Below are 72,089 nucleotides of genomic sequence, written 5' to 3' on the forward strand. Positions count from 1 at the left end.
TAATATCATTCAGATGCTCAAGTATGCGCCTCCGAAACTCCCTGAAGGTCTTGCCCACATAATCTTTGGGGCATGCGCATTGGGATAGATAAACCACCCCCTTACTGCGACAGTTGACGAAATCCCAGATGTCAAAAGTTCTACCCGTGACCGAGCAAACATTAAATTTAGTGTTGTTTATATTATTGCAGGCTAGGCAGGATCCACAGCGAAATGTGCCCAGTCTAGCCATGTTCCTTTGGGAGTAGGTCCCGAGTAATGGCTGTGAACTAACCGGTCACAAAGGCATCTGCCCCTTCTGAATGATATACTGGGGCGGGTAGAAAGTTTGTCTGATATGTCTGGATCCATCAGGAGAATAGGCCAGTATTTATTAAAAATGCCCCTAACCTCCTGACTCATGGTGTCAAAGGTTGAAATGATCCTAATGACGTCATCTTTCCCTTTAGATTCCCTCGGTATCAGGAGGGTGTCACGTTTACACATAGATGCATTCTGGAACGCTGCCTTGAGGACACGTTGTGGATAGCCCCTTGTGGAAAATCTCTTCTGCAATTTTCTAGATTCGTGGTGAAAGCCCTCACGATCGGAGCAATTTCTTCTGATGCATAAGTATTGTCCACGGGGTATACCCTTCTTTAGATTCATTGGGTGATGGCTATCCCAGTGTAACAAGCTATTCGTGGCAGTGGTCTTCCTAAAGGTGGAGGTGACAAGACCGCCCCCGGTCTTCATAACCCTGACACCAAGAAACGTTAACGATTCAGGGTGAAATTCAGAAGTAAAAGAAAACCCCAGTTCATTGATGTTGGGGGCCCTAATAAATAAATCAAATTCATCTATTGATTAACCCAGGTATAATTTTCCTTGGATCTTCAATCAGGACGAATTATTTCGTTATAATATTGTTGCAGGACCCAGACATCCATATGGGTCGGTATGTTATAAGGGCAATTTAAGCACAGGCAGGTTAGGTACGGGGACGGAGTGCTCCCATGACTAGGGTGCATCTCTGGGCTGAGGCAAGTACAGGGACACCATAGGGACACATTAGGGACCCATATGGTTCTGGCCCAGGTGTATCACCATACACAACCTCTCCCACCTAGTCCTTGAATTGGCTCTTGCTGTCTGTATGTTTTTTGTATGTGTACCAGTCCCCATGTGAGGGACCCACGTGTGTATTTTTTAAGATATTCAGATTAAAAGTTATATTTTAGGTAGTTGGCTCTAATTAATCTACTTAGCTTCTAGTGCAAGTTGCGTGGAGTCCCTCTCCTTTTTTAGCCAGCTTGCCCCTAATAAAAGCTTTGTGGGTAAGCCATACTAACATAGGGTTAGTCTCTAGAGTGGTATTATCAGCAAAGAAGTTCTGCAGATCAATGTGGAGCTGGACATGAATGGTCGGGCTGGTTAAAAGTGATTCATTGAATCTCCACGTATAGGGAGCATGGCTGGGGCCCGTGAGAGCTAATTCTACCATGACCATATCGTGATCAGACCAGGGTGAGACTATATGCCTAGAGTAAAGTAAATAAGGCAGGACGGTCGCAGAGGCAAGAATCATATCAATGCGAGTTTATATATTATGTGCTGGGGAATAGTAAGTATAACTCCTCTGCGAACCGTTATGCTCCCTCCAAGTATCAGCCAGCGAGAGGGATTCCATTACCTGACGGACTGATACAGCTGCTGGGGGAGGGGAGAAGAGGGGTCCAAGACCGGGTTGTGGACAAAATTAAAGTCCCCGCACCATAAAAGTTTATTATAAGTGAGAGGTTCAATAATCCACCAAATATGGCAGAAGAAGGCTATAGGGTCTTCCGTCAGGGCATTACATTAGCTATACACAATGTTTCATCCCTATAGGTGCCTACCAAGATCACATAACGACCTTCGGGGTCTATGATAGTTTGTGTTACAGAGAATGAAAATGAGTTTTTAAGTAAAGTAATTACTCCTCTACTTTTAGAGCAGTATATAGAGGAAAAAAAACTGGCGTAATGTGGGTGGAATTATTTTGGGTGTGAGGAAGCAGTAAAGTGCGACTCCTGCAGGCAGGGAACATCAGCCACATGCCTCTTATAATTAAGAAAGTCTGTTTTGCGTTTTTGTGGGGAATTGAAGCTCCTCACATTGTGGGTTATGATTTTACACATAACAAAATGGAAGGTAAGAAAGCTAATGTATGAGGAAACACCCGATTACTCCAGCTGAAGGAGCCCACCCGCACCCCCCAACCAGGCCATGACCTGCAATTATTTAAAAGAGAGAGCAGATTGATCCCCATAAGTACAATCCTACAGTAAAAGAAAAACATAAACATTAAGCAACTTGGTAAACAGCCGTGCCGTTTAAGGTCGACACAAAAAGGTGAGCCAAATAGATAGAGGCAATGGCTTAACATAGCCGATCGCCCTCCACCAAAGGGTCTCAAATACAAGGGCAACATGATGGTCCAACCCGCCGAATCCCTGTGGGAAAAAAGGTTAGCGGCATATATAAACAATGAAACAGAGGCTAGGGCCCAAGAGGTAATAGACAAAAGAGCAAACTTGCGTCGTTCATCTTTAGATATAATCCGCTTCGCTTTTCTAAAGAATGATGAACTTCAGAAGGCTGCTCTCAGGAGGCTGGGGAGCGCGTGGATGATTGTGTTAGCTGGAACTTTGGTCTAAACCCTGGCTGGACGTTGAGGCCTAGGCGGAGCAGAAGGTGGTGGCTGTTGGTCCAGCGGGATCCCTTCACATTGAAGAACCTCACATCCTTCCAGAGGCGAGTGCACCGTGTGGGTGCGAGAGTTCAGCTGAAATGTTAGGGCAAACTCCCATCTGTAGCGGATCTGAGCCTTCTGTAAAGCCTGTGTCACTGTCTGCATTTCTCTTCGCAACTGATCCGCTACAGCCTGAGGGAGAAAGGCCTTGAATAAAGAGAGCAGGGTTGATGGTAAATCAGAAAACGATTCTGGCAGAATTCGCAGGTTTCCCCTCCGTGACCTGTTTTCTAAGTCTTTGCTCTTGAGCTCAAGTGCAGCCAACTGGGCAGCTTGGGAGTTTATATCTTCCCTGTCTGCTCCTAGGGCATCAGCACGGGTTTCAAGATCTGACACTCTGTTTCCAATGTCCTGAATTTGGCAAGAGAACTCAGCTACCACCTGCGAGAGTTCGGAGCGTTACAGTGAGGCAATATTCCTGTAGAGGTCCCCCTGGCCTTGGTCGTGAGTCGCATAGACAATTTGTGGTCCACTATCAGTGGATGAGGCAGGGCTGGGAGGAGACACCACCAGATTTGCCATGTTGGATTGTGAAGTGAGTCTGAATAGTTCCGGAAGAGTGCTGGTGAAGCTTTTAGATCGGTGCTGGAGCGGGATTAATCCGGTGGGTGGTGCGGGGCTCACAGAAACATAAATCTTCCTATAGGCGGCGCACATGGGTCGCTGGTCCTTTAAATATCAGACTAGCGGGCAGAACACCAGGTATGGTTTATAAAGTTATATGCTGATTACTTAGATGGCACCGTGTCCAGAACTGTAAATGCTGAATACATAAATAGCACCGTATGCAGATCTGTAGAAGCTGAGTACATAGAGGGCACTATGTGCAGATCTGTAAAATCTGAGTACATAGAAGGCACAAGCAGGTCTTTAAAAGCTGAATACACATATGGCACCACGCTGCAGGCCCAAATCTTTGTGAGTTAGCCTGGGGGAGCCGGTGAGTGGCGCTGACCATACGCCAGTCTGTATGGTGTGATGGGGCTTGCTGCTTAGGCTACTTTCACACTAGCGTTCGTCGGTCCGCTCGTGAGCTCCGTTTGAAGGGGCTCACGAGCGGACCCGAACGCAGCCGTCCAGCCCTGATGCAGTCTGAATGGAGCAGGATCCGCTCAGACTGCATCAGTCTGGCGGCGTTCAGCCTCCGCTCCGCTCGCCTCCGCATGGACAGGCGGACAGCTGAACGCTGCTTGCAGCGTTCGGGTGTCCGCCTGGCCGTGCGGAGGCGTGCGGATCCGTGCGGATCCGCCCAGACTTACAATGTAAGTCAATGGGGACGGATCCGTTTGAAGATGCCACAATATGGCTCAATCTTCAGGCGGATCCGTCCCCCATTGACTTTACATTGAAAGTCTGGACGGATCCGTACAAGGCTATTTTCACACTTAGCTGTTATATGCTAAAAATAATGCAGACGGATCCGTTCTGAACGGAGCCTCCGTCTGCATTATTATGATCGGATCCGTTCAGAACGGATCCGATCGAACGCTAGTGTGAAAGTAGCCTTACTTGTGAGGTGCTCCGATCGCGAATGTCCGCTCGTGGTGCCCGCGTCTTCCAGAAATCGAGGCCGGGATTTCTAGGCCTTAATAAGCCTCAGCCCTATCTCCGGTGCCGGAGGTCTGTTGGGGTCTAGAAAAGTCCACACCGATAGCGGGTGATGCGCTGAGTCAGATGAAAGGCTCAGGGTGTAGGGAAGGCGCCCGTATGTAGACTGATGGTGCTTGATAGACTCCGAGAGTCGGGAGCTCCCTAGGAAGACGTCCTCCATGCATAAAAATAATTTAACTCGCCTTAATCCACTTGTTCGCTTAGCCCGGCTTCTCTTCTGTCTTCATCTGTGAGGAAAAGGACCTGTGGTGATGTCGCTGCGCTCATCACATGGTCCGTCACATGATCCATGGCCATGGTAATGGATCATGTGACGGACCATGTGATGAGCGCAGTGACATCACCACAGGTCCTTTACCCAGGTCCTGAAGGAAGAAGAGAAGCCGTGCTGCGCAAACAAGTGGATTAAGGTGAGTTAAATTATTTTGTATTTTTTTTAACCCCCTCCAGCCCTATTTTACTAAGCATTCTGATTTAAGAATGCTATTATTTTCCCTTATAACCATGTTATAAGTGAAAATAATAATAATCAGGTCCCCATCCCGATCATCTCCTAGCAACCATGAGTGAAAATCACATCGCATCCCACTTGCTTGTGATTTTCACGCAGCCCCATTCACTTCTATGGGGCCTGCGTGAAAAACTCTGAAAATAGAGCATGCTGCGATTTTCACGCAAACGCACAAGTGATGCGTGAAATTCACCGCTCGTGTGCACAGCCCCATGAATAGGTCCGGATTCAGTGCGGGTGCAATGCGTTCACCTCACGCATTGCACCCGTGCGGCAATCTCGCCCGTGTAAAAGAGGCCTTACTGTAGCATAATCTCAGATCTTAGATGGCACCATCTTGTCTTAATTAATATTAATAAGGATTAATATTTTGCAATATATTTTTTGTTTCTAATTTTTATATTAACTCCTATTCTACTTGTACAGTATGTGTATTTTTTTTCCGTATTTTTATATTATATGGTATATGTCCAATAAATCTATCGCTCTATATGCAAAACCAGAAGGAGGAGTGCATACCTATTTTTATTACATTTATTCTTTCATATACTGGGATTGGGTGGCTCGGTAAGGTGTTGAACCCTCAATATTCATTGCGCTTTTGATGTGAGCCCCTGCACGCCATCTAAAAACAAATATTTACTTAGGACAGCGCCCTACAGGTAGAACATGGCTACGAACTGGGCAGTATGACAGGAGGTCAGGGGACTCCAGAACACCCAGGGTCAATTTAAAAAAAATATATATCTATACTGAAATATGAAGTTTTTGATACCTGACACTTTTAGTAATCCATAATTATTTTAGTTTTGTTTTAATATACCTAAAATGGACACTTTGCTGCTTTGTCATCTTCAGGGCTGCAGCCATTGACCTGTTTTTTGGCTGCAGCCATCATGTTCCATATACTGCTGTAGCCAATACAGTATATGGCCTTATAGTTGGTGAGATAGTGATTAGCTGCAGCGGTATACGGAATGTCACTTCTGCAGGCAATCAATGGCCTCATACTGTAGGTGTATGGCGAGATATCGTAAAAGCCAGTAATTAGCTGCAGCGATATAGTGTACAATACAGAATGCCACCACTTGGGCCAATAAATATATATAAAATGGTAGGCACTCCGCTTACTGGTTCCTCAAGCAACACCAATCATTTTGTCACAGAGCGCCGGCCTTGTGCTCCTTCTCTTCGGGGCCGCCGGCGCCCTGCGATAGGTTCGGAGCGTGGCCGGCGTCCTCCGCTCCCGTAAGATCAACGAAAAGTCTGAGCGCCGTACTGGGCACTCGGCGCTCAGCTGTGTGCAGAGGGAGGAGTCATGTGACGCTGGCTACGTCACATGACTCCTTCGCTTCCCTATTTAACAGGCAGCCTGCTGGCCATAGGTTGCCTGTGATTAAGGTCCTATTCCTGGTGAATATTCGGTTGGCGTTTTCTCGGTGTATTTGTATCTCGGCTTACTTGACTACTTCTCTTGCTAGATCCTCCTGTACTTTTGCTTCTCCTGGCATTTGACCTCTGCTTGACCTTTTGACTTGTCCCTGGTACCGCCTTGACCTCCTGGTTTTGATCTTTGCTAGTTCGACCTCTCTTGTTTGTCCCTCCGCACTCACGCAGGTTAGGGATCACCGCCCAGTTGTGCTCCATTGCCTAGGACGGGTAAGTGCAAGCAGGCAGGGACAGAGGAGTGGCTGGAGTCAGTTTGCACCTTCCCCCCTTCTATTTATTGTACAATAGACAAATCAAAGATCAAATGGCACATTAAAATAAAAAATAAGAATAAAAATATATACAGTAGAAGTAGATACAGGTCCTTCTAAAAAAAATTAGCATATTGTGATAAAGTTCATTATTTCCTGTAATGTACTGATAAACATTAGACTTTCATATATTTTAGATTCGTTACACACAACTGAAGTAGTTCAAGCCTTTTATTGTTTTAATATTGATGATTTTGGCAAACAGCTCATGAAAACCCAAAATTCCTATCTAAAAAAATTAGCATATTTCATCCGACCAATAAAAGAAAAGTGTTTTTAATACAAAAAAAGTCAACCTTCAAATAATTATGTTCAGTTATGCACTCAATACTTGGTCGGGAATCCTTTTGCAGAAATGACTGCTTCAATGCGGCGTGGCATGAAGGCAATCAGCCTGTGGCACTGCTGAGGTGTTATGGAGGCCCAGGATGCTTCGATAGCGGCCTTAAGCTCATCCAGAGTGTTGGGTCTTGCGTCTCTCAACTTTCTCTTCCCAATATCCCACAGATTCTCTATGGGGTTCAGGTCAGGAGAGTTGGCAGGCCAATTGAGCACAGTAATACCATGGTCAGTAAACCATTTACCAGTGGTTTTGGCACTGTGAGCAGGTGCCAGGTCGTGCTGAAAAATTAAATCTTCATCTCCATAAAGCTTTTCAGCAGATGGAAGCATGAAGTGCTCCAAAATCTCCTGATAGCTAGCTGCATTGACCCTGCCCTTGATAAAACACAGTGGACCAACACCAGCAGCTGACATGGCACCCCAGACCATCACTGACTGTGGGTACTTGACACTGGACTTCAGGCATTTTGGCATTTCCCTCTCCCCAGTCTTCCTCCAGACTCTGGCACCTTGATTTCCGAATGACATGCAACAGTCCAGTGCTGCTTCTCTGTAGCCCAGGTCAGGCACTTCTGCCGCTGTTTCTGGTTCAAAAGTGGCTTGACCTGGGGAATGCGGCACCTGTAGCCCATTTCCTGCACACGCCTGTACACGGTGGCTCTGGATGTTTCTACTCCAGACTCAGTCCACTGCTTCCGCAGGTCCCCCAAGGTCTGGAATCGGTCCTTCTCCACAATCTTCCTCAGGGTCCGGTCACCTCTTCTCGTTGTGCAGCATTTTCTGCCACACTTTTTCCTTCCCACAGACTTCCCACTGAGGTGCCTTGATACAGCACTCTGGGAACAGCCTATTCCTTCAGAAATGTCTTTCTGTGTCTTACCCTCTTGCCTGAGTGTGACAATGATGGCCTTCTGGACAGCAGTCAGGTCGGCAGTCTTACCCATGATTGCGATTTTGAGTAATGAACCAGGCTGGGAGTTTTTAAAAGCCTCAGGAATCTTTTGCAGGTGTTTAGAGTTAATTAGTTGATTCAGATGATTAGGTTAATAGCTCGTTTAGAGAACCTTTTCATGATATGCTAATTATTTTAGATAGGAATTTTGGGTTGGGTTTTCATGAGCTGTATGCCAAAATCATCAATATTAAAACAATAAAAGGCTTGAACTACTTCAGTTGGTGTGTAATGAATCTAAAATGTATGAAAGTCTAATGTTTATCAGTACATTACAGAAAATAATGAACTTTATCACAATATGCTAATTTTTTTAGAAGGACCTGTATATGTCCACCAACTAGATGCCGATTAATCAATTTATATCCTTTTGATCTTGTAAATGAATAAAACATATTAATTGGTTTGATAACTATATATTGATTTTATATAGAGTAAAAGATAATAATAAATAAAAATATATATGGAAAACTGTATCAAGATCAAAATAAATAGATATCAATTAATCAATATCCATAAATATATATACAATCCCAGTGGAGATCGATGGATATGATCCTATTTTGGTACCAATAAAATGATGATAAATGCTGGCAAATGTACAGTATTTCTTTTTATATGGTCCGGACCGAAAGTCCAGTATTTGCGGAAACTTTTAATGTAACCTTTTTAAATCACTGGTGTCGGCACATTGAAAGGAAAAAGCAGAGCATCGCTCTTGAATGTGGACCAGCTATCCCTGCTCTCAGCGACTCTAAACCATATATCGCCCTATAGTAAAACAACTGTTATAGAAAGGGGTCACAATTTAACTTTGTGCAGTTAAAAAAATAAATTCCTAGTATAAAAATAAAAACCAAAAAAATGCTAAAATAAAAATTACAAAAGCAAAAAGGGCCAGCCGTGCCATGCAGGTAAAGCCACCGAAGGATATGTCTCTGTACAGAGCCGTGGGGGTCACTTACAAACAGATAAGTCATTTATTTACTGGGCAGTAGACAAAAGCAGTACCTACATCTACAGTCGTGGCCAGAAGTTTTGAGAATGACACAAATATTAGTTTTCACAAAGTTTGCTGCTAAACTGCTTTTAGATCTTTGTTTCAGTTGTTTCTGTGATGTAGTGAAATATAATTACACGCACTTCATACGTTTCAAAGGCTTTTATCGACAATTACATGACATTTATGCAAAGAGTCAGTATTTGCAGTGTTGGCCCTTCTTTTTCAGGACCTCTGCAATTCGACTGGGCTCTCAATCAACTTCTGGGCCAATTCCTGACTGATGGCAACCCATTCTTTCATAATCACTTCTTGGAGTTTGTCAGAATTAGTGGGGTTTTGTTTGTCCACCCGCCTCTTGAGGATTGACCACAAGTTCTCAAAACGTGTCCACGTTTTGGTCCCCGAGCCACTTAGTTATCACTTAGTTATCACTTATGGCACGGTGCTCCATCGTGCTGGAAAATGCATTGTTCTTCACCAAACTGTTGTTGGATTGTTGGAAGAAGTTGCTGTTGGAAGGTGTTTTGGTACCATTCTTTATTCATGGCTGTGTTTTTGGGCAAAATTGTGAGTGAGCCCACTCCCTTGGATGAGAAGCAACCCCACACATGCATGGTCTCAGGATGCTTTACTGTTGGCATGACACAGGACTGATGGTAGCGCTCACCTTTTCTTCTCCGGACAAGCCTTTTTCCTGATGCCCCAAACAATCGGAAAGAGGCTTTATCAGAGAATATGACTTTGCCCCCCAGTCCTCAGCAGTCCATTCACCATATTTTCTGCAGAAGATCAATCTGTCCCTGATGTTTTTTTTGGAGACAAGTGGCTTCTTTGCTGCCCTTCTTGACACCAGGCCATCTTCCAAAAGTCTTCGCCTTACTGTGCGTGCAGATGCGCTCACACCTGCCTGCTGCCATTCCTGAGCAAGCTCTGCACTGGTGGCACTCCGATCCCGCAGCTGAATCCTCTTTAGGAGACGATCCTGGCGCTTGCTGGACTTTCTTGGATGCCCTGAAGCCTTCTTAACAAGAATTGAACCTCTTTCCTTGAAGTTCTTGATGATCCTATAAATTGTTGATTGAGGTGCAATCTTAGTAGCCACAATATCCTTGCCTGTGAAGCCATTTTTATGCAACGCAATGATGGCTGCACGCGTTTCTTTGCAGGTCACCATGGTTAACAATGGAAGAACCATGATTTCAAGCATCACCCTCCTTTTAACAGGTCAAGTCTGCCATTCTAACCCAATCAGCCTGACATAATGATCTCCAGCCTTGTGCTCGTCAACAATTCTCACCTGAGTTAACAAGACGATTACTGAAATGATCTCAGCAGGTCCTTTAATGACAGCAATGAAATGGAGTGGAAAGTTTTTTTTGGGATTAAGTTAATTTTCATGGCAAAGAAGGACTATGCAATTCATCTGATCACTCTCCATAACATTCTGGAGTATATGCAAATTGCTATTATAAAAACTTAAGCAGCAACTTTTCCAATTTCCAATATTTATGTAATTCTCAAAACTTTTGGCCACGACTGTACATATATATTTCTAATCTACAGGGATCCCAGGAGATTGTTGGCAAACAATACAGGAAACTACACAAGATAAATATATATTTATATGTGTATATATTATATATACTGTAAGATGTATTATAACTGTGTTCACTCCGCAGAGCAGCACTGAAGTGGTTAACAAGGTTTCCACACACAGGACCACTGCGCAAATCCTTCGATATAGGCTTGGCCTGAAATAATCTGACCTAAAACTACAGATTTTATGGACATGTGCCCGAGGATTTTTCATGTACTATATAAAGCAGCAGTTTTCCACGACTGGAGGGGGCAGACAAAAATAGATGGCGGTAAATCATTCAGTGAGGACAGCTTATGGTATCTCCAGGATGTCCTGAGAATGTGATAATAAGGAGACGAGAAAAGGGCAATCGTAAGCCTTTGTACATAAAACATACAGTATTTTAAAAAAATCTGTAAAATATAAACTTAAAAAATGAAGAAAAAAATATATAAAAATAAATAAATATACACTATAAATACAGCATATAGATAGAGATGAGTTTGGTATAGAAAATATAACCCTTTATGTCACAGAGTATCAGACAGAGTTGTGTTGGGATTCACAATGCACTTCCATTATTCAGTCCATATCTAAGATCCTGCGTTCATATAGTAAGAAGTAAAAAAATCACAATATATAAATCTAAATGCAGAACGACAGCTCAGCTACTGTATGTGTCCAGGGTTCCGATACAGCGAATATAGCAAATAACCACAGAAAGAATAAGCGTGTCATACAGGCAGCTCCGATAAGCATCCAGCATGCATCATTGGAAGCCCAAAAACCTACCTAAAGTACTGTCTGCCATCATTCAGACTTCACCTACACTTCCTCCCTCCTCACATACACTGATTTATTTGTATTTTATTTTATTTTTTTACTTTGGCACTTTATATAGTCACTGTACCTTTAAATATTCTATGTGTACATTTCTATTTAGGTCTCTCGCTAAATACCAACAATAATACAAGGAAATCCACTGATTCCTAAACGTGGATCCCGCTCACGCACCCAGCAGTTGTAAGGTGCACCATACAGTACACCATAGGTGTTGTCTCATTCAGGAGAGGGCTGTTCCTCTCGACACCCCTTATGGACACTCTGCTAAAGGTGTCTGTGCTTTCAATAGAGAAAGGGGAACAGGAAACTGCCAAATACCTCTGGTAGAACAGAGACAGCTCTGCTACATACACATCACACAGAGACAGCTCTGCTACATACACGTCACACAGAGACAGCTCCACTACATACACATCACACAGAGACAGCTCCGCTACATACACGTCACACAGAGACAGCTCTGCTACATACACATCACACAGAGACAGCTCCGCTACATACACGTCACACAGAGACAGCTCCGCTACATACACGTCACACAGAGACAGCTCTGCTACATACACATCACACAGAGAAAGCTCTGCTACATACACATCACACAGAGACAGCTCCTCTACATACACGTCACACAGAGACAGCTCCGCTACATACACGTCACACAGAGACAGCTCCGCTACATACACGTCACACAGAGACAGCTCCGCTACATACAGGTCACACAGAGACAGCTCTACTACATACACATCACACAGAGACAGCTCCTCTACATACACATCACACAGAGACAGCTCTGCTACATACACATCACACAGAGAAAGCTCTGCTACATACACATCACACAGAGACAGCTCCGCTACATACACATCACACAGAGACAGCTCCGCTACATACACGTCACACAGAGACAGCTCCGCTACATACACGTCACACAGAGACAGCTCCGCTACATACACGTCACACAGAGACAGCTCCGCTACATACACATCACACAGAGACAGCCCTGCTACATACACATCACACAGAGACAGCTCCGCTACATACACGTCACACAGTGACAGCTCTGCTATATACACTTCTTATACAGAGACAGCTCCGCTACATACACGTCACACAGAGACAGCTCCGCTACATACACGTCACACAGAGACAACTCTGCTACATACACATCACACAGACACAGCTCTGCTACATACAGGTCACACAGAGACAGCTCCGCTACATACACGTCACACAGAGACAGCTCTGCTACATACACATCACACAGAGACAGCTCCGCTACATACACATCACACAGACAGCTCCGCTACATACACGTCACACAGAGACAACTCTGATACATACACATCACACAGAGACAGCTCTGCTACATACACATCACACAGACAGCTCTGCTACATACACGTCACACAGAGACAGCTCTGCTACATACACATCACACAGAGACAGCTCCGCTACATACACGTCACACAGAGACAGCTCTGCTACATACACATTACACAGAGGCAGCTCCGCTACATACACATCACACAGAGACAGCTCCGCTACATACACATCACACAGAGACAGCTCCGCTACATACACATCACACAGAGACAGCTCTGCTACATACACATCACACAGACAGCTCTGCTACATACACATCACACAGACAGCTCTGCTACATACACGTCACACAGAGACAGCTCTGCTACATACACATCACACAGAGACAGCTCTGCTACATATTCTCTGTAACTACATTCTTCATACACTCAGGACATAAGCCTATAATAGCAGTGCTTGATCATATGACCCCTGACCACGCCCACACTTGGTCACATGGCCATGACATGATCACAGGTCCTTTACCTTCTCCAGCAACACAGCCTGGAGCCTGACTCCTCCCAGTTATGATCACATGGTCATGACATCATCACAGGTCCTTTACCTCGTTCGCGGCACAGACTGCAGTCTGACTCCTCCTACACAGGATCACATGGTCATGACATCATGAAAGGTCCTTTACCTGCCCCAGCAGCACAGTCTGGAGCCTGACTCCTCCCACATATGGTCACATGGTCATGACATCATGAAAGGTCTTTTACCTGCCCTAGCCGCACAGTCTGGAGCCTGACTCCTCCCACACACAGTCACATGGTCATGACATCATGAAAGGTCCTTTAGCCCACTAGTCTCCCCCATCCATGTAGTGCCCAGCGGTGCAGGAGGAGGTATGTGTCCAGTCACCGCCATTGTCTGTCAGGTAATGATTGTATAACATGTCCCTGGAGACTAGGGTGACCAGACGTCCGGTTTTCAGACAGATATTCCGGTTTTCAGACTCCTGTTTCTCTGTCTGGCACAAGGCTAGGGTGAACAGCCCGAAGTCCTCCTTTTTTGTGGTTATCGGGGGCGATTCTCGGTGAGGGGCACTTTAAATCACCCATAAGTCTGTCGCATGATCCGGATCACTGGTCGTCAAAAGTGCAGCGCGCTCAGTTCACTGACGTCACACACAGGCTGCCTGCGGGTTCGCGCCAGTCAATTCAGGTGCGGAAAGGAACTGAAAGACCCTGTACTCTGAGGAGCGAGCGCTGCCTGATGCGAGCCCAGCTGCGCTGAGCCTTGGCGCTTGAGGTTGTGGTAGCTTACACTTACTGGCGTCTGAAAAAGACTGTGCTGTTGCTGTGGCCTGGCCGGGCCGGGGGGGGGGGGGAATGGATTGCTGAAACTGAATGAAAGGGGGAAGTGGGAAGTCTCCACAGTAGTTATTAACCCCTTTCAGCAGTCCCCCATGTACAGTATTTATTAACCCCGGCAGTCCCGCCTTCACTGAAAGGGGGACTGCTGAAAGGGGTTAATAACTACTGTGAAGGGGGGACTGGCTGGCTTCAGTACACCCTCGGCACCTCCAGAACACCCCTGGCCCATCAGCAAGTTTTTCCCTTTCCTCCCCCCCCCCCCCCTCCGAGTCGGTGATGGGGGTGTGGCTTCATGTAGGTGGGCGTGGTTTGTCCAGTTGGGGGCATGGCTGGTGAGGTCCGGCTTTCTGGGATGAAGCTAGTGGCCACCCTACTGGAGACTCCTTGGTCAGTGAGGACAGAATCCGCCTTCTCAGGACTGGAGGAAGTTTGTCCTGGACGGTGATTCGTAGTTTCCAGCTACACTGAACTGAGTATGGAGTGGAAGCTAGGTTTAACCCTTTCAGGACCAAGCCAATTTAGACAATTACATAGTTATTTTTCTTCCCCTTCTTCCATAAGCAGTACGGGGCACATTTATTAGGACCGGTGTTTTAGACGCCAGTCTTCATAAAGCCCAAAGTGATGAAGAGGCACAGGCCTCTACATAAGTTTGTTGGGTCCTGCGCTAGTTCTAAATGTGAGACCGCTTCCTAGCTGTGTTACATTTAGGCCTTTTTCTACGCCTAAAACAGTCGTAGAAAACAGTAAATGAGAGTGGCCTGCACCCACTTTTTAGACCTGGCGCGAGCGGGGAGAAGACGCAGACTGCGGTGCAACTAGCTGTTGCTCCATCATCTGCACCTGAAATACACCCAATATAGGCATATTTCAGCTTAATAAACAACCCCTAAGGCTACTTTCACACTTGCGGCAGAGTTATTTTTATTTTTTTACACCACGCAGGATAAATGTGTTAATATTTTAATAGTTTGTTTGGTAAGATAAGGTCTATAGTAAAGATGAGTGAATCAATTCTACACTAATCACATTCATTCCGAATTTCATAAAACTGAAAACAGTGCCCAGCTTGCTGGCCTGAGATTGCAATAACACCTGTTCTAGTGTCATAGACACCTATACAGGCAATTTTATTCTCTAAAATATGTCTGATGCCTATAAATACTCATAAGACTTTATATATCAGTTAACTGTTAATGCATTGTAGTGTGTCACAATACCATGCATAGTACTGAACATGTGCTACAATAATTACAGTAATATAGCAGTTTAATTCCACATATTGTATTATCTTTGTAAATTATCAATACCAGTGTGCAGTGTGTTTGTAGAAGGGGAGATACATTTTATTGTGCCTATGTCTTTAAGGTATAGAACTTCCAAGTGTCTTTTATCACTCTCAAGTAGAACAACTAACTTCTGTATAGGACGTTCCAACTTAAGTGAAGTGGTGAGACGTTTCCCTTTTTTGTCAAGTTTTGAGTCCCCTATTTGTAACAACACTCTTCTTACTAGTTTGTCTTCATGCTTTTGAACTTCTAGAACTTTGGCCAATTTCCATTGACATTTAGGTAAATCTTCTTCCTTCACTAACACTATGTCACCAACTTGGACATTTCTTCTGTGTGCTTGCCATTTACTTCTTAGCATCAGATTGGCTAAGTACTCTTTTCTCCATCTATTCCAAAACTGTTCTGATAGATATTGAACTCTTCACCATCTCCTTTTAGCATATAAATCCTCTTTGGTGAACTGGTGGCGGCTGTATGTAATCAGACTTAAGATGAAGTAGATGGTTGGGAGTTAAAGTGTCCAAACTTGTTGGATCGTTGATGTTATTAACTGTATGTGGACGACTGTTAACAATAGACATTACTTCATAGATTAGGGTCCTAAGTGAAGCATCATCTTTTCTTCCGGCGTTCTTTTTCAACACTGAACTTAACACATTTCTCACAGTTCTGAATTGTCTTTCAAACTCCTTCTGTATGGCTTGCATGTGGAACATTCATATGAAAATCACACTGTTTCTCTAACAAATTCTCTCTTTTAGAGCTTTCTTCAATTCATTCTTTGCTCCGAAAAAATTTGATCCTTGATCAGATCTAAGCTCTCTGATGGTACCTCTAATGGCTATGAAACATAAGGCATTGATGAATACGTCAGTTGACATATCTTCTAACATTTCTAGGTGAATTGCTCTAGAGCTCAGACATGTAAATATTAGTCCGTAACTCTTGTACTCCTTGCGGTTCTGTTTGGTGATGAATGGGCCAAAACAATCCATTCCGCTATAAAGAAATGGTGGCGATGGGTTTACACCATCTGACGGTAAATCTGCCATTCTTTGTTCTTCGGTAGGTCTACGTGCCTTTCTGCAGACTACACATTTACTTATATACTTTGCTATATCTTTGCTTCCTTTCACAATCCAGTAACCACCTTCTCTCAAACAGCTTTGGGTAAAGCTTCTTCCTTGATGCAAGGATATGTTGTGGTAGTGATCAATAATCGATCTTGTGAAGGTAGACTTATAACTGTTCCTTCAGCTTTCAGTCTTTCCTCTACATTGAACAATTCTTTCTTTCAGATTCCCTTTGCCAAACTTTGAATTCTGAGCTCCCACGTTTATGACCGTATTCCATTTTGAACATCTGGCTATTCTTTCAAGTGTGTCATCTTGACACTTTGCAGCAGCGCTCAATGTTTGTACAACTTTTCCTTCAGAAACTTGCTTACTGATGCTGAAACTACGGCTGCTGTCAGTTCAAGCCTTGGTATTGTCTGAATACTGGTAGGTGCGACTCTGGCCTTCCACATAACCAGGGCACAGGGTATCTTTTCTTCTCCTATCACTCTGATGTAGGAGCACTGCCATAACCATAACTACTGGCATCTGAAAAATGATGAAGTTCTATTTTCTTTTAATTTCCGAAATAATGAGGTACAAAACATCTGGGTGTCTGAACTTCTCTCAAGTTTTGCAAGTCTTTTATCCAACTCTCCCAACTTGGCCTAAAATTTTCAGGTATGGGCTCATCCCATCCCAACTGCTGTCTGCATAATTCTTGTAGTATTTCTTTTGCTCTGAGGATTACTTGGGCCAAGAATCCCAATGGATGAAATATAGAAGTCACTGCGGAAAGAATGGTACATCTAGTTGCAACTTTCTCTTCAATAGATACTTCAAAGAAGAACTTGTCATTCTCTACATTCCATCCTAATCCAAGTACGTTTTGAACTGGAAGATGAGCATAATTGAGATCTATATTATTCATTGTTGATGCACGTTCAGAGTCACTGATGTATTCCAGTACCTCTCTATTGTTTGAAATGAATTTATGAAGGCGCAGGTTTCCTCTTGCGCATTACTCTTGGCTTTCTTTCACTAGTTTGATTGCAGATTCTGTGAACTCTAGACTTATGAGACCATCATCTTCATAAAAGTTTTTCTTCAGAAAATTTGCTGCTGATAGGCAATCCTTTTCATTCTGATTGGCCAGGTACTTCATACCATAATTTGGCAACCTGGAGACGATCCTGCTCCAAACAAGTATACTTTCATTCTGTATTCTGCTGGCTCTGTATCTGTATCTCCATCCCCTTCCTCCGACCATAGAAACCTCAGAAAATCTCTATCTTCATTCTTCACATGAAACTGGTGGAACATCTTTTCAACGTCGCACATGACCGCTATGTGATACTTTCTGAATCTACAGAGTACTCCAGGCAGAGAGTTTGTAAGATCTGGTCCTTTTAGAAGATGATCATTCAATGCAACACCATCATACTTTGCTGAGCAATCAAATACTACTCTAATCTTATCTGGTTTCTTTGCGTGGTAGACAACTTGATGTGGGATGTACCACACTTCTCCTTGTTTAGGTTGGTTATTAACTTTCTCTGCATGTCCTTCTTCGAGGATGCCTTCCATGAATTTCAAATGTTGATTCTGCTGAATACTTTCTTCTAGAGTTTGTATGAACTTTATTTCTTTTTGCGATACACTCTTTTCTTTAGAACGTATATTTGCAAAGTCAGATTAAAGGATCTTGATTACTTTTGCCGGACCTACAGTTGGTAACTCTTGGACATTCGATGACACAATCCTGTAACCTGTCTTGAGTTTGCGATCTGCTGTTTTCCTTCAACAACACCCCATCCTAGATCAGTTTGAACAGCGTAGGGTTCACCCTTTCCTCCTGTGATTACCTTTCGTGGTACCAAGGCTTCAGGACAGTCGTAACCTATCAACAGTCCAACACCAAACTCCTTCAGCGGGGACATTTCATGAGATATGACATATAGGTGCTCCCATTCATTGGGTATGTGATCTCGATCTAGTGGTGTATTGTCTTTTGTATGAGCTGTAGGTAGATCTAATGTGCAGTTCGAATGAAGTCCTCTAACTCTCAGTCCTTTTACCCTTTGACTGTTCACTAATGTGTCTCTCCCCATCATTGTAGCGAGTTTCAAATTCACTGGTTCTGTAGCCAAGGCGTATACCTTCTTGTTCCTCCTTTTAGGATTTGAAATGCAAACTGGTACAACCATTGATGTGCCATTGCTTTCTCCTTCCGTCACCCTGCAAGAGAATACAGATACTTTCTTTCCTACCTCAGTATCTTTTGAGGTATTGAGGATTTATCTTTCTTTGGACGTTCTTCATGTAGTGGTGTAGGATGGCGTCCTTTGCAAATGCTGCATGTGGCCTTTTTCCTACACTCCTTAGGAACATGGCCTTTTCTTAGACAACCGAAACACAGTTGGTTCTCAAGTACAAACCTTTTCTTTTCTTCTGGAGACTTCTAATTCAATTGCTGGCACTTGTGTATGGAGTGGTTCTCTCCACAGAACATACACTTGAAGGTAGTCTGAAGATTTGTTGGTTCTGTCTCTCAACTGATCCCAGTGGTGACTTTGAACTTGGTATCTGGACCTTTAGCTGCTGCGTTGGTTGCAAAGCTAGATGCTCTTGCACGTCTTATCTCTTGCCGGCCTTTCTTCTAAGGATTTTAAGACGTAAGATGATGATACTGGATTACATGCTATTCGTGCTTCCTTATTGACGAACTCAGAGATCTCTTTAAAACTTGGGAAGTTCTTGCCTAGATATAACTGTTCAGTCGCATAGCGATTCCTTCTAGAAGCCACTTCAGGTAGCTTGGCTAGCATCCTTTGGTTTTCTAGATAGTCGTTCAGTACTTCTAGACCTTGAACATGTGGGGTGGCTTTGCTGCATGCTTGCAGGAAGTCACCATGCTCTTGAAGTCTCAAGTGTTCTTTAGGACCTATTTTAGGCCAGTTATTCAATTTCTCTCTTAAAGCTCTTTGTACTAAGAAAGGATGACCATATCTTGCATTTAATTTTTCCCAAGCTTGCTTGTAGGCTTCTTCGTCTTTTCTTTAGAAGTTACCTTCAAGAACTTTCTTTGCTTCCCCACCAACATATCTCTGAAGGTAGAATAACTTGTTGACTGGACTGAAGCAATGATGCTCAATGATTATTTCAAAACTTGCCTTCCACTCTATGAACTTCAGTACGTCTCCCGAAAATACAGTAGGTTCGGGAACGGGAAGTCTAGTTAGGATTGTTCTCTGTGGTGTTTCTGGCACAATGGTTGTAACATTCTCCTGAGCATTGCCATGGCATCTAGGAATAGAATGATCCGGTTCTATTTTCTCACTTATTTCTGAATTAGGTGAGTCTGTTTCTTCTTCTTTTCCCGTAGAGATAGGAAAAAGGTGTGTGGATTTACCCTCTAACACTTGACTAGGCCTTTCTTTGTCTTTCTGAGCAGGGATGGAAGTATAATGACTTATTTCCTCACTAAGTGCTGTAGATTTCCTTCCATTCTCCTGGGAGTATGTAGGAAAGTAGAAGTCTGCCTCTTAACTTAGTACAGATTTGAACCTATGACCACACTGATTCATATCCTCCTTGTGTACATTGAGTCTGGCTTCTATGATCTTAACTTCTTTTTGCCTTTCCAGACTTTTTAATTCAGCTTCTATTTGATGGCGTTGTACATCCTTTTCAGTCATCAGTTGGCACTGCGCCTCAATGGCAGCTTCCATTTCAATTTCTGCTCTCTTGACAGCAAGTTGTTCAGCTATAGTCAGGTCCATAAATATTGGGACATTGACACAATTCTAAAATTTTTGGCTCTATACACCACCACAATGGATTTAAAATGAAACAAACAAGATGTGCTTTAACTGCAGACTGTCAGCTTTAATTTGAGGGTATCTCAATCAGGAGAACGGTGTAGGAATTACAAGTTTGCATATGTGCCTCCTACTTGTTAAGGGACCAAAAGTAATGGGACAGAATAATAATCCTAAATCAAACTTTCACTTTTTAATACTTGGTTGCAAATCCTTTGCAGTCAATTACAGCCTGAAGTCTGGAACGCATAGACATCACCAGACGCTGGGTTTCATCCCTGGTGATGCTCTGCCAGGCCTCTACTGCAACTGTCTTCAGTTCCTGCTTGTTCTTGCGGCATTTTCCCTTCAGTTTTGTCTTCAGCAAGTGAAATACATGCTCAGTCGGATTCAGGTCAGGTGATTGACTTGGCCATTGCATAACATTCCACTTCTTTCCCTTAAAAATCTCTTTGGTTGCTTTTGCAGTATGCTTTGGGTCACTGTCCATCTGCACTGTGAAGTGCCGTCCAATGAGTTCTGAAGCATTTGGCTGAATATGAGCAGATAATATTGCCCGAAACACTTTAGAATTAATCCTGCTGCTTTTGTCAGCAGTCACATCATCAATAAATACAAGAGAACCAGTTGCATTGGCAGCCATACATGCCCACGCCATGACACTACTACCACCATGCTTCACTGATGAGGTGGTATGCTTAGGATCATGAGCAGTTCCTTTCCTTCTCTTCCCATCACTCTGGTACAAGTTGATCTTGGTCTCATCTGTCCATAGAATGTTGTTCCAGAACTGTAAAGGCTTTTTTAGATGTCGTTTGGCAAACTCTAATCTGGCCTTCCTGTTTTTGAGGCTCACCAATGGTTTACATCTTGTGGTGAACCCTCTGTATTCACTCTGGTGAAGTCTTCTCTTGATTATTGACTTTGACACACATACACCTACCTCCTGGAGAGTGTTCTAGATCTGGTTGTGACGATTCACGATCTCAGCAACACGAAAAATCACGAATGCGTCCGGTTTTAAAATCACCAGAGCCTTCGTCTGCACATAAAGAGTTAAAATCTTTTTTCAACCCAAAGTAATTCACCCTTGCTAGCACAGCTCACAGATCAGAGGTATAATTAGCACCTCCTTGCCAAAGACTCTTCCTGCCCCCATGCCAGGTTAGGTACCCATCAATCTGGTATTTTCTTGACAGAACCTCATAAAACTCCCTTTCTGTAGTCGGAGTGGCTCCAACCCAGCATTAATCCTCACACCTTAAGCCTTGTCAGAAAGCTTCAAAAGAAAGGACAGATCTTCATCATACAGCTGCATAATACAGGGAGAAAGGGGACCTTGCAGTCACCCACTATTCCATAGATCTCATATTTTCCCATATTTCCCTCATATTTTATAGGATAGGAAAATACAAAATGAATATTCTCTTCCGGAATTATTCTGATTATTATAACACACCTTCCAGGAAACCCGCGGGCAAATCAGATATTCCTGCTCTGAGATATAAAGGTTCTCAGGCACACTGTATTGTCGTACAGTCATATTTGGTATCAGATAATGCGTAAAATTGTACGGATTATCAATATCAACTCTATTTCTTGCTTGGACTTGCGGGTACGGAGAAATGGGCAAAGCAAAGATTCTGCCAGATTTTCTCCCTATGGGGCAAAGGACTGCCCCTGTTCCAATTACACAAGGCTGGACCTGTATGTGTCATAACCACTCCGCGCTTCAGAGTGGGTAAAAACAGGGACACACTCAGGTCCTGCGTCCTTCATCTACCATCTGACGCCAAATAACGTCACGACCACCCACTGGACACAGGCACCCCGCCATCTTGGATTATTCCTTACAAAGACTTTGCCTTTTACTGAACACTACAATGGTAATTTAGAACTTTACAGACATTCTATTCCCTTCCACCTCTTACCTATTTCTATCCAACCAATCTGTTCAACTGGCAGGTATATTTATCTGTCAGTTTTAATGTATATATTTTTTGTGTATAGTTCTTAGAATAAAACTAACGATTGCATCGTTCCAGTTTTGCCCTTGTTCCTTGATTATCTGGTTTATGCTCTGTCCTCGGAGGAGACATACTACCCATTGTCTTATTTTTATAAATTGTTAATTGGTTAGCTAGGTTGCAAATAACCGTTTCTTCCCTTTACGATTAGCTAGCCGGGGTCTCTTCACCCCGATACGAAAAGTGGTGGCAGCAAATTAATCTGATTTCCAGGGTGAAATCGATTAATTTTATTTTTCTGATTGTATCATGTATGGGCACATCAACCAATCCTAAACGTCTATGGTGCGCACAGTGGATTCGCTTCCAGAAGTCTCTAGTGGATGAGACCTGTATGGCAACTGTGGCATAGTACGACGGGATTGGCAGTTGGTTTGTCACATTGGTTGGCAGCTAGTGGGATAGCAGAACCCAAAACCAGGCAGAAGTCAGCTTTTGGGGGATCAGAGCACAAAGAACTGACAAGTGCAGCTTTTTGCGCAATCATAACAATAGGACAGTGGTTACTTAGTATCCTGTCCTGCGGAACTTGAGTTCCGGGTGCAAAACGGTACACATTGATGCCGAATAGATTGGTATAAATTTTTCTACCTTTTCTTTGCTATATCCTATTCTTTTACTCTTCTTTTCTGAATGCCTGATTCAGTTCCAAATTACCGAAGTTTGTCTGTTTCTGACTTACGAACCTTATGTGAGTCGTAAGGCATTGCCATTCTAAACAAAAATCACAGATCACAGCTGATCAAAGCTTTGACAGAGAGAGACGGCCAAGCGATGGAGGATTCCAATCCCGTGCGGGAGGCTTCGCTGCCCCTTCGTTCAACATCACCCAGCACCGCCAGCTATGGGAGTGCTTATGTTGCTACTTCAGCTTCGGGTGATGTGGATACCCTGGATTACACTATGTCCACAGCTCCTGCTAACCCTCAGCAAGGAACAAGCAGCTCTGGATGGAACTTCACTGCCTTGGGCCCTATGAGCCAGCAGTTGTTACCAAGCCTGACTGGCTCGGATTTGCGTTTATACCTGGAGATGCAGCTCAAACTAGAGCGACAGCTCGAAAGAGAGGAGCGGCAGCAGCAAAGAGAGGAGCGACAGCAGCAGTTCCAGCTTCAGAGAGAAGCGCTGCAACACCAGCGTGCACTAGAACTGGCCTAAATGAGACAGGCCGAGTGGTCTTCCTCTCCTAACACTCCTGCTGCTGGAGGCATACCTCTACCCATGGTCCCCAAAGCAAGGTTTCCAGTTATTGAGAAAAACATGGACATTGATTTATATTTACACTCGTTTGAGAGAGCATGCCAAAAGTTCTGCATCCCTGAGGATCAGTGGGCTCTACACCTGACGCCTCAGCTGACTGGTAAAGCGCTGGATGCTTTTGCGGGGCTACCCACAGACCAAGACTGCGATTACCAGACTATCAAGGATGTTATAATCGCTAAGTTCCAGTTAACCCCTGGGGTTTACCGGAGAAAGTTCTGTGCCATCCAGAAAGGGTCCACAGACTCTTTACGCGGATGTGGCTAGCCGCTTATGCACCACATTCCGCCAATGGACTCGAACCCTTAAGAAAAGGACTTATGCTCACCTTGAGGATTTGATGATCCATGACCAGCTCCTCACTGTGTGCCCTACAGACGTGAGACAGTTTGTGCTGGAGCGCAAGCCCCAGTCAGCCAAAGAAGCCGCTGAGCTGGCAGACATGTTTGTCGCAACCCAGGTGCCGGATGTTCTCAAACCTGTGGTGGTGGACGTTCGCAGGCCTATGGTATCAGACATCTGCAAACCCCTGCTACCTGACAGCCGCAGAACTCCAGTATCCGACAAGGACAGAGCCATGTCACAGAACTGGAGAGAAGGCAGGCCTGCTGGCCCTGTGAACCGTGAGACAACCAGGCCCTGGTGTGAGCTGTGTCGCAGACCCGGTCATACCAAGCAAACTTGTTATGCAGGGAAGCCAGCCCAACCACCTAGCCAGGCAGTTAGCAACGCGTCGATGCCAAGCCCTAAGGGTGCCAATGCCTCCACACCTGCCTCATCTGCTATATTGTTGGTCGGAGGATCCGATGTGCATGGCGGATCCCAGAATCGCCAGTCAGTCACTGTGAATGGCCAGACTGTCATCGGATTCCGTGATACCGGTGCAGATGTCACCTTGGTCCGTTCAAATCTTGTAACGGAAAAGGATATCCTTCCAGGAAAGTACCTCACTCTAACTGGAGTTGGGAGCACTCGCACTCATGTGGCCCAAGCCCAAGTCACCACCGTCAAAAGCGGGTTGTTGGGGTCCTGGATGATTTTCCTGTCGCTACAGTGCTTGGCACTGATTTGGGCACCCTTGTTTGCCATTATGAGTACCCTGCAAACACGCAGGAGACCCAAGCAGGACTCCCTGGCCAAAACCAGGTACTGTAAAACCCTTTGGGGAAACAGGGAGACGGGGACACTTTATCTGCTATTTCTACCGTACCTAACGCATCTAGGCGGTAGGTATCAGATTTAGGTGTGCAAGAAACTGAATGTAATTTGCCTATTTCTGCACCTGTCATTGTTAATCCAAATGCATGTGTTAGTGTTAACAATGATAATATACATGATGCTGTACCTGTTCTGGCCAATACACGTGCTATGGCCAGCCACCTGAACTCTGAACCGACCGAAGGGACCCCCTCGGGCGATTTTGACCTTCAGGCGGATGACAATAATGCGAGAAACACCTTGTCATATGATAATGGTGATTGTGTAACTGCGTTGGCAGACTCTTCCAGTGTCACCAGTAACCTGGGTTCAGATGGGGCTGCGGGGACAGAACCAACCGTCTCTCTACCCACCCCTGACCCCAGCATTGAAGTTAACTCTCCACAGCTGACTTCATATGTCACTGGTCAGCTGCAGGGAGACCTGTGGCACTGTATTTGTGCAGGCCTTGAAGAGTGACCCCAGTCTGGAGACGCTTAGGGCTCAAGCCGGACAGCCTCCAGGTGAGTGCACTTCATATAAGGTCTATTGGGAGAACAACCGACTGTACTGTGAAGCTGTAAAGCCTACAAAAGGTGACGCAGGTGAGAACACGAGATAGCTGGTAGTCCCTAGGGAATTTCGGGCACAGATGCTCAAAGCAGCCCACGATATTCCACTAGCAGGACATTTGGGTGTCAGAAAGACCCACAAACCTGGTCAGAACAATTTTTACTGGCCCACGATGGGAAAGGACATAACTAATTACTGCCGATCGTGTACCACTTGCCAGAGGGTTAAGAAGGCTGGGGGTACCCCCAAAGCTCCACTGCCGGTGATCCCAGAACCCTTCCAGAGGGTGGCAGTGGATATCAATGGTCCCCTTCCCATTCTTAGCAGTTTTGGCAAGCGCTATATCTTAACGGTTGTGGACTATGCCACCCGTTATCCAGAGGCGGTTCGCTTAGGTCTGCCATGGTAGCAGATGCCTTAATTGGGATTTTCTCTCAGATGATCTCTAATCAGGGCTCCTGGTTCTTTGTCAGAGCTAATGGAAGCCCTCTGTGAGAGGATGCAAATCAAGCACACCACTTCCAGCCCATATCACCCCCAAACCAACGGCTTGTGCGAACGATTCAACGAAACGTTAAAGCAAATGCAGGGAACGTTCGTAGAATCGCAGGGGAAGGACTGGGATTGGCACCTGCCTGATTTGCTGTTCGCTTACAGAGAAGTGCCACAGAAGTCCACTGGGTTCTCACCCTTTGAACTCCTATATGGATGAGACGTCCGAGGACCTTTAAAATTGATTCGGGGGACCTGGGAGGGAATAGGTGACCTCTCAGAAGTCTGCATGGTAGAATATGTACTAAACTTTTGGGACAAGATGGAGTCCCTCATGGCCATGATGATGAGAAACCTCTCAAAGGCACAGACCAAGCAAAAGGCCTGGTATGACCAACACGCCAGAGACCGGTCCTACAAAGCAGATCAGAAGGTATACACCCTACTCCCTGTCAGACAGAACAAATTGCAGGCCGCCTGGGAAGCGCCATACACCATTCTGAAAAAGGTAAACCCAGTCACTTACCTAGTGAGTCTGGGGGGTAAGCAACAGAAACTGTTCCATGTGAATATATTAAAAGCACATAAGGAGAGAGAGCAGTATGTGTTAGCAGTGTGCAGCCAGCTAGAACCCAAAGAGCCAGGTCCACTGATAAACCTGCTAGCAGAGCTACGAGAAGTGGCAGAGGATTGGAACATCAACCCCCACCTCTGGTACCCACAGCAACTTCAGCTCACCACACTCCTGAGTGCGCACAGCGCCACCTTCTCAGGACTCCCTGGCCAAACCAACCTAGCAGCTCACAGAGTTGACACAGCGACCCTATCGCAACTCACCCGAAGTGCAGGCTGAGCTCAAGCGAGAAATTGAGGAAATGCTACAGTTAGGAGTTATCCAGAAATCCACTAGCCCATGGGCCACTCCGGTTATTTTAGTCCCCAAAAAGGACAAGACAACCCGGTTCTGTGTTGACTATTGGAGACTGAATGACATCACCACAACTAGCTTATTACCGCAGCGGCATAGCCGCAAACTACACTGCGCATACTTTATCTTTCTCTCCATAAGCGGCATTAGTCTGAAGAAGGCCATTGGGCTGAAACGTTACATACTGTACATACTGTATAGCCGCAGTAACCTGGAAACAATAAAACAACTATCTAACTACAATTTACAGTGAAGTTTGTTGCATCACTTATAATTGGGGTGGGAACCCTATTTCAAGCGAGAACCACAGAGTGTGTCAAGGTTCCAATTAGATCACCACAACCGATGCGTATCTCATGCCTCGAATTGATGAATTGCTGGATCAGCTGGCATCCGCCAGCTATCTGACAATCATGGACTTGAGCCGTGGGTATTGGCAGATTCCGCTTGTGCCAGAGGCGAGAGCGAAGTCTGCATTCATCACCCATTTTGGCCTCTATGAGTTTACTCGTATGCCCTTTGGGAGGATGAATGCACCCGCCACCTTTCAGCGGGCCATGAATAAACTGCTGGATGGAACGCAAAGTTACGCAGTAGCATACCTGGATGACATGGCAGTATTCAGTCCAACCTAGGAAAATCACCTTGACCATTTGTCACAGGTATTGGGAAGACTGTCCGCTGCCAATCTGACCGTTAAGCCCAACAAATGTCAGATTTCCATGAAAGAGGTTCAGTACCTTGGACACAGAGTAGGCAGGCAGACCCTGAAACCTCAGATAGGGAAGGTCGATGCCATTCTGGCATGGCTGCAGCCTACCACCCCAAAAAAATACAGGCTTTTCTGGGAACGGCAGAATACTATAGGAAGTTTGTTCTGTCCTATAGTACTCTGGCTAAACCACGGACTGATGCAGCCGGTAAAAAAACAACCCAACAATGTCACGTCGAACCCAAAGCTAGGAGAGGCATTTCGGGCTTTAGAGGAAGCGCTGGCTAGCGCTCCTGTCTTTCAAGCTCCCGACTTCTCCCGTCAGTTCATTGTACAAACTGACCACGGCCTGGGAGCTGTACTTAGATGGCTGCAACCGGGAATGAGCATCCTCGCTGAGCAGGAAGCTACTAGAGTGTCTAGCAATTGTGTGGGCCCTACAGAAGTTACAATCGTACCTATACGGACGATCTTTCACGGTAGTCACAGACCACAACCCCCTCAGCTGGCTGAAACGTACTGCTGGTAACAACGGAAAACTCCTACGTTGGAGCTTAGCGCTTCAACAGTGCGATTTCACGATCCAGCATAAACCGGGAAGTCGCCATCAGAATGCTGACTGATTTTTCTGCTGTAACGAACCCAAATAGCGAGTGGGGATTGCTTCAGTCCCAGTCTTGCTAACCACTCCTTCCCCAATCTTCCGAAGGGGGGAGGTGTGACAATTCGCGATCTCAGCAACACGAAGAAATCGCGAATGCGTCTGGTTTTAAAATTACCAGCACACAAAGAGTTAAAATCTTTTTTCAACCCAAAGTAATTCACCCTTGCTAGCACAGCTCACAGATTAGAGGTATAATTAGCACAAGTCTGTCCTCTGTCTTCCTCCACCTGGTCTTCTTTGTGGAAGCCAGCCTGCATCCCCAAGCAGTATAGTGTGCTTGTCATCATCATCAGATGCTTGCTCTCTTACTCGTACTCCTCCTCCTGCTCGTCCTTCAATCTGTCATGAGATATTCATAACAGAAAGTGTGGCCAAGAGAAAACTTTTCTCGACCAGCATTTAGCTTGTCTGCAAGCTGAACCACCATCTGGCCAAGTGCCTGGCAGTGCAGTTGCTGCCATACCACTTAGTTGAGGTAAAAGTGGTGAAGTTCCGCGCTTAGTAGTACTATTTCTGCCCAGCTGATTGGGAATAATTGTCTTTGTAAAATGCCATGTTGCTCTATGCACATGAGGCACATCACCAGATAAAGTGGAAAAATAGAACTGGCCAGCAATCTCAACAAGTCTGCCCTCGTCTATGACAGTGTCCTAGTCATCGAACTCATCAGATACTTCATCTGTTGCTCAGACTCCTCCTTCTACGCTCTGTCGTCAGTCATCGATAATAAAATATGTGGCCATAAAACAACTCTACATGCTCAGCAATCCAGATGTGCGGAAGCTGAACTCTCACCTGGCTAAGTTGCTAACAGTGCAGTTGCTGCTGAACAACTTAATTGTGATCATTGTGGCGCAGCTCCGTACCCGTTTTGAGCATTGACATTTTTTTTTTTTTATATATAGGTTTTGTATATGGTTTATGCAATAAAGAACATGTACAACCGTCAGAGTAAAATATGTCACAAAATAAGAATCTCATAATCATGTTAAGTAAAAGCAACATCAATAATCATTACCAATAAACCTAACTATATCATGAAAAGGATAATGTTTTCCCATATTATCTCCAGTAACTGTATTTATATCGGATTTTGTAGGATTTTCCATTGTCTAATCTTCTTTCTATTCAGGTTTCTACAATACAGGATCCACTCAGTGGATATCTTCTATAAAAGATCCTTCTTCTGATTGACCCGTCAAGGATTGATAAGGACAGTGACAAGATGACTGAGAGTATAATAAATCTCACCCTAGAGATCCTCTTCCGGCTTACTGGAGAGGTGAGAGATTCTGATGATGTCACATTACATAATCTTATCTATGTTAGATGGACATGACTGGAGAGGTGAGGGACTCTGGAGATGTATGGAGTGATATTTATTACTGTCTCTCCATAACCAGGACTACACAGTAGTGAAGAAGACATCTAGTGAGCACTGTCAGGACCCTGTGCCTGAAGGATGGGGAAGAACCCTGAGCCCAATCACAGGGCCTCCACCTCACCCCCTGATACATGAGGAAATCAATAGAAAGAAGATCCTAGAACTCACCAACAAGATGATTGAGCTGCTGACTGGAGAGGTGACACTTCTGGGACATTACACAAGAACGCTATGAAGGGATCTGGGTGATGACTATATCATTGTATTGTCAGGTTTCTATAAGGTGTCAGGATGTCACCATCTATTTCTCTATGGAGGAGTGGGAGTATTTAGAAGGACACAAAGATCTGTACAAGGACATCATGATGGAGGATCAATGGCCTCTCACATCACAAGGTAATAGACACAACTAAATTCGCATGTCCTCTCATTATCTGTATGTAAGGAATAAATTCAGTCACTGGATGTGTTACCTACAGTTAAAGAAGAGAGAAGAACACCAGAGAGATGTCCCAATCCTCTTCTTCCACAGGATGGTTCAGGAGAACATCACAATGTCCCACAGAATGATCAGGTAGATAGAGATAAGGTCTCATGAAATGTCTCCTATGATCTGTAGAAGGCTGTGAAGATCTTGTGTTCAGTCTTGTTTTTTCCACAAGTATTATGTTTTATCCTTGTATAATGAGAAAGGTGGAGATGGCAGGGTTACAGCTGACCATAGACATTACATGTTGTCTGGATCTTCTCACTATTTTCTGGTTCTGGAGTCTTCTGGTTGGAATATTTATACAGGAGACCTGCAGATATTGGGGTCACATAACATCTACTGTCCTTTCATTTTTGGCCATTATGATAATTAATGAACTTTTTAGGTCACACAATACATTCCACACGACTTCTACAACCGTCTGATGACTTCTACAATATTTGTTTCACAGGTTCAGAATCCAGGTGAAGATCTGAACATGATATATGTTCCAGAGACACATGTGAAGGGTGAGGAGCAGAGTATAGAGGATATTCCTACAGATAACCGCCCAGGTGAGTAGTAACCACTAAATAAAGCAATAAAACTTCACATTTAATGTATGTTTTAAAAAAATGTACTGAGATAAACCAATTGCTCCCCCTTCTGTAAGGATTTTACATGGCAGGATTCAATGTCATGACAAGCATCTATCAGCAATAAAACATTTGTTCCCACTTATTGGCCAATGTAAAACTCCCTTAAGAGGGTGTGCGGACTTTGGACTATAGTTATTTGTACGAAATACAAAAAAAATGACCCCGGGTATCCCTCGGGGAGGGTGAAAGGACGGTGTCCACCCAATACACCCCCAAAGGACACACCGAAAGTATGACTCGGCAAAAGCTCCCGAGTTAAACAGTAGAAACAAAAAGAAAAGGAGCTCATAATGCCAAAGGAATAATACATTTTATTAAAGCATGATTAAAATGACATAAATAGAGAAAATCAATAAGTGTGATGCCGTAAGCATGATAAAACAAGAGCGGAGGACAGAAAAAGAAAAGCGCCACCCTGGGAAGGAAGCACACGGATAATAAAATTTAATACATGATTATGAAAGCAAAAAATTATAATAAAAAGAGCAATATACATATAATTTACATAAATAGTGAGATAAAAGGATGATAATGTGAATATAACATTAAGAATAATAAAGATGATGAATGATGAAAAAGAAAAAAAATAATACCTCATAAGTGCTAAAAAAAAATGCGTGATCAAAAGAAGGAATATTGTTTCCCTCCGAAATATATAAATAGCAACATAGGAAATATGTATAGCAGTGAAAAAATGCATAATATGTGTGTAGAAAAATAATAAAAACTATATGCAAAATAAGAATTCATAATATATATATAGACCGGAAGAGAAGATCAATAGTGCATAATTGGAATGCATGATATGCAAGGGGCAAAGTGCGAAAGAACAGGTGAAGTGACAGCTGTTTCACACTAGCGTTCGGCTGTCCGCTCGTGAGCTCCGTTTGAAGGGGCTCACAAGCGGACCCGAACGCTTCCGTCCAGCCCTGATGCAGTCTGAATGGATGCGGATCCGCTCAGACTGCATCAGTCTGACGGCGTTCAGCCTCCGCTCAGCAGGCGGACACCTGAACGCTGCTTGCAGCGTTCGGGTGTCCGCCTGGCCGTGCGGAGGCGTGCGGATCCGTCCAGACTTACAATGTAAGTCAATGGGGATGGATCCGTTTGAAGATGCCACAATATGGCTCAATCTTCAAACGGATCCGTCCCCCATTGACTTTCAATGTAAAAGTCTGGACGGATCCGCTCAGGCTAATTTCACACTTAGCCATTTTTTTCCAATATAATGCAGACGGATCCGTTCTGAACGGAGCCACCGTCTGCATTAATATGAGCGGATCCGTTCAGAACGGATCCGATCGAACGCTAGTGTGAAAGTAGTCTGAAGTGAAAAATGTTAATCCATGATCACTTGTGAATACACACCTGGGGATGAGTAAGTATCGATCCTCCTATTGGCTGTGGGGGATTCACAGTGATGGCGCTACCCCCTGACGAAGGTACGCCGAAACGCGCGTTGGGGTAGCGCCACCCTGGGTTTCTTTACACACGGTTCATCTCAGATGAGCTCCTGCCTCCTGCTGCCCTCAGTAGGCTACTTGACCTTGTTATTCATTCATACTTGGTCTCCAATTGATGGGTCTGCAGTATATTTCCATCTTTACCTATTTTTTGCATACCCTTTACTACCTATAGGAGTGATATGTGTTGACGGGAGTCTCACCTGGTATTCATTTGTTTCACGATTTCTGCATGGGTTAGACTATTATCCAGCATTTATTCCCATGCTGTATACAAACATTGTACTACATTTTTTTGATCCGTGTGCTTCCTTCCCAGGGTGGCGCTTTTCTTTTTCTGTCCTCCGCTCTTGTTTTATCATGTTTACGGCATCACACTTATAGATTTTCTCTATTTATGTCATTTTAATCATGCTTTAAAAAATGTATTATTCCTTTGGCATTATGAGCTCCTTTTCGTTTTGTTTCTATAGTTATTTGTAGACATTTGCATCTTTGGCTACTCTGCAAAGCCAACAAATTGCTACTTTACTGCACTTTTAAGGGTTAACGTGCACTGTGATTTAGGGCTCTTTCACACTTGCGTTGTTCTTTTCCGGCATAGAATTCCGTCGTTGGGGCTCTATGACGGAAAAATCCTGATCAGGATTATCCCAATGCATTCTGAAAGGAGAGAAATCCGTTTAGGATGCATCAGGATGTTCTGGAGCGCCCCGGAAGCCGCACGGACGGTAAGTATACTGCTCCCCCGCTCCCCACTACTACTATGGCAACCAGGACTTTAATAGCGTCCTGGCTGCCATAGTAACACTGAAAGCATTTTGAAGACTGATCCGTCTTCAAATGCTTTCAGTACACTTGCGTTTTTCCGGATCCGGCGTGTAATTCCGTCAAATGGAGTACACGACGGATCTGGACAACGCAAGTGTGAAAGAGGCCTTATACGGTTGTGCAATGTGCAAAATGAGTAGGACCTCACAGCACATATAAACGTTTTACTTTTTAAGTAACTGATACACGTGGTCCTTGTGACCTAATTACGTTTTTTTTATGTGCTGTATGTTTATTAAAACTTCACTTTTATTTACTTTTTGTTCAAAACAACCATTTGGACATTGTAGACTCTTAAAAAATTTTCAGTGGTACGCTGGCAGGTTACTTATTTACTCATACGCCATTTATTATCTGTATTACTTTCCAGCAGAAGACTGAGGGTTACTATGTTGTAGTGACCATGGCTGCGTATACTCTTCGGCTGACAACCACAGTTCCAACCTCCTCTTATGCTATTTTATTAGCTCTTATCTGAGCTACTGCTATTATTTGCTCTCCTTTGAAACCTGGAGGTTGATATATTGTATTCCCTTCAGCCGCTCGAGCGCTCCTGCCTGTGGTCAAAACTACACCCCTCACCTCACTGTGTAATTTTCTGTTCTTAAAGCTCCCTGCCTGCTTCCACTAATTCTAAAAACGTTTAACACACATACACCCTGTGTCCCGACATGTCTCGCTGGACACCCAGCGTCTTCAGGGGAAAAGCAGGTCTCTGATGTGTGTTAAACGTTTTTAGAATCAGTGGTAGCAGGGGTGTAGTTTTGACCACAGGCAGGAGCGCTCGAGCGGCTGAAGGGAATACAATATATCAACCTCCGGGTTTTAAAGGAAAGAAAAAAATAGCAGTAGCTCAGATAAGAGCTAATAAAATAGAATAAGAGGAGGTTGGAACTGTGGTTGTCAGCCGAAGAGTATACGCAGCCATGGTCACTACAACATATTAACCCTCAGTCTTCTGCTGGAAAGTAATACAGATAATAAATGGCGTAAGAGTAAATAAGTAACCTGCCAGCATTCCACTGAGAATTTTTAAAGAGTTTACAATATCCAAATGGTTGTTTTAAACAAAAAGTGAATAAAAGTGATGTTTTAATAAACATACAGCACATAGAAAAGACTAATTAGGTCACAAGGGCCACGTGTATCAGTTACTTATACTGTTGTGTGCACTTATATGGTTTCATATTCTTGAACTACATTTATATATTTATTGCAATATACACTATAGCTGCACAGGACTGTGGAAAGGGTTAATGCACAGCCAGCTAATACTGAGAGACTTTGACTTTCTACCTACCTACCCTGGAGGGTAAAAAGCAGACACACCGACCTTCTGACTGTTTGGTTCAACTCTGTTGTTTATGTCTGAAGACTTGTTTTTGTCTGGAAAAGCTGCTTAGTCATTCCTATATACTTGCATTGAATTCCTTCTGAAGAGCCGCAACACGTGGTAGCACTTTTCTTAGGACCCAGAGTAGCTTTGGGACCACCCCATCCCGGGCCACTGCAGATTTACCTGTTGGACAGTCATGTGCAGTTTCTATTTGAATTCAACTATAGAGGCGAAACTAAATCCATATAAAACATCACTTTCAATCTGTAAAGCATTAAAATGATCCATATGAAAGAAAACGATGATGAAAGGTGACACAATAAATCCAATCACCTGAAAAACAGAATTAAAAAACTGGATACTATGGGCATGTTCATATTTGTGTAACAGTATTCATCATAAACAGCGTAGAGAAATGTCCTGCATGCAAAGTCAAAGAGATCTGTTTGGCTACATTTGTGTCCGTGATGTGCCATTTCACGAAAGCGCTCCTGTCTGGTTCTTTAAATTGTCTGCCTGCTACCCATTGTACTTCGCTTGGCTCTGATACCTGGCTACGTATCTACCTATGCTCCTATCTTATCCACTGGCCGGTTACATCCCAGCCATTCTCCTTATGATGACCTTTGACTCCATTTTTGACTAGGCTACCAGTTCATAACGGTTACTGCCACCAATCCATGAATTATCAAATGAAAGCAACCTGAGGATCTTCCTAGAGCAAATTCCATGGGGTTTTAGGGAAAAGCTCCTGGGATCTTTAAAATCCACACCACTGCTAAGCTCACAACAAATGGATTATGGCTTGGAGAATCTACAAGTTAAAAAAAATAATGCACAAGTAGAAAACATTGAGAATAGTTATTTTCTAATATAACTTCTGACCACAATTAGTACAGTATATGACATCCCTCAGTGTTGTTTAGAATTCTCGGTTCGTCTTCTGATTCGGCATTGCTTGGAGGATTGTAATGGCAGATCCAACATCAGAGCAAGCTAAACGGTTACAAAGTCTACCACTGAACACTAGATCCTTGCCGTCTGTCAGTAACGATTTCAAGATATCCTGGCCCACCAGATTTTTTATAAATCACATCAGAACCTGGAAAAATTATACTGTAAATCTATGTCAGCTCATAGCCATGACTTCATTATACATCACGTGACCATACTACTTCTTCCCTCTGCCCTCTGTGCTAAAGTGCATGTAGTTGTAGGGAGTGTGCGAGACAGACACCACTGTCCATTTCACGAAAAAGGATTGGTGATAGACACACTGAAATGTGAACTTATGAATAGTGTTAGCGAATATTCTAATTGCAAATTTTTATCGTGAATATTGGCACTTTGAGAATTCGCAAATATCTAGAATATAGTGCTATATCTTTGTAATAGCAAATATTCTTTTTTTTTTTTTCACTAGTACTCACTGCTTCTTGCTTGTGGGCCAATGAGAAGGCTGCAATATCTTTGACTTTAAGAGTAGCGTTGATTGTGAATTTGCGTATTGCAAATTTTTATCACAAATTTTTCGATTGCCAATTTTTCGCAGTTCGCAAAATAATGACTGGAGATCACAAATTCGCAAATATATGATGAATATTCACCCAAATATTTGTGAAATATTGCAAATTCGAATATTGCCCCTGCCGCTCATCACTGCTTATGAAGATGCTAGCATCAAGGCAGAAGTGTAAAACTATAAGAGAGCAGCTTGGTGGCCTACTACTACTTGTCCTTGCCCTGAAGTCTACCCTTAGATTGTGATCTGTTATGCAAACCATTGTTTTAAGAATTGAATAAATGATAATGCATTTTTATTTTTATTTTTTTGGCAGAGCACTATATCAGGAGCTCAAAGGGACTTCTGATACCTAAAGATTTAAAAGCAAATGATCATGCTCTGGTACAAGATGCTTATGAAGTATATGTCATTATCCCAGATAAACCTTCAGCCTTGCAAAGCAACAGTCAATCATCTGATCTTTTTCAACAAGTCCTACCTTTTGTTTCATCACAGACTGTTAAGCAAAACAAAGGACACAGAAGAGGTGAACATCCCACAACTCCCACAGAGGAGAAGCCATTTTCATGCTCAGAATGTGGGAAATGTTATAGGATGAAATCAAATCTTATGATACACCAAAGAGCTCACACAGGAGAGAAGCCATTTTCATGTTTAGAATGCGGGAAACAGTTTGCCAAAAAATCAATTCTTATTACACATAAGAGAATTCACACAGGGGAGAAACCATTTTCATGCTCAGAATGTGGGAAACGGTTTACCAAGAAATCAAGTCTTATTACACATAAGAGAATTCACACAGGGGAAAAACCATTTTCATGTTTAGAATGTGAAAAATGTTTTATCCAGAAATCAGATCTTGTTAAACATGAGAGAATTCACACAGGGGAGAAGCCATTTTCATGTTCCGAATGTGGGAAATGTTTTAGAGATAAATCAAGTTTTATTTCACATGAGAAAACTCACACAGGGATGAAGTCATTTTCATGTTCAGAATGCGGGAAATGGTTTAGCAAAAAAACAAGCGTTATTGAACATGAGAGAATCCACACAGGGGAGAAGCCGTTTTCATGTTCAGAATGCGGGAAATGGTTTAGCAAAAAAACAAACCTTATTGAACATGAGAGAATCCACACAGGGGAGAAACCATTTTCATGCTTAGAATGTGGGAAACAGTTTACCAAGAAATCAAGTCTTATTACACATAAGAGAATTCACACCGGGGAAAAACCATTTTCATGTTTAGAATGTGAAAAATGTTTTGTCCAGAAATCAGATCTTGTTAAACATCAGAGAGGTCACACGGGGGAGAAGCCATTTTCATGTTCAGAATGTGGGAAATGTTTTAGCAATAAATCAAGTTTTAATTCACATAAGAAAATTCACACAGGGGAGAAGTCATTTTCATGTTCAGAATGCGGGAAATGGTTTAGAAACAAATCAAAACTTATTATACATGATAGAGTTCACACGGGGGAGAAACCATATTCATGTTCAGAATGTGGAAAATGTTATATTCAGAAATCACATCTTGTTAAACATCAGAGAGGTCACAAGGGGGAGAAGCCATTTTCATGTGCATAATATGGGAAATGTTTTAGGAAAAAATAAAATCTTATTATACATGGGAAGAAAACATATTTGTGTTCAGACATTTTAGCTTTAAACCAGAACTTGCTATATGTCAGAGAATTCACACAGGGGAGAAGCCATAATATTGTAGGATATGTTTTAGCCACAGATATCATTGTCTTAAACATATATGAATTTACACTTGGAAGTATTTCTATTACAGCCAAAGTAAAGCAGTTTGGAACATCAAATGATGATTTAGAAATGTCTGTAATTACCAATAAACATCTGTTATCAAAAAAATACTAATATAATTCATAAAACACAACTGTAGACTAATCATGCGGAAATAATATTTCTCATAGCTAGATAATTAATGGCCACTTTGTTATATAGACGCATATCTAGTAAAGTATTGGATCTCCTTCACCTTTAGAACCGAAGCAATTTATCGTGGCATAGATTCCACTAGGTGTTTTTCAGGAATATTGGCCCATGTGGACAGGATATTAGAAGGAAGCACTGATATAATCTGAACATCCCATTGTATCCCATCAGCTCTATAGGATTAAGATCTGTGGACTATGAAGGCCAGGGAAGCAAGTAAAACACGCTATCATATTTCTGGAAATAATCCATGATGTTTACTTCCACACAAGAATTAAAATTAATTTGAATAATAATCTAATATATAAGGCTGAGTTTATGTGTGTATGTATGTATAGTGATGCCCATAATTATTCATACCCCTGGCAAATTTTGACTTAAAGTTACTTTTATTCAACCAGCAAGTAATTTTTTGACGGGAAATGATAGGTGTCTCCCAAAAGATAATAAGACGATGTACAAGAGGCATTATTGTAGAAAAAAACATTCCTCGGCTTTTATTTACATTTGAGCAAAAAGTGTCCAGTCCAAAATTATTCATACCCTTCTCAATAATCAATAGAAAAGCCTTTATTGGCTATTACAGCAATCAAACACTTCCTATAATTGCAGACCAGCTTTTTGTATGTCTCCACAGGTATTTTTGCACATTTGTTAATGTTGTTGTCTGCTAACTATTTCTTCACCACTTTTGCTGTGTGTTTTGGGTCATTGTCATGCTGAGATGTCCACTAGTGCCCAAGGCCAAGTTTCTCTGCAGACTGCCTGATGTTGTCGTTGAGAATCATCATGTATTGCTCTTTTGTCATGGTGCCGTTTTCTGTGATTTAGATTCCCTGGTCCATTGGCTGAAAGACACCCCTAAAGCATTAGGTTCCCACCACCATGTTGGGCAGTGGGGATGGTGTTCTTTGGGTTGAAGGCTTCTCCTTTTTTACGCCAAATGAAGGAAACATCATTGTGACCAAACAATTAAATTTTTGTTTCATCTGACCATAACACAGAAGACCAGAAGTCTTCCTCTTTGTCCACATGAGCTTTTGCAAAGGCCAAGCAAGCTTTTGTGTGCCTTATCTGGAGAAGTGGAACCCAGCTGTCACAGTGGTTACCTCTGGCTGTGACCTTCTGTCTATGCTCTCGCTGCAGTTTTTTCCTGTGTGTTGTTTGTGGTTCAAAGGGGTTGTGCGAGTTATAAAAAAAAAAATATATATAGCACTGAAAATCTGATATATAACTGAGCTAAGCAAGTTTTATGCAAAAAAAATATATATATATTTTTCCTCATTTCCCTGGTTCTTTTCTGGCCCTTTGTTTACATGCAATAAAAACAATCTCTGCCCCTTCCCCTGCACTGCTAAGGGAGTGAATACAAGAGCTGCCCTGAGTGACATGTCTGCCTGCTGGGAGACTGTGCAGCATGTTGTTTGTGTAGGACTACAAGTCGCAGCTGTATAATGGCACTGCTAAGGGAGTAAATACAAGAGCTGCCCTGAGTGACATGTCTGTCTGCTGGGAGACTCTGCAGCATGTTGTATGTGTAGGACTACAAGTCCCAGCTGTATAATGGCACTGCTAAGGGAGTGGATACAAGTGCTGCCCTGAGTGACATGTCAGCCTGCTGGGAGACTCTGCAGCATGTTGTATGTGGAGGACTACAAGTCCCAGCTGTATAATGACACTGCTAAGGGAGTGGATACAAGTGCTGCCCTGAGTGACATGTCTGTCTGCTGGGAGAATCAGCAGCATGTTGTATGTGTAGGACTACAAGTCCCAGCTGTATAATGACACTGCTGAGGGAGTGGATACAAGAGCTGCCCTGAGTGACATGTCTGCCTGCTGGGAGACTCTGCAGCATGCTGTATGTGTAGGACTACAAGTCCTAGCTGTATAATGACACTGCTGAGGGAGTGGATACAAGTGCTGCCCTGAGTGACATGTCTGTCTGCTGGGAGAATCAGCAGCATGTTGTATGTGTAGGACTACAAGTCCAAGCTGTATAATGACACTGCTAAGGGAGTGTATACAAGAGCTGCTCTGAGTGCTGGGAGACTCTGCAGCATGTTGTATGTGTAGGACTACAAGTCCCAGCTGTATAATGACACTGCTAATACACAAAGGATCTTCACCCTACCTTCTTGTGTAATGCTCTCTCTAGTATATCAGCTCCAGTGCCCAGAGCTGTGCAGCTGAAGCGGTTAAGAATCCTAGCAGAGAGTAGACGGCAGTGGAGGGGGCGTGGCCAGCACAGTGACGTCTCGTTTACAGGCTTGTAAACGACCTTTATCAGAGCAGGGAGAGAAGCTGACATCACAGGTCATGTGACCCTCAGTGAAATCTGAGAAACCAGGCACTGCAGATAAAGTGAGTGAATTGGAAAGCTGTTACATTTGCTTAGTTAGGGACATAGAAAGAACACAAAAATAACTCTGATACCCCCTTTAACTCTCCTATGTGCCTATTAGGAGTTAATCCTCTCTGTCTGCTCCATGGGTGTGGCCTCTCTGCTGCACTCACAGAATCTATATAAGGCTGATTTTCCCTTAGTTCTGGGTCAGCTCTTCTAGTATGTGTTTTTCTTCTCCTTCTCTTGGTTTGTACTCTGTCTCCCATGCTGCTGACCCATGGGATCCGTGTCTGTCTATGTTCTGTGAGTTTGCCTTCTTGCTCATTGTCGTCCCTTCTCCTGTGTTACTGTTATCAGGGTTGCCAGTTATGTTTGAGTTCCCCTGTGTTTTTTATTATGTCTTTATGCCTCTGCTCTTATTTGTCTTGCCTATCTTGTATCATGCCTGTCTTCCCCTATTTCATATTCGTTCCTCCGTATGGAGGGTTCTGTCTCTGCTTTAGGGGATATTCTGTTCAGCAAGCCCTTGCTGCACCTTTCTTTGCAGCAGAGTGCCATGGGCAAGGCCATGCAGTTTACTTCTGCTGGAGCAAGTCCTCCTCTGCTCATTGCCACTCCTGGTTCCTTGCGATGTACTCCTGCTTGTGTTATTAGTTGCCTTGTTTATATGTGCCTGTCTATGTTATGTTTGCCTATGTACCGCCGGTACCTTCTGGTACCTGTTGTCCGTTCATTCTTGCTGTCACTGTCTAGTTCACGCTCTGGAGTGGACCCTGGCAACTTCCTGCTGCAAAGTCTAACCCTACCATCCGGGGCCCTAGTGAATACCAGGAGTTGCTTAGTCATGCCCCTCTGGAGTATTACTAGACAGTGGCGCGGTGGGGGTTTTCTCCCACTCTGCTGACGGTACATAGAGCTCATGTTTTGTCTGTGCTGCCTTCCCTGGTCTTTTGTTTGTGCAATAAACTCTTGTGTGTCTGTACCTGATTTCCGTTTGTTTATTGCTTGATGACACAGAGGTCTTTCGCTGGATCTCTAACTCGTGACACCAGCAGTGTGCAGTGTCCTTTGGATTTTCTGCCTTGAGACATTGCCACCAGCAGAGCCCAGATTCACCAGGATGGCCTTGGTGGTGATCCTTGGATTCTTTTTCACCTCTCTAACTATCCTCCTGGCCAGCACAGGTGTCACTTTGGCTTCCGACCACGTCCTCTGCGATTTTCTACAGTGCGGAACATCTTGTATTTTTTGCTCAAATGTAAATAAAAGCTGAGAAATGTTTTTTTTCCACAATAATGCCTCTTGTAAATCGTCTTATTATCTTTTGGGAGACACCTATGTCATTTCCCGTCAAAAATGTACTTGCTGGTTGAATAAAAGTAACTTTAAGTCAAAATTTGCCAGGGGTATAAATTATTATGGGCAGCACTGTATGTCCGCTAAAGGAATCCGCATTGTCAGATTTACAATCAGAAAATTTGGCACACAGGTACATCAGGTGGTCCGGGAAGGTTTTAGACTGGGTCTCAGCTCTCTGGCACTTACCGTTCCGGAGATATTCCCCAAAAAATGTAAATATAGCATATTACATGACCTACATTAGCCAATAGAAGCCTGCAGGTCTTTCTCTTCATATCCCAACTGCCATACACACGGTCACATGTCCCTTATCAGCCAATAGAAGCTTGCAGGTCCTTAGTCTCCATATACACACAGTTTTACACCAGGTTTCCATAACAACCCAGCCATTTTAATTCACGGCTGCAGGTCAGCTTTAAAGGGGCAGGACACTGTGGATGACACTGTTAAGGGAGCAGAGTGCTGTGGAGGTCACATTTCAAGAGGGCAGGTAGGGTGGCCATTCAGGCCACCCTCAAAAGACGGACTTAAAACCCCGCCCCCAGGTCCCGCTAAGCCACACCCCTGACCCAGTTAGGTCATGCCCCCTCCCACTCTGCAGCCGACGGGGATTGAAAAAATGAATACAAGGGTCAACTTCAGTCAGCTGCAGGGGTGGGAGGGACGGTGACTTTCTCCCTGCAGCTCACGTTCAGACAGCACAGTGCTGCTGTTTGAGAGTGATCTGTTCAAAAAGACATCCCTGCGTGAGATATTCCCAAAAAATACATTAGCCAATACAAGCCTGGTCACATGTCCCTTATCAGCCAATAGAAGCTTGCAGGTCCTTAGTCTCCACATACACAGTTTAACACCAGGTTTCCATAACAACATTTTAATTCACTGCTGCAGGTCAGCTTTAGAGGGGCAGGACACTGTGGATGACACTGCTAAGGGAGCGGATTGCTGTGGAGGTCACAGCTCAGGGGCAAGTAGGGTGTCCATTCAGGCCACCCTCAAAAGACGGACCTAAAAACCCCACCCGCAGGTCGCGCTAAGCCATGCCCCCACTCCGCAGCCGACGGGAATTGAAAAAACAAAGGTAAAAATCAACTTCTGTCAGCTGCAGGGGTAGGAAGGAGGGTGACTTTCTCTTGCAGCCCACGCTCATACAGCACAGTGCTGTTGCCTGAGAGTGAGCTATTCAAAAGGACATCCCTGTGTCCGTCCAGGCCCTGCGCCAGACAGAGGACAAGGATTCTGAAAGCTTGACTGTCCGGTCTAAAACCAGGCCTCTGGCCACCTCAGGGACAGGCTGCTGTAGAGATCACAGTTAAGGGGAGGGATGCTGTGGAGGTCATTGTTAAAGGGGCGGGCGCTGTGGAGGTCTCTGTTAAGGGGACAGGACTCTGTGGAGTTTACAGTTAAGGGGACTGTCCACTATGGAGGTCAGTGTTAAGGGGAAGATTGCTGTAAAGGCCACTGTTAAGGGGACGGGGTGTTATGGAGGTCACTAATAAAGGGGCTGCAGCTGTGGGGGACACTGTTAAAGGGGCGGGTTGCTGTGGAGGTCACTGTTAAGGAGGCGCGATGCTGTGGAGGTCACTGTTAAATTGGTGGGCGCTGTGGAGGTCTGTTAAGGGGACAGGGAACTGTGGAGGTCACAGTTAAAGGGGTGGTCCACTTTGGAGGTCAGTGTTAAGGGGGAGGGCGCTGTTGATCTTACTGTTAAGGGGCCAGGCCGTTGTGGAGGTCACTGTTAAAGGGGCGGGGTACTGTAGATGTCACTGTTATAGTGGATACTGTCAATAACGACACACACGAACATTAAATGAAATAGATGAAATATACCCATGCAAAGACAGATCCTTCTGCTAGTAACAATAATACAAGAAAATACTACCAGGCAGTTTTTCATATCCTGGCTTTGGCTAGTCAAGCACATGACTATACCCCATTTGAAGTCATTCAGATCACTTCATTTTCACATTTTAATGTAGATTCACATAGAAATTTATCCCCAATAAACCTTCTCACTTATGTTTTACATTAGATTGATGTTTCCATACCACAAATCTTTAATTGTGAAAGGGTAGTGTGAAAAGGATATAATATCTGGATAACCATATGATTGGGCAAAGGCAAACTATTTTAAACCCACCATGATATGCATGAAGCTGAGTCTGTGTGTATGGAGCTATTGTCACGGATGATGTTGCAGATAGCTGGAACTTATGAATAAACATCCGACTGGCTTGATCCCAAACTAAGGAGCATATAGGTGAGCCCTATAAAACCCTAAGAGCTCTCCCTGACTGCTATGCCTATGCAAGGGTCTCAATGGTAGACGATTGCATGCCCACGTACCTAAGACTGTGTGACACCTGAAAACCCTATAATAGTGAGGGGACACGACCACCGGCTCCCTGCACTTAATACGGACGGAGTCAGGGTCACCTAGAATCAAGCCAGCAAGGAAACACAATACATGAAAAGACTTATCTGAGCAAACAGCAGCCTCCAGCAGTGAACACTTCATCCAGGAAGTAGTATAAACCGCAAAGTGAGGCAGTATGGGAGCGAATATAAAGGGAGACGATTAGTCTAAATAGGTGACACCTGGGAGAAGGAAAGGAGATGACAAAGTAAAACCAAAACAAAGAACGTCATGCAAGAGGTAGAGAAGGACGTCTGCCATACCTTCTCACAGAACTGGCGGTGACAGTGAACAATCCCTGGATAAAGGATTGCAAAAACTGAATGCTAAGCTCCAGTGTCAGGAACACCTGAAGCACATTGTTTAAGGGACAAGAGTTTAGGGGGTCATATATTTAGCTGAAATATGCCTTAACGATTAGTTGCTCCGCAATCTGCGACTTCTCCCTCCTCACGCCAGGTCTAAAATTGTGGGCGTTGCGGGTTAGGGAACAGGCTGGCAGGCCCGTCTCATTTACTATTTTCTATGTCTGTTTTAGATGCTGGGGCAGATTTACGAATAGTGGTACATTTTACACTGTGTAAGAATAGGAATCTTAATATTTGAACAATAGAGGGATAAGGACTGGAAAAGTCTGTAAGATTCGATACTTGGCGCAAAAACTGGACCTCAATGTATTGAAGATAATTCCTTTTTATTGAGATGTAGATGACAATGCGTTTCGGAGTGAATACACTCCTTTTTTAAGTCTGAGATGGCTAATGAGATCCCTGCACTGGTAAAGAGAATGGTCTCCTTTCCTTTTCCAGTGCAGGGATCTCACCAGCCAGGCAGAACTCAGACTTGAAAAATTTGTGTATTTACTCCGAAACGCGTTGTCATCTTCATCTCAATAAAAAGTAATTATCTTCAATACATTGAGGTCAGATCTTACAGACTTTTCCAGTCCATATCCCTCTATTGTTCACTTTATCATTCCTCTGGAAAACTGGCAACCCCATAAGCGAGGAGTGAACGATACTGGCAGTACAGACCATTTGCCTTCACGAGTGTTGTGCCTGCGTATGCACATGTAAAGGTGAGCCTAACAATTTATTGTTTTTATCCTGTTTTTTCTTTTAAACTACTACCCTATGAGCTCCTCTCCCTCTTCTTTGCTGCATCTGCAGTCTTAATATTTGAGAAATGTATTTTTTAAGCACAAGGACATTTATAAAGTTGGAGAATTGTAAATCCCTTCAGGCCATGCCCCACCATTGACTGACAGGGCAAGGCAGTGAAATCTTGTGGGTGCTCGTTCAGTGCACGCACTGTATGGAAAGTGTAAATATGTCTTCACTGCCTGGTCTGGATAGGGAGAACACGTGCTGATGAATGTCAGATGAAACCTGCTGGAGTGAACTAACACGTGGTTAAATCCCCATGATTGTGCTACATTTGTTGTGAAAAATAATACTCTGTCTTAGCTGGTCCAGCAAAAACGATCTCCTATGGTGTCAGCCATTGTTTCCTGTTTGGTGTATTCCCTACTTAGTACAGAGCCACCAATAAACAGTCCAATCAAGATTTTTCTATTTCAATAGATTTTTCAATTTCTGCGATCAACTCCTGAGTTTCAAGATGCAATTTATTCTCTCTACCCCTGAACTACTTTGTGGGTGGCATGGAGTATGTAATGCCTTCTAAATCCCCAGGTCCTTTAGTATGTGGCCTAGAACTTCTGCTTTTAAATAAATATCTCTATCACATCAGGGATTCCTCGCCTACAGACCACTGCTGACATCAGCTTCTTTGCCACCCAGAGAACAGATCCACACAGACAAATATAAAATCATATGAGTTTCTACTTTGGGTAACTGTATGGATTTAAGCTGCTGTCAGTAAAACAGGTACAGTGACAAAGGCAAGCACTTAAGTGGGGTTTTGATGGCCTTACCTGGAGTATATAGGGCACATGTAATGCAGACTGCATTGATTGCTTGTTTAAAACTTGACACCCCCCAAAGGTTGCTTACTATGTTTACTATTACCTCCCTAGAGCAGTGAGTGGGTCCATGGTCCAAGTATGTCATCATGGGAAAAGAGCTCTGGGAAGACAAATCCATTTATACACAACAAGTATGAGCAAATAAGTTCGGACACAACTGGGTTAGGTCCAAACTTTGCTATTTTTCGACAGACATACCGATAAATTTTCAGGTTCATTTTGGACAAATCCTCTGAAACTGCACGTAGTACCATTTTAGTGCACATTGGTGGGGAAAAAAACACTAGGGAGTAAGAAGGGTTCTTATATAACCCTAAAAGGAAGTGGGGGGGGGGGGGTTGCCCTAATTTGCTCCCAGGCTGATAGACAGCCTGGATAAGCCAATCAGTGCTGCAGCAGACAGGGAGATGCGCTAAGAACAAGCAGAATGTGATTCTGTGCTGTGCTGCTAGGAAAACAATCTTAGGGAGTCAGGGACAGTGAACAATCAATCAAGCTTGTATTATACTGCCAGGGAAAGTGAAGGGAAAGGCTAGAATTACAAAGAAGAAGACAAAGAATTGTGTGTGTAGAATAGGGAAGCAGGAAAGCTGTCAACCATGGAGTGATTCTGAGTCTGGCTGTACCTGCTAGCAGAACTACAGCTGCTGCAAACCACAAAAGAAGGTACCTACAAGGATATCTTTTTATTTTTATTTTTTCCTATTTTAATAGAAATCCATTTTTTGGGGGGGGGGGGGGGGGGTATGGACAAAGCAGAAACTGTACAGCACGTGTTCTACCATCAATCTAGCATAGCATATACAGGTCCTTCTCAAAAAAATAGCATATTGTGATAAAGTTCATTATTTTCTGTAATGTACTGATAAACATTAGACTTTCATATATTTTAGATTCATTACACACCAACTGAAGCAGTTCAAGCCTTATATTGTTTTAATATTGATGATTTTGGCTCATGAAAACCCAAAATTCCTATCTAAAAAAATTAGCATATTTCATCCGACCAATAAAAGAAAAGTGTTTTTAATACAAAAAAAGTCAACCTTCAAATAATGATGTTCAGTTCTGCACTCAATACTTGGTCGGAAATCCTTTTGCAGAAATGACTGTTTCATTGCGGCGTGGCATGGAGGCAATCAGCCTGTGGCACTGCTGAGGTGTTATGGAGGCCCAGGATGCTTCGATAGCGGCCTTAAGCTCATCCAGAGTGTTGGGTCTTGCGTCTCTCAACTTTCTCTTCCCAATATCCCACAGATTCTCTATGGGGTTCAGGTCAGGAGAGTTGGCAGGCCAATTGAGCACAGTAATACCATGGTCAGTAAACCATTTACCAGTGGTTTTGGCACTGTGAGCAGGTGCCAGGTCGTGCTGAAAAATGAAATCTTCATCTCCATAAAGCTTTTCAGCAGATGGAAGCATGAAGTGCTCCAAAATCTCCTGATAGCTAGCTGCATTGACCCTGCCCTTGATAAAACACAGTGGACCAACACCAGCAGCTGACATGGCACCCCAGACCATCACTGACTGTGGGTACTTGACACTGGACTTCAGGCATTTTGGCATTTCCCTCTCCCCAGTCTTCCTCTAGACTCTGGCACCTTGATTTCCGAATGACATGCAAAATTTGCTTTCATCCGAAAAAAGTACTTTGGACCACTGAGCAACAGTCCAGTGCTGCTTCTCTGTAGCCCACGTCAGGTGCTTCTGCCGCTGTTTCTGGTTCAAAAGTGTCTTGACCTGGGGAATGCGGCACCTGTAGCCCATTTCCTGCACACGTCTGTACACGGTGGCTCTGGATGTTTCTACTCCAGACTCAGTCCACTGCTTCCGCAGGTCCCCCAAGGTCTGGAATCGGTCCTTCTCCACAATCTTCCTTAGGGTCTGGTCACCTCTTCTCGTTGTGCAGCGTTTTCTGCCACACTTTTTCCTTCCCACAGACTTCCCACTGAGGTGCCTTAATACAGCACTCTGGGAACAGCCTATTCGTTCAGAAATTTCTTTCTGTGTCTTACCCTCTTGCTTGAGGGTGTCAATGATGGCCTTCTGGACAGCAGTCAGGTCGGCAGTCTTACCCATGATTGCGGTTTTGAGTAATGAACCAGGCTGGGAGTTTTTAAAAGCCTCAGGAATCTTTTGCAGGTGTTTAGAGTTAATTAGTTGATTCAGATGATTAGGTTAATAGCTTGTTTAGAGAACCTTTTCATGATATGCAATTTTTTTTAGATAGGAATTTGGAGATTTCATGAGCTGTATGCCAAAATCATCAATATTAAAACAATAAAAGGCTTGAACTACTTCAGTTGTGTGTAATGAATCAAAAGTACATTACAGAAAATAATAAACTTTATCACAATATGAAAATCTTTTTAGAAGGACCTGTAGAACACTAGTGAGAACTTTGTGTCCGGTTATCGCACATGTTTATTTTTTGTTTTTGTAGTTTTTGTTTTAGTTTAACCACTTACCGCTAAGCTAACGCCGAAAGGCGTCATCTCCGCGGCGCTCCCAGGCTACGCTAACGCCGATTGGCGTCATCTCGCGTGAGCCGAGATTTCCTGTGAACGCGCGCACACAGGCGCGCGCGCTCACAGGAACGGAAGGTAAGCGAGTGGATCTCCAGCCTGCCAGCGGCGATCGCTCGCTGGCAGGCTGGAGATCCGAATTTTTTAACCCCTAACAGGTATATTAGACGCTGTTTTCATAACAGCGTCTAATATACCTCCTACCTGGTCCTCTGGTGGTCCCTTTTGTTAGGATCGACCACCAGAGGACTCAGGTAGGTCAGTACAGTCGCACCAAACACCACACTACACTACACCCCCCCCGTCACTTATTAACCCCTTATAAACCCCTGATCACCCATGATCACCCCATATAAACTCCCTGATCACCCCCCTGTCATTGATCACCCCCCTGTCAGGCTCCGTTCAGACGTCCGTATGATTTTTACGGATCCACGGATACATGGATCGGATCCGCAAAAAGCATACGGACGTCTGAATGGAGCCTTACAGGGGGGTGATCAATGACAGGCGGGTGATCACCCATATACACTCCCTGATCACCCCCCTGTCATTGATAACCCCCCTGTAAGGCTCCATTCAGACGTCAGCATGCGTTTTGTGGATCCGATCCATGTATCCATGGATCCGTAAAAAATCATGCGGATGTCTGAATGGAGCCTTACAGGGGGGGTGATCAGTGACAGGGGGGTGATCACCCTGATTACCCTGATCACCCCTGTCATTGATAACCCCCCTGTAAGGCTCCATTCAGACGTCCGCATGCGTTTTGTGGATCCGATCCATGGATCCGTAAAAAATCATGCGGATGTCTGAATGGAGCCTTACAGGGGGGGTGATCAGTGACAGGGGGGCGATCACCCTGATTACCCTGATCACCCCTGTCATTGATAACCCCCCTGTAAGGCTCCATTCAGACGTACGCATGCGTTTTGTGGATCCGATCCATGTATCCATGGATCCGTAAAAAATCATACGGACGTCTGAATGGAGCCTTACAGGGGGGTGATCAATGACAGGCGGGTGATCACCCATATACACTCCCTGATCACCCCCTGTCATTGATCACCCCCCTGTCATTGATCACTCCCCTGTAAGGCTCCATTCAGACGTCCGCATGATTTTTACGGATCCATGGATACATGGATCGGATCCGCAAAATACATGCGGACGTCTGAATGGAGCCTTACAGGGGGTGATCAATGACAGGCGGGTGATCACCCATATACACTCCCTGATCACCCCCCTGTCATTGATAACCCCCCTGTAAGGCTCCATTCAGACGTCAGCATGCGTTTTGTGGATCCGATCCATGTATCCATGGATCCGTAAAAAATCATGCGGATGTCTGAATGGAGCCTTACAGGGGGGGTGATCAGTGACAGGGGGGTGATTACCCTGATCACCCCCTGTCATTGATAACCCCCCTGTAAGGCTCCATTAAGATGTCCGCATGCGTTTTGTGGATCCGATCCATGTATCCATGGATCCGTAAAAAATCATGCGGATGTCTGAATGGAGCCTTACTGGGGGGGGTGATCAGTGACAGGGGGGTGATTACCCTGATCACCCCTGTCAATGATAACCCCCCTGTAAGGCTCCATTCAGACGTCCGCATGCGTTTTGTGGATCCGATCCATGTATCCGTAAAAAATCATGCGGATGTCTGAATGGAGCCTTACAGGGGGGGTGATCAGTGACAGGGGGGTGATCACCCTGATTACCCTGATCACCCCCTGTCATTGATAACCCCCCTGTAAGGCTCCATTCAGACGTCCGCATGCGTTCTGTGGATCCGATACATGTATCCATGGATCCGTAAAAAATCATGCGGATGTCTGAATGGAGCCTTACAGGGGGGGTGATCAGTGACAGGGGGGTGATCACCCTGATTACCCTGATCACCCCCTGTCATTGATAACCCCCCTGTAAGGCTCCATTCAGACGTCCGCATGCGTTCTGTGGATCCGATACATGTATCCATGGATCCGTAAAAAATCATGCGGATGTCTGAATGGAGCCTTACAGGGGGGGTGATCAATGACAGGGGGGTGATCCGGGAGTCTATATGGGTGATCACCCCCCTGTCATTGATCACCCCCCCCCCCCCCCCCTGGTAAGGCTCCATTCAGACATTTTTTTTGGCACAAGTTAGCGGAAATTTTTTGTTTGTTTTTGTTTTTGTTTTTTCTCACCAAGTCTCATATTCCACTAACTTGTGTCAAAAAATAAAATCTCACATGGACGCACCATACCCCTCACGGAATCCAAATGCGTAAACATTTTTAGACATTTATATTCCAGACTTCTTCTCACGCTTTAGGGCCCCTAAAAAGCCAGGGCAGTATAAATACCCCACATGTGACCCCATTTCGGAAAAAAGACACCCCAAGTTATTCCGTGAGGGGCGTATTGAGTCCATGAAAGATTGAAATTTTTGTCCTAAGTTAGCGGAAAGTGAGACTTTGTGAGAAAAAAACAAAAAAAAAAATCAATATCCGCTAACTTATGCAAAAAAAAAAAAAATCGAGGAACTTGCCAGGCCCCTCATTGAATACCTTGGGGTGTCTTCTTTCCAAAGTGGGGTCACATGTGGGGTATTTATACTGCCCTGGCTTTTTAGGGGCCCGAAAGTGTGAGAAGAAGTCTGGGATCCAAATGTCTAAAAATGCCCTCCTAAAAGGAATTTGGGCCCCTTTGCGCATCTAGGCTGCAAAAAAGTGTCACACATCTGGTATCGCCGTACTCAGGAGAAGTTGGGGAATGTGTTTTGGGGTGTCATTTTACATATACCCATGCTGGGTGAGAAAAATATCTTGGTCAAATGCCAACTTTGTATAAAAAAATGGGAAAAGTTGTCTTTTGCCAAGATATTTCTCTCACCCAGCATGGGTATATGTAAAATGACACCCCAAAACACATTCCCCAACTTCTCCTGAGTACGGCGATACCAGATGTGTGACACTTTTTTGCTGCCAGGTGGGCAAAGGGGCACATATTCCAAAGTGCACCTTTCGGATTTCACCAGCCATTTTTTACACATTTTGATTGCAAAGTTCTTCTCACACATTTGGGCCCCTAAATTGCCAGGGCAGTATAACTACGCCACAAGTGACCCCATTTTGGAAAGAAGACACCCCAAGGTATTCCGTGAGGGGCACGGCGAGTTCCTAGAATGTTTTATTTTTTGTCACAAGTTAGCGGAAAATGATGATTTTTCTTTTTTTTTCTTTTTTCCTTACAAAGTCTCATATTCCACTAACTTGCGACAAAAAATAAAAAATTCTAGGAACTCGCCATGCCCCTCACGGAATACCTTGGGGTGTCTTCTTTCCAAAATGGGGTCACTTGTGGGGTAGTTATACTGCCCTGGCAATTTAGGGGCCCAAATGTGTGAGAAGAACTTTGCAATCAAAATGTGTAAAAAATGCCCTGCAAAATCCGAAAGGTGCACTTTGGAATATGTGCCCCTTTGCCCACCTTGGCAGCAAAAAAGTGTGACACATCTGGTATCGCCGTACTCAGGAGAAGTTGGGGAATGTGTTTTGGGGTGTCATTTTACATATACCCATGCTGGGTGAGAAAAATATCTTGGTCAAATGCCAACTTTGTATAAAAAAATGGGAAAAGTTGTCTTTTGCCAAGATATTTCTCTCACCCAGCATGGGTATATGTAAAATGACACCCCAAAACACATTCCCCAACTTCTCCTGAGTACGGCGATACCAGATGTGTGACACTTTTTTGATGCCAAGGTGGGCAAAGGGGCACATATTCCAAAGTGCACCTTTCGGATTTCACCGGTCATTTTTTTTACAGATTTTGATTGCAAAGTACTTCTCACACATTTGGGCCCCTAAATTGCCAGGGCAGTATAACTACCCCACAAGTGACCCCATTTTGGAAAGAAGACACCCCAAGGTATTCCGTGAGGGGCATGGCGAGTTCCTAGAATTTTTTATGTTTTGTCGCAAGTTAGTGGAATATGAGACTTTGTAAGGAAAAAAGAGAAAGAAAAAAAAAATCATAATTTTCCGCTAACTTGTGACAAAAAATAAAAAATTCTAGGAACTCGCCATGCCCCTCACGGAATACCTTGGGGTGTCTTCTTTCCAAAATGGGGTCACTTGTGGGGTAGTTATACTGCCCTGGCAATTTAGGGGCCCAAATGTGTGAGAAGTACCTTGCAATCAAAATGTGTAAAAAATGGCCTGCAAAATCTGAAAGGTGCACTTTGGAATATGTGCCCCTTTGCCCACCTTGGCAGCAAAAAAGTGTGACACATCTGGTATCGCCGTACTCAGGAGAAGTTGGGGAATGTGTTTTGCGGTGTCATTTTACATATACCCATGCTGGGTGAGAGAAATATCTTGGCAAAAGACAACTTTTCCCATTTTTTTATACAAAGTTGGCATTTGACCAAGATATTTTTCTCACCCAGCATGGGTATATGTAAAATGACACCCCAAAACACATTCCCCAACTTCTCCTGAGTACGGCGATACCAGATGTGTCACACTTTTTTGCTGCCAAGGTGGGCAAAGGGGCACATATTCCAAAGTGCACCTTTCGGATTTTGCAGGCCATTTTTTACACATTTTGATTGCAAAGTTCTTCTCACACATTTGGGCCCCTAAATTGCCAGGGCAGTATAACTACGCCACAAGTGACCCCACTTTGGAAAGAAGACACCCCAAGGTATTCCGTGAGGGGCATGGCAAGTTTTTAGAATTTTTTATTTTTTGTCGCAAGTTAGTGGAATATGAGACTTTGTAAGAAAAAATAAAAAAAATAAAATCATCATCATTTTCCGCTAACTTGTGACAAAAAATAAAAAGTTCTATGAACTCACTATGCCCATCAGCGAATACCTTAGGGTGTCTACTTTCCGAAATGGGGTCATTTGTGGGGTAGTTATACTGTTTGGGCATTGTAGAACCTCAGGAATCATGACAGGTGCTCAGAAAGTCAGAGCTGTTTCAAAAAGCGGAAATTCACATTTTTGTACCATAGTTTGTAAATGCTATAACTTTTACCCAAACCATTTTTTTTTTGCCCAAACATTTTTTTTTATCAAAGACATGTAGAACAATAAATTTGGCGAAAAATTTATATATGGATGTCGTTTTTTTTGCAAAATTTTACAGCTGAAAGTGAAAAATGTCATTTTTTTGCAAAAAAATCGTTAAATTTCGATTAATAACAAAAAAAGTAAAAATGTCAGCGGCAATGAAATACCACCAAATGAAAGCTCTATTAGTGAGAAGAAAAGGAGGTAAAATTCATTTGGGTGGTAAGTTGCATGACCGAGCAATAAACCGCTAAAGTTGTGGAGTGCCGATTTGTAAAAAAGGGCCTGGTCACTAGGGGGGTATAAACCTGTGGTCCTTAAGTGGTTAAAAAACCGTAAACATCAGTGATTGTGAATAAAATCCCTTTATTATCTTCTCAAACATAGTTCCATTTTTTGTTTGGGGCTGGTCATTGATTGTAATTAATCCAACATATATTAGATCATTACTTAAATTAAGCGTCAGGCCTCAATCGTCCGTGTACCTTAATTCTTTTTCCAAATGGTTGGAATGTAATATTTTTGGGGACTGTTCAATTTAATAAAATCAGCTTATAGGTGATCAGTATACCAATACACAGTCTAGGGCAGCAATTTATCTATGAGTGTTAATGTGAAATTAAGCATCAGGCCTGGCCCTCAATCCTCTGTTTATTTTATATCCAAACAACTGGAATTTAAATTATTTTTGGGGATTGTTCAATCTAATGAAACCAGCATATAGGAGGTGATCAGTACAGCAATACACAGACTAAAGTAACAATTTATCTGCGATTGCTAACGTGATATTAAGGGTCAAGCCTCAATTGTCTGTATTCATTCTGTCTCAATGCAGTTGGAATTTCATTTTTTTATTTTTTTAGATTACTCAATTTAACACCACTTCTAGAACGGGCCATTTACCCCCTTCCTGGCCAGGCCTAATTTTGCAAATCTGACATGTGTCAATTTATGTGGTAATAACTTTGAAACGCTTTTACTTATCGAAGCCATTCATATATTGTTTTCTTGTGACACTTTGTACTTCTTGTTAATGGTAAATTTGAGTCAATAAGCTATTAAGACAGATAGTGATGCCTCATAAAATATTCATTAATTAACATTCTCCATATATCTACTTTATGTGGACACCATTTTGGTAATGTAATTTTTTTTCGAAGCAATTTTAAAAAAAATTTATAAAATTTCGAAAGCCAACTTTTTTAAGGACCAGTTCAGTTCTGAAGTCACTTTGTGGGCTCACATAGTGGAAACCCACCATAAATGACCCCATTGTATAAATTAAACCCCTCAAGTTATTCAAAACTGATTTTACATACTTTGTTAACCCTTTAGGTGTTCCACAAGAATTAAAAGAAAATGGAGATGAAAATTAAAAATTTCACTTTTTTAGCAGATTTTCCATTTTAATCCATTTTTTCTTTAACACATTAAGGGTTAACGGCCAAACAAAATATTTATTACCCTGGTTTTAAAGTTTACATAAACACCCCACATGTGGTCGTAAACTGATGTAAGGGCACACGGCAGGGCGCAGAAGAAAAGGAGCGCCATATGGTTTTTGGAAGTCAGATTTTGCTGAACTGGTTTTTAGATGCCATATCCCATTTGAAGTCCCCCAGAAGCACCCTTACAGTAGAATCTCTCAAAAAGTGACACAATTTTGGAAACTAGGGGATAAGGTGCCAGTTTTATTGGTACTATTTTGGGGTACATATGATTTTTAATTGCTCTATATTAAGTTTTTTGTGAGGCAAGGTAACCAAAAAATGCCTGTTTTGACACAGTTTTTATTTTTAACAACATTCATCTGACAGGGTAGATCATGTGCTACAGATGAAGCAGGGTTAGCACTCAAACTCTTAACAATTTTTTTTTAAATCATTGTGTTATCTTGAAACAAAAGCCATTGAAAAGCAATTGAAGGTGTTTGCTTAGTTTAGATAACACATCTCAGAAATCTCAGAAAGCACCAATGTTAACTCTACTACATCGGTATTTATATTGAGCAGGTTGTTACGGACTCAATGATATCAAATATGTCTACTTTACTCTGTTTCAGTTTTACATAATAAAGCATTCTCTGAACGCAATATTTTTTTATATCTTTCTGCCGATCGTCTTGTGCAGCGGCTAGTTTTTTGAAGGAAGAGTTGACGTTTTTATGGGTACCATTTTTGGGTACATATGATTTTTTTATCATTCATTATTACACTTTATGGGGCAAGGTGACCAAAAATTGGTAATTTTGGCACAGTTTTTATTTATTTTTACAGCGTTCACCTGAGGGGTTAGGTCATGTGACATTTTTATAGAGCAGATAGTTACGGACGTGGCAATACCTAATATGTATACTTTTTCTTATTTAAGTTTTACACAATATTAGCATTTTTAAACAAAAAAAATTATGTTTTAGTGTCTCCATAGTCTAAGAGCTATAGCTTTTTTATTTTTTTACTGATTGTCTTAGTTAGGGTCTCATTTTATGCAGGGTGAGGTGACAGTTTGATTGGTACTATTTTGGGGGGGCATATGCCTTTTTAATCGCTTGGTGTTTACATCACTTTATGTGATGTTAGGTGACAAGAAAATGACTGTTTTGGCACTGTTTTTATTTTAGTTAGGCCTCATGCACACGACCGTTGTGTGCATCCGTGGCCGTTGTGCCGTTTTCCTTTTTTTTTCGCGGACCCATTGACTTTCAATGGGTCCGTGGAAAAATCAGAAAATGCACAGTTTTGCAGCCGAGGCCGTGATCCGTGTATCCTGTCCGTCAAAAAAATATGACCTGTCCTATTTTTTTGACGGACAATGGTTCACGGACCCATTCAAGTCAATGGGTCCGTGAAAGAACACGGATGCACACAAGATTGGCATCCGTGTCCGTGATCCGTGGCCGTAGGTTTCTTTCATACAGACAGATCCGAAGATCCGTCTGCATAAAAGCTTTTTCAGATCGTCACTTCGTGAAAACTCATATCCGACAGTATATTCTAACACAGAGGCATTCCCATGGTGATGGGGACGCTTCTAGTTAGAATACACTACAAACTTTTGTACAAGACTGCCCCCTGCTGCCTGGCAGTACCCGATCTCTTACAGGGGGATATGATAGCACAATTAACCCCTTCAGGTGCAGCACCTGAAGGGGTTAATTGTACTATCATATCCCCCTGTAAGAGATCAGGGCTGCCAGGCAGCAGGGGGCAGACCCCCCCCCCTCAGTTTGAATATCGTTGGTGGCACAGTGTGCGCCCCCCATCGGGCCCCCCTTCCTCCCTCTAGTGTAATAAATCGTTGGTGGCACAGTGTGCGCCCCCCATCGGGCCCCCCCTTCCTCCCTCTATTGTTATAAATCGTTGGTGGCACAGTGTGCGCCCCCCATCGGGCCCCCCCTTCCTCCCTCTATTGTTATAAATCGTTGGTGGCACAGTGTGCGCCCCCCATCGGCCCCCCTCCCTCTATAGCAGTAACAACATTGGTGGCAGTGTGTCCTCCCATCTCCCCCCCCCCCCGATCATTGGTGGCAGCGTAGTTCCGATCGGAGTCCCAGTTTAATCGCTGGGGCTCCGATCGGTAACCATGGCAACCAGGAAGCTACTGCAGCCCTGGTTGCCATGGTTACTTAGCAATAGTACAATAGTAGAAGATTCATACTTACCTGCTTGCTGCTGCGATGTCTGTGTCCGGCCGGGAGCTCCTCCTACTGGTAAGTGACAGTTCTTTAGCAATGCGCCGCACAGACCTGTCACTTACCAGTAGGTGGAGCTCCCGGCCGGACACAGACATCGCAGCAGCAAGCAGGTAACTATGAATCTTCTACTATTGTACTATTGCTAAGTAACCATGGCAACCAGGACTGCAGTAGCGTCCTGGTTGCCATGGTTACCGATCGGAGCCCCAGCGATTAAACTGGGACTCCGATCGGAACTCCGCTGCCACCAATGATCGGGGGGGGGGGGAGATGGGAGGCCACACACTGGCCACCAATGTTGTTACTGCTATAGAGGCAGGGGGGCCGATGGGGGGCGCACACTGTGCCACCAACCATTTATAACAATAGAGGGAGGAAGGGGGGCCCGATGGGGGGCGCACACTGTGCCACCAACGATATTCAAACTGGGGAGGTGAGGGGTCTGCCCCCTGCTGCCTGGCAGCCCTGATCTCTTACAGGGGGATATGATAGTACAATTAACCCCTTCAGGTGCCGCACCTGAAGGGGTTAATTGTGCTATCATATCCCCCTGTAAGAGATCGGGTGCTGCCAGGCAGCAGGGGGCAGTCTTGTACAAAGTTTGTAGTGTATTCTAACTAGAAGCGTCCCCATCACCATGGGAACGCCTCTGTGTTAGAATATACTGTCGGATCTGAGTTTCACGATGTAGCTCATATCCGACAGTATATTCTAGCATAGAGGCGTTCCCATGGTGATGGGGACGCTTCAAGTTAAAATATACCATCGGATTGGAGAAAACTCCAATCCGATGGTATAAAAGAACTCCAGACTTTACATTGAAAGTCAATGGGGACGGTCCGTTTGAAATGGCACCATATTGTGTCAACGTCAAACGGATCCGTCCCCATTGACTTGCATTGTAATTCAGGACGGATCCGTTTGGCTCCGCACGGCCATGTCCGTGGATCCTCCAAAAATCAAGGAAGACCCACGGACGAAAAAACGGTCACGGATCACGGACACACGGACCCCGTTTTTGCGGACCGTGAAAAAAAACTGTCGTGTGCATGAGGCCTTAATGTGATATTTTTATAGAGCACGTTGTTATGGATGCGGCGATACCTAATATGTATATATTTTTTTATTTCACTTTAACACATTAATAGCATTTTTGAAACAAAAAATAATGTTTTAATGATGTTTTGTCTTTTGAGTGATTTTTTTTATGTAGGGGCTCATTTTTGTGGGGTGAGGTGACGGTTTTATTGGTACCATTTTGTGGGACATATGCCTTTTTGATCACTTGGTGTTGCATTTATTGTGATGTAAGGTGACAAAAAAAGTTTTTATTTATTTTTTATGATGTTTATCTAACGCGGTGGATCAATTTTTTTAAATGACTTAATTGGGGATTTTTTTTCCATGTGAAACATTTTTAAATTTTTTCGAAAACACTTTATTTTTTTTATTTTACACCATAAGGGCATACAAGACCTCTAACTTCACTTTTTTTTACTATTGATTTCTCCTGTAACTGGGGCTGCCATAGTAGCCCCAGTTACAGGGAAACTATACCCCCCAGAGAGGCTGTACAGCAGAATACAGTGCTGTACAGCAGAATACAGTGCTGTACAGCCACAGTGCAGGGCTTATCGAGGTCTATGGAAGACCCGGCATCTCCTGCACTCTCCTGGCCCCGGCTGTCACATGATGGTCGCATAGAGCTTCCTGTCCTGATCTGTATACACAGCGCTCAGCAATCTAGAAGGCAGGGACACCTGGGAACTGTCCCTTCCTTCTCTTTGAGTTGCCCTGCTGTCACGCTAATCTCACAGCTGCCCCCCCCCCCCCCCCCCCCGCTCGGCAGCTGTGAGATTAGCGTGCAGCTGCCATCTCTGAATGGACGTTCCAGAACGTCCATTCTGAAATAAACGACCGCATTGATTTATAGTCAATGGGCGGTCGTGAGGTGGTTAATGAAACCAGCATATAGGTGATCAGTACACCAATTCACATCCTTAGGTCTCATGCACACGACCGTTGTGTGGATCCGCGTCCGTTCCATCATTTTTCACAGTTTAGCGGAGGTCCTATTTATTTCTATGAAGCTGTGAAAAAAAACTGATAGTCATCCGTTTTTTCTCCGCGTCCGTGATCCGTGATTCCAGTCCGTCAAAAAAATATAACCTGTCCTATTCTTGTCAGTGGAAAACGGAGGATGGACCCATTCAAGTCAATGGGTCCGTCAAAAAAAACTGATGCACAACTGGTCATCCGTGTCCGTGTCAATTTTTTTCTACAATACCTTGGTGCAATAAAATTACACTTTTCATTAACCTTCCTTTTTTTCCCTGTCAGACATAAAAAAAGGAAGACACAAGGAAACACAACTGAAGCAAAATCAGACACGGACCACTGAAGCCAAATCACTGACAGTGAAAAAACACTGTCGTGTGCATGAGGCCTTACTCTTAGGCCTCTTTCACACTACCGTATGGCTATTTCAGTGTTTTGCGGTCCGTTTTTCACGGATCCGTTGTTTCGTTTTTTGTTTTCATTGTGTTTCCGTTTCGGTTCCGTTTTTCCATATGGCATATACAGTAAATTGGGCTGGACATAACATTTTCAATAGATGGTTCCCAAAAAAACTGAATGAATACGGAAGACATACGGATGCATTTCCGTATTTATTCAGTTTTTATTGCGTACCCATTGACTTTAATGTAGCCACGGAACGTGATTTGCGGCCAAATATAGGACATGTTCTATCTTTGCACGGAACGGAGATACGGAAATGGAATGCATACGGAGTACATTCAGTTTTTTTTGCGGACCCATTGAAATGAATGGTTCCGTATACGCACCTTATACAGACCGCAAAAAACGGTCCGCAAAACGAAAAAAAAACGGTAGTGTGAAACTTTTACACTACGTATGGCTATTTCAGTGTTTTAGTCCGTTTTTCCGTATGGCATATACAGTATACAGTAATTACATAGAACAAATTGGGCTGGCCATAACATTTTCAGTAGATGGTTACGCAAAAAACGGAACGGATATGGAAGACATACGGGTGCATTTCCGTATGCATTCTGTTTTTTTGCGTACCCATTGACTTTAAGGCTCCATTCACATGTCCGCAAAATGCGGAACGAAATTGCGGACGTGTGAATGGAGCCTAATGGAGCCACAGAACGTGATTTGCAGCCAAATATAGGACATGTTCTATCTTCGCACAGGACGCAGATACGGAAACACGGAAACGGAATGCATACGGAGTACATTCAGTTTTTTTTGCGTAAACCCATTAAAATGAATGGTTCCGTATACGGACTGTATACGGAACGCAAAAAACGGCCCGCAAAACTGAAGAAAAAATCTGTAGTGTGAAAGAGGCTTTAGGGCTCATGCACACGACAGTATTTTGCGTTCAGTATACTGGCCGTTTTTTGAGTTCAGTATGCAGTACATATACTGAACTATTCATTTCAATGGTTCAGCAAAAAAAAAAAAGAAGTGTCTCCGTGTGCATTCCGTATTTCCGTATTTCCTTACCGTGAAAAGATAGAACATGTCCTATTATTGTCCGCAAATCACAGTGCTTGGCTAAATTCAAGTCAATGGGTCCGCAAAAAAAAACGGAACACATACGGAAATGCATCCGTATGTCTTCCGTATCCGTTCTGTTTCTGCTGAAACATCTATTGAAAATGTTATGCCCAGCCCAATTTTTTTCTATGTAATTACTGTATATAGCATACGGAAAAACGGAAACACGGAAACACAACGGAAACAAAAAACGGAACAACTGATCTGTAAAAAATGGACCGCAAAACACTGAAAAAGCCACACTGTCGTGTGCATGAGCCCTTACTCTGCCTTACTCTTCAGCATAGGACCATAGTTGCATACTACCCAAAGGCTTCCCTGGAGTCTGTATATATATTAACTCTCTGACCGTCACACATTGTACAGTCGGGACCTAAAGTTTTGAGAATTACATAAATATTGGAAATTGGAAAAGTTGCTGCTTAAGTTTTTATAATAGCAATTTGCATATACTCCAGAATGTTATGAAGAGTGATCAGATGAATTGCATAGTCCTTCTTCGCCATGAAAATTAACTTAATCCCAAAAATACCTTTCCACTGCATTTCATTGCTGTAATTAAAGTACCTGCTGAGATCATTTCAGTAATCGTCTTGTTAACTCAGGTGAGAATGTTGACGAGCACAAGGCTGGAGACAGGGGCGGACTGGGCCGGGGGGCAGGGAGGCAATTGCCCCCCAGGCCTCCCTAAATAAACGGCCGCTGGGCCGCCCGTCTAATTGCGGCCGCTGTGTGCTGTGGGGCAGGGGAGGGAGAGGCGTGTCCCTCCCCTGTTCTTCTGATAGGCCGCAGGCACTAATGCCTGCAGCCTATCAGAGGCCGGCTCAGGAAGCGCAATGACGTCATTATCATCGCGATGCCTGAGCCGGCAGCACACGCTGCTGATGGAGGTAAGTATTTTTTTTATTATTTTTTCTTCTTTGCGGAGATCTGTCACTATGGGGGGGAGATCTGGCAGTATGGGGTGCACTATAAGGGGAGCTGGCACTATGGGGCGCACTATAGGGGGAGCTGGCACTATAAGGGGAGCTGGCACTATGGGGCGCACTATAGGGGGAGCTGGCACTATGGGGGGCACTGTAGGGGGAGCTGGCACTATGGGGGGGCCTATAGGGGGAGCTGGCACTATGGGGGGCCTATAGGAGGAGCTGGCACTATGGGGGGGGGGTACTATAGGGGAAGCTGGCACTATGGGGGGTACTATAGGGGGAGCTGGCAGTATGGGGGGGACTATAGGGGGAGCTGGCACTATGGGGGGCACTGTAGGGGGAGCTGGCACTATGGGGGGGCCTATAGGGGGAGCTGGCACTATGGGGGGAGGGCTTATAGGGGGAGCTGGCACTATGGGGGGGCCTATAGGAGGAGCTGGCACTATGGGGGGGTACTATAGGGGGAGCTGGCACTATGGGGGGGTACTATAGGGGGAGCTGGCACTATGGGGGGTACTATAGGGGGAGCTGGCACTATGGGGGGGACTATAGGGGGAGCTGGCACTATGGGGCGCACTATAGGGGGAGCTGGCACTATGGGGGGCACTGTAGGGGGAGCTGGCACTATGGGGGGCACTGTAGGGGGAGCTGGCACTATGGGGGGCCTATAGGGGGAGCTAGCACTATGGGGGGAGGGCTGGCACTATTGGGGGAGCTGGCACTATGGGGGCATTTCTTACTGGCACATTATGGGGGGGCACCATGGGGGAGAGGAGCACTATGGGGGTATCTGGGGGCTCTAAAGGGGCTTTTTTTTTAATTATTGGCACATTCTGGGGGGCACTATAGGGGAGAGCAGCACTATGGGGCATCTGGTGCTACTATAGGGGCATTATTTGGGGGCACTATGGGGAAGTGGGGGCTCTAAAGGGGCCTTTTGTATTGGAACATTATGGGGGGCACTATGGCATTTGGTGGCACTAAGGGGGCATTTTTTACTGGCACATTATGGAAGGCACTATAGGGGAGGGCGGCACTATGGGGGAGTGGAGCACTATTGGGGCATATGGTGGCACTAAGAAGGGGCATTTTTTTACTGGTACATTGTGGGGGAGAGGAGCACTATAGGGGCATCTGCTGGGGGCACTAAGGGGCATTTTTTTACTGGCATATTATGGGGACACTATGGGGAAGGGGGAGAGGAGCAGTATGAGGGCATTTACTGGGGCACTATATAGAGGTATTTTATACTGGCATACATTATGGGGACATTAGCTCAACTGAGGGCACTAAGCGGGGGTATTTCATGTACTGTCATATTATAGGGAAAATTAGTACTACTAGGGGGTATTATGGGGAGCTTTACTACTACTAGGGGCTATGAAGAACATGATTACTAGGGCACTATAGGGGCATTATTACTACTAAGTGTGCTCTGGCAGAGAATTATTTCTATTGGTGGGATTTTAGGGAGCATTGTTACTTTGGGGGCACCCTGGCATAGTATCAGCTTAGCACAATTATTTTTGGGGGACATTATCTTTATACTATTAGTGTCTGGGCGCAGTTATTTTTTAGAGCGCTGTGTGCCAATAATTGTTTAAGGGGGCACTATCTGTGTGGTAGTAGTATTTCCAGGCGGACTGTTTCTGCAGTATAGTATTGGGGGCATAGCGGGTACAGTATTGGGGGCACTATCTGTGTGGTAGTTTGTATTTCCAGGGGGACTGTTTCTGCAGTATAGTATTGGGGGTGGCAGGAAACTAATGTCTGTTTCTCAATCTCTGCAGAGAAGGGAGATGGCAGAAAAATCATCATGGCGGTCTGGTCTGAATGGAGAAGATGAGGAAAGAGAACGTCTACAACAAAGGTGACATCACTGGATGTAAGAGGTATGTGGTGCTATGTAGGAGAGGAGATGCTCCGGCTCCTCCTCCTGCCATTTGCAGAAGGAGGATTCAGAACTGGGTGAGGATGACGAAAGGGGGCAGCAGGCCACGGGCGGGTGGCAGATGGTGGGGGGAACCACAGGCCTTGAGCAGGATCAGGGTAGGGAGGAGAGCGGAGGAGCTTCCTGGCTGTAGCTTGTTATATAAGCAGGCAGTGCAGCCAGGACGGCCTCCCCTCTCCGTATGATGTGTAGAGACAGGCCGCAACTATAAAATGTCAGCTGTACAGTGTGTGTTGGGAGTGGCCTATTATATGTAGGAGGGGCTTTTAATGATGGGCGGGGCTAAAAATGGGCCACTTGACTAGATTTGCCCCCCAGGACTAAGGCTGCCAGTCCTCCCCTGGCTGGAGATCATTATGTCAGGCTGATTGGGTTAAAATGGCAGACTTGACCTGTTAAAAGGAGGGTGATGCTTGAAATCATTGTTCTTCCATTGTTAACCATGGTGACTTGCAAAGAAACGCGTGTAGCCATCATTGCGTTGCATAAAAATGGCTTCACAGGCAAGGATATTGTGGCTACTAAGATTGCACCTCAATCAACAATTTATAGGATCATCAAGAACTTCAAGGAAAGAGGTTCAATTCTTGTTAAGAAGGCTTCAGGGCGTCTAAGAAAGTCCAGCAAGCGCCAGGATCGTCTCCTAAAAAGGATTCAGCTGCGGGATCGGAGTGCCACCAGTGCAGAGCTTGCTCAGTATTTGCACAGTGAGGCACAGTGAGGCGAAGACTTTCGGAAGATGGCCTGGTGTCAAGAAGGGCAGCAAAGAAGCCACTTGTCTCCAAAAAAAACATCAGGGACAGATTGATCTTCTGCAGAAAATATGGTGAATGGATTGCTGAGGACTGTGGCAAAGTCATATTCCCCGATGAAGCCTCTTTCCGATTGTTTGGGGCATCAGGAAAAAGGCTTGTCCGGAGAAGAAAAGGTGAGCGCTACCATCAGTCTTGTGTCATGCCAACAGTAAAGCATCCTGAGACCATTCATGTGTGGGGTTGCTTCTCATCCAAGGGAGTAGGCTCACTCACAATTTTGCCCAAAAACACAGCCATGAATAAAGAATGGTACCAAAACACCCTCCAACAGCAACTTCTTCCAACAATCCAACAACAGTTTTGTGAAGAACAATGCATTTTCCAGCACGATGGAGCACCGTGCCATAAGACAAAAGTGATAAATAAGTGGCTCGGGACCAAAACTTTGACATTTTGGGTCCATGGCCTGGAAACTCCCCAGATTTTAATCCCATTGAAAACTTGTGGTCAATCCTCAAGAGGCGGGTGGACAAACAAAAACCCACTAATTCTGACAAACTCCAAGAAGTGATTATGAAAGAATGGGTTGCTATCAGTCAGGAATTGGCCCAGAAGTTGATTGAGAGCATGCCCAGTCGAATTGCAGAGGTCCAGAAAAAGAAGGGCCAACACTGCAAATGCTGACTCTTTGCATAAATGTCATGTAACTGTCGATAAAAGCCTTTGAAACGTATGAAGTGTGTGTAATTATATTTCACTACATCACAGAAACAACTGAAACAAAGATCTAAAAGCAGTTTAGCAGCAAACTTTGTGAAAACTAATATTTGTGTCATTCTCAAAACTTTTGGCCATGACTGTACATGTTACAGCGGGAGTGTCGTCAGCTCCATTTCTTGTGCTGAGCAGGAGGGTGAGAGCGGTTCTTGTTCACATACAGTCCTGACCAAAAGTTTAAGACCACTTGAAAAATGGCAAAAAATCTTATTTTACATTGTTGGATCTTAACAAGGTTCCAAGTAGAGTTTCAACATGCAACAAGAAGAAATGGGAGTGAGGCAAAACATTTTTTGAGCATTCAATTAGATGAAAATAACGATTAAACTAAAACTGGCTGTTTTTCAGCTGATCCAAATTTTAGGACCACATGCCTTTAAAAGGCCAAATCTGTGCAAAGCTGTGGATTCATTGTCACTTTCTGTCAGGTAGTCACACGTTGTGATGGCAAAGGCAAAAAAACTCTCCCTTTTTGAACGTGGTCGGGTTGTTGAACTGCATAAGCAAGGTCTCTCACAGCGCGCCATCGCTGCTGAGGTGGAACGCAGTAAGACAGTCATTTGGAATTTATTAAATGATCCTGAGAGTTATGGAACAAAAAAGTCAAGTGGAAGACCCAAAAAAATTTCATCAGCACTGAGCCGGAGGATCCAATTGGCTGTCCGTCAAGACACTGGACGATCCTCGAACCAAATTAAGGCCCTTACTGGTGCTGACTGCAGCCCCATAACCATCAGACGGCATCTGAGACTGAAGGGCTTCAAGAACAAAAAAAGTCTTCAAAGATCTGGTCTCCTTGAAAGCCACAGAACTTCTCATTTGTACTTTGCAAGAGAGCACCAAACATGGGACATTCAAAGGTGGAAGAAAGTTTTATTCTCTGATAAGAAAAAATTTAACCTTGATGGTCCTGATGGTTTCCAACGTTACTGGCATGACAAGCAGATCCCACCTGAGATGTTTTCTACGTGCCACAGTGGAGGGGGTGCCATAATGGTCTGGGGTGCTTTTTCCTTCAGTGGAACAATGGAGCTTCAGGAAGTACAGGGGCGTCAAATGGCCGCTGGCTATGTCCAGATGTTGCAGAGAGCATTCCTCATGACTGAGGGCCCTCGTCTGTGTGGTAATGACTGGGTTTTTCAACAGGACAAGGCTACAGTACACAATGCCCGCAGGACAAGGGACTTCTTCCAGGAGAATAACATCACTCTTTTCACCCATCCTGCGTGTTCCCCTGATCTAAATCCAATTGAGAACCTTTGGGGATGGATGGCAAGGGAAGTTTACAAAAATGGACAACAGTTCTAGATAGTAGATGGCCTTCGTGCGGCCGTCTTCACCACTTGGAGAAATGTTCCCACTCACCTCATGGAAACGCTTGCATCAAGCATGCCGAAACGAATGTTTGAAGTGATAAACAATAATGGTGGAGCTACTCATTACTGAGTTCATGTTTTGAAGTTGGATTTCTGTTTTGGGGGGGTTTAGTTTTTTTTGGGAGGTGTGGTCCACAGCCACCCTTAATACGAGTCATCTATGAAGAGGAAGCAGTACAAAAATAAGATAAAATGCGTCTAGAGCTGCGCTCCCAAGTAAACAGTTGTCAAAAACCTATATACACATACATCTACCCCATACTCATCACATAGAGACATCTCAGATGCATACACAGCACACAGAGACAGCTCCGCTACATACACATCACAGAGACAGTTCTGGTACATACACGTCACACAGAGACAGTTCTGGTACATACATGTCACACAGAGACAGTTCTGGTACATACACGTCACACAGAGACAGCTCTGCTACATACACATCACACAGAGACCGCTCCGCTACATACACATCACACAGAGACATCTCCGCTACATACACATCACACAGAGACAGCTCTACTACATACACATCAAACAGAGACAGCTCTACTACATACACATCACACAGAGACAGCTCTGCTACATACACGTCACACAGAGACAGCTCCGCTACATACACGTCACACAGAGACAGCTCCGCTACATACACGTCACACAGAGACAGCTCCGCTACATACACATCACACAGAGACAGCTCCGCTACATACACATCACACAGAGACAGCTCCGCTACATACACATCACACAGAGACAGCTCTGCTACATACACGTCACACAGAGACAGCTCCGCTACATACACGTCACACAGAGACAGCTCCGCTACATACACGTCACACAGAGACAGCTCCGCTACATACACATCACACAGAGACAGCTCCACTACATACACATCACACAGAGACAGCTCCGCTACATACACATCACACAGAGACAGCTCCGCTACATACACATCACACAGAGACAGCTCTACTACATACACATCACACAGAGACAGCTCCGCTACATACACGTCACACAGAGACAGCTCCGCTACATACACATCACACAGAGACAGCTCCGCTACATACACATCACACAGAGACAGCTCTGCTACATACACATCAAACAGAGACAGCTCTACTACATACACATCACACAGAGACAGCTCTGCTACATACACGTCACACAGAGACAGCTCCGCTACATACACGTCACACAGAGACAGCTCCGCTACATACACGTCACACAGAGACAGCTCCGCTACATACACATCACACAGAGACAGCTCTCCTACATACACATCACACAGAGACAGCTCTGCTACATACACATCACACAGACACAGCTCCGCTACATACACGTCACACAGAGACAGCTCCGCTACATACACGTCACACAGAGACAGCTCCGCTACATACACGTCACACAGAGACAGCTCCGCTACATATACTCTGTAACTATATTCTGCATACACTGAGGAGATAAGCCTATAATAGCAGTGCTTGATCATGTGACCCCTGACTCCTCCCACACATGATCACATGGTCATGACATCATCACAGGTCCTTTACCTCGTTCGCGGCACAGACTGGAGCCTGACTCCTCCCACACATGGTCACTCGGCCATGACATCATGAAAGGTCCTTTAGCCCACTAGTCTCCCCCATCCATGTAGTGCCCAGCGGTGCAGGAGGAGGTATGTGTACAGTCACCGCCATTGTCTGTCAGGTAATGATTGTATAACATGTCCCTGGAGACTAGGGTGGCCAGACGTTCGGTTTTCAGACAGATATTCCGGTTTTTAGACTCCTGGTCCTTTGTCCGGCACAAGGCTAGGGTGGACGGCCCGAAGTCCTCTTTTTTTGTGGTTATTGGGGGCGACTCTCGGCGAGGGGCACTTTAAATCACCCACAAGTCTGTCACATGATCTGTCACTGCGCTGAGCCTTGGCGCTTGAGGTTGTGGTAGCTTACACTTACTGGCGTCTGAAAAAGACTGTGCTGTTGCTGTGGCCGGGCCGGGGGGGAAAAAACATGCCCTTCAGTAGATACTCAAGATAGTCTTCCTGTTGATTACTGATGTGAGAAGCACCAGCATTTGGACTAAAATGAAGATGAGATTCAGGTGGAAGTGGGGGACCCCATACATACAGTAGCTGTCTTGACAGTGGGGGAGGTATGGGTAGGGGTTTTGACAGAGGCACTCACAGAAAATACATAGTACAGAACTGGGAGGGGGGTTAAGGAGCTCAGGATGACATAATCACAGTTTGATAAATGTGGAGGGGACAGTGAGGACTTTGATGTGTGTTGGACAGGAACTAGGAGCCGGATAGGGATGATGAAGAGGGTATTCGCCATAGCGGGAATAAAGAGCTGAGGCGACATACGGCCACAACCTCGAGGAGAAAAGACAGGGCCAGATATGCTTCTATTGTGGTTAGCTCAGGAACTGGTGATAATGTTGATTATTTGGGCACAGGCACAAAACGTGCCAGACTTATGCCAAGCTTGGAGGCCTCTAGGTCTGTGCGAGTATCTCCTGTAATGAAAGTGTATCTCCATAAGGCTGGCACACAAAAAAAAACTGGTCTACAGGATTAAAATGAGCTGTGGGTTTTAAAACACAAACATAGGTACCAGGGCTCTATTGTAGCACATGAGGCAGCATCACTGGATCTTGAATTGAACTGGCCAGCATTCCAAATCAGAACAAGTCTGTCCTGTGTCTTCTCCTGGGTCTTCTTTGTGGCAGCCATCCCGCATCCCCAATCAGTACAGTATCCTTGGCCTCATCATCAGAAGCTTCTTCTCTTACTCAGACTCTTTCTCATGCTCATTCTTCAATCTGTCATAAGACATCCACAATGGAAGGTGTGGCCATGAGAAAAGTTTTTTTCGATCAGCAATTAGCTTGTCTACAAGCTGAACCCCATTTGTCTAAGTTGTTGGTGGTGCAGTTGCTGCCGTACCACTTAGTTATGGTAAATTTAGTGCAATTCCGAGCCTGTTCTATTGTAGTACTACTTCTAGCCAGCTGTCCGGAAAAATTGACTTTTTAAAATGTCATGTTTTATCCATATGAGGCGGTATCACCAGATCAAGAGGGAAAATAGAACTGGTCAACAGTAGGAACAAGTCTGTCCTCCTCCTTTATGTCTTCTTTGTGGAAACTTGCTTAGATCCCCAAGCAGTGTACTAGTCAAGATCCTCATCAGATACTTGTTCTGATGCTCAGACGCCTCCTCTTACACTCGGTTGTCAGTCATCGCTAATATAATGTGCGGTCAGAAAACATCTCTACACGCTCAGCAATCCAGTTGTGAAGAAGTTGAACTCTCACCTGGCCAGGCTAGTGGTGCAGTTGCTGCTGTACCACTTAGTTGTCGTAATTGTGGCAGAATTCCACCCCAGTTTTAAACACTGACAATTTTTCCACATTTCTCTATAGGTTTTGTATATAGTTAATGTATTAAATAAAATGTACAATCAACAAAGTGAAATGTGTCACAAAGAAAGATTGAGTGAGTCACAATCAACAACCTCACGGACTGAACATCGAGTGCTATTTAAAACCTTGCATCGTATAGTCCGGTCTATTGTACATCCTCCACTTCTCTTACCTGTGACCAGGTAGAACCTGTGATGGGAGGAGTTCTTCCTAACTGCGATAGGATGAGAGGTGGATTGAAGGTCTGACAAAGTAGTCCGGGGTTGACTAGTCAAGTCATGTAACAGAATGAATGAGGTGATTGAGCAGAGCCGCTGTGACCAGCTACAAGGGGCCAGCCTGAGATAGAAGTGTGGAGGGGTATTGTACATCCTCCACTTCTCTTACCTGTGACCAGGTAGGACCTGTGATGGGAGGAGTTCTTCCTAACTGGGATAGGATGAGAGGTGGATTGAAGGTCTGACTAGTTGAGTCATGTGATAGAATGAATGAGGTGATTGAGCAGAGCTGCTGTGACCAGCTAGAAGGGGCCAACAACCTGAGATAGAAGTGTGGAGGGGTATTGAAAGAGGTGGGTTTAGATCTATTAGGAGAGAGTACTAGAAAGATAGTTTTATTTGTTTTATGTATTTTGATACTGTGAATCTGTTGACTTTTATTGAAATTATTTATACACTTCTTTTATAATAATTTTTGATGTATTTTTGAATTGTATTTTTATATTGTGACAAAGGAGGTCTGACCCTGAGTGGTGACGCAGGGAAAGGGTGTGCCTTTTAATAGTATTTAAGATTGCTTTCTGATGCTAAGATGTTCGCTCCTGACTAAGCGCGACAGCGAAACCCGGGTCGGGCAATACCGAAGTGTGCATACCATTGTTTTATGCGTTTTATCAGAGATACTGTTGTAAGTACAATAAATCTTTGCACGTGACGGCGGCAGTCTGGGCTTCACTATTGTTGCGACCTTTAATTACCCACAGGAGTGTAGGAGAGAGGAGGGGTCCTCAGGTATGCCCCTTGCAGATCCTTTCCCATGCCTTTGTAACCCGTACCAAGAAGGGAGGAGGTGTATCAAGCAGCGCGGTTTTCCACTTTCTTGATTCACAATCAACAATGCTTTTTTTTTCTCCTTCCTTCTCGTCCCTCCTGTCTCTCCCCCCCCCCATTTGATGTTATGTACATGTCACGCGTGCCTTTTCCACTCTCCCTCTTCGTTCTTTATGAGTGAGTGAGTCAGAGACAGGCCCGGATAAACTGCTCGATTTGGCACCAGGATGTACATGTGAGGAAAAGGTGTGGCCAAAAGTTGGCGTGCACCAGGCGTGTCGTGTTATGCAGATTGGAACCTGAAGAGGAGCATTTTGGTGAGGGCAGAGAGACAGATGGATGATCTCCCTGTTTTGTGAGAGCGACATACCTCCTGGAAAGGGGACTGGAGGCTGTCCCCTTCAGAAGTGTTCTGCTTCGTCGAATGGCAGCCTTGACGGCAAACCCTTTTCGGGTTCTCAGTTGTCTGCTTTTTTGTTAAGATCAATTGTAATATATGTTTTTGTGAGTTGCCAGTCCTCTGGGATGTAGGGCAGAGAACCACATGGCATCCCTAGGTTGCAAGGCTTGGGCCATTAGTGCCCTATGCAAGGTGACCAGGGGCCCTGCCTGATCTAGGCCAGGGGCTAAGAATGTTTGAAAGCCCGAGGTACAGAAGTGCCCCAGGAGTGGTGACCCTGGCGTACCTGAACTCACTGGGGGTGGGAGCCTACTGAGTAACAGCACATTTGCACACACTTCATTTTCTCACATTTTTGAGCGCACACACCTCTATTCTTTGCCCAGCTGCCAGGCCTAGCGTAAGGAAGATGAATTTTTATAATTTCGGCCAGATGTCCAGGCTGAGTCTCAGCGCACATTCACTATTTATTACATTTTTTGTTCACTGTGTGTTCACTTTCCATGTTTGTTTGTCATAAGGATTTCTTGGGTTTCCGCAGTCTTACGGGTAACCCCCACCTAAAAGTCGAGCTTTGTGCCGACACCTTGGGTGGCAGGCTAGGAGATGGCCGGAGCACAGATTTGGCGTACCCTCAGCTTTGGCTGAGGGTTGCCGGGGAGTACTCCCAGCTTCGTCTGAGGGTTGCCTTTTTGTCTCGGCACCCTTGCAGGAGTCTTCTAGCCCGGAAA

At 44.3% G+C, this 72,089-nt stretch overlaps 2 protein-coding genes across 5 annotated transcripts in view; both read left to right on the forward strand.

The window, feature by feature from the left end:
* The first annotated feature begins 13,548 nt into the window (after positions 1-13,548).
* LOC122941662 (gastrula zinc finger protein XlCGF57.1-like) lies at positions 13,549-37,972 on the forward strand. Of its 4 annotated transcripts, none has more exons than XM_044299070.1 (7): positions 13,549-13,616; positions 29,209-29,358; positions 29,480-29,659; positions 29,733-29,856; positions 29,940-30,034; positions 30,402-30,504; positions 36,057-37,972. In XM_044299070.1, exons 2-7 carry the CDS (start codon positions 29,302-29,304, stop codon positions 37,325-37,327), a joined length of 1,830 nt encoding a protein of 609 aa, XP_044155005.1. In that variant the 5' UTR covers positions 13,549-13,616; positions 29,209-29,301; the 3' UTR covers positions 37,328-37,972. The 4 variants fall into 4 exon arrangements, with proteins under 4 accessions (XP_044155005.1, XP_044155008.1, XP_044155006.1 ...); XM_044299073.1 differs by having other exon boundaries at positions 36,239-36,349; XM_044299071.1 differs by having other exon boundaries at positions 13,553-13,584.
* Positions 37,973-68,172: 30,200 nt separating this feature from the next.
* The window catches only part of LOC122941678 (gastrula zinc finger protein XlCGF17.1-like), a 22,400-nt gene continuing 18,483 nt past the window's right edge, over positions 68,173-72,089 (forward strand). Inside the window, exon 1 of the mRNA XM_044299099.1 lies at positions 68,173-68,187. The gene's annotated coding sequence lies outside the window, so the exon portion shown is untranslated. The remainder of the gene's footprint in view (positions 68,188-72,089) is intronic.

The sequence above is a fragment of the Bufo gargarizans genome, chromosome 6, assembly GCF_014858855.1.
Source record: "Bufo gargarizans isolate SCDJY-AF-19 chromosome 6, ASM1485885v1, whole genome shotgun sequence".
Lineage (NCBI taxonomy): Eukaryota > Metazoa > Chordata > Amphibia > Anura > Bufonidae > Bufo > Bufo gargarizans.

Excerpts from the sequence above, each read along its gene's own strand:
- LOC122941662 (XM_044299070.1), top strand. The coding sequence starts at position 29,302 with ATGACTGAGAGTATAATAAATCTCACCCTAGAGATCCTCTTCCGGCTT. Across the intron at positions 30,035-30,401 it reads ATGTCCCACAGAATGATCAG|GTTCAGAATCCAGGTGAAGA; the intron begins GTAGATAGAGAT and ends TTTGTTTCACAG. Across the intron at positions 30,505-36,056 it reads TCCTACAGATAACCGCCCAG|AGCACTATATCAGGAGCTCA; the intron begins GTGAGTAGTAAC and ends TTTTTTTGGCAG.